General features: G+C 36.9%; 3 protein-coding genes and 1 non-coding gene across 4 annotated transcripts; 1 reads left to right on the top strand and 3 right to left on the bottom strand.

Moving 5' to 3' along the window:
• The first annotated feature begins 7,161 nt into the window (after positions 1-7,161).
• On the top strand, positions 7,162-7,269 carry LOC112799220 (small nucleolar RNA R71). Its single transcript, XR_003200796.1, has one exon. It is a non-coding gene; the product is annotated as a small nucleolar RNA R71 (small nucleolar RNA).
• A 23,645-nt stretch (positions 7,270-30,914) lies between these two features.
• Positions 30,915-35,518, bottom strand: LOC112794900 (acyltransferase GLAUCE). The gene is made up of 3 exons (XM_072234423.1): positions 33,226-35,518; positions 31,993-32,503; positions 30,915-31,294 (listed from the first exon to the last, which is right to left on the bottom strand). The coding sequence occupies exons 1-3, from the start codon at positions 33,649-33,651 to the stop codon at positions 30,915-30,917; spliced, it is 1,317 nt and encodes a 438-aa protein (XP_072090524.1). The 5' UTR covers positions 33,652-35,518.
• Positions 35,519-36,195: 677 nt separating this feature from the next.
• Positions 36,196-48,452, bottom strand: LOC112796804 (uncharacterized). The gene is made up of 12 exons (XM_025839428.3): positions 47,336-48,452; positions 46,740-46,824; positions 46,569-46,658; positions 46,105-46,178; positions 45,786-45,870; positions 45,584-45,673; positions 45,165-45,295; positions 43,466-43,547; positions 43,324-43,371; positions 42,957-43,029; positions 42,742-42,845; positions 36,196-36,813 (listed from the first exon to the last, which is right to left on the bottom strand). The coding sequence occupies exons 1-12, from the start codon at positions 48,190-48,192 to the stop codon at positions 36,694-36,696; spliced, it is 1,839 nt and encodes a 612-aa protein (XP_025695213.1). The 5' UTR covers positions 48,193-48,452; the 3' UTR covers positions 36,196-36,693.
• A 386-nt stretch (positions 48,453-48,838) lies between these two features.
• On the bottom strand, positions 48,839-50,611 carry LOC112794899 (uncharacterized). The gene is made up of 3 exons (XM_025836868.1): positions 49,567-50,611; positions 49,080-49,397; positions 48,839-48,990 (listed from the first exon to the last, which is right to left on the bottom strand). Exons 1-3 carry the CDS (start codon positions 50,609-50,611, stop codon positions 48,839-48,841), a joined length of 1,515 nt encoding a protein of 504 aa, XP_025692653.1.
• Positions 50,612-72,089: the final 21,478 nt, after the last annotated feature.

Here is a 72,089-nt window from a genome sequence, read left to right as displayed (position 1 = left end):
GGAGCCTTGTTTCTATTTTATGCTTCCTAAAAAAAGGGGCCCTGTCAAACGTACGCTTGACACACGCGTATGCGTGACTCCCATAATATGACCGTGCTAGGATCGTGCGTGGACTGTGCCATCGCACGGTCCAGACAAAGAGTTGTGCGAGAAGGATGCAGAAAGTGTGCGTCTAGCACAATTCTGACGCATGCGTATGCATAACCCACGCATACGCATCACCTTCTATTTTCCCCTGTCCCACGTACGCATGACCCATGTGTACGCATCGCACCCTGTTTTCTCAATTCACGCGTACGCGTGACCTTCCACGTACGCGTGAATACCCCTGTCTCACAAACTCATCTTTTCTTCTCTTCTCTCCATTTCTTTTCTTCTTTTCTCTTCTCTTCTCTTCTTTTCTTCTCCTCCCCAACTATCATCCATCCCCATCATTTATCATCCAAATCATCTCCTTTAGTTTGTTAATTAGTTAGTTAGTTGGTTAGTTAGTTTAATTTTTTGTTTTTAGTGATAAGTGTTGGATTATTAATTTGATTTGCTGATCGTGCTGAGATATTGCTGTAGATTACTGATATGTTGCTATTTTAGCATCATTGTTATTGATATTCATTGTTGGATTTTGATAGGCAAAATTGTGACTCATACTTATCACAACTCGAACAATTCCTAGCAATGGCTCCAAAAACTTAGTGAACAATACTATGGTTCACACACATTCTTCACAACTTCACACAACTAACCAGCAAGTGCATTGGGTCGTCCAAGTAATAAATCTTACGTGAGTAAGGGTCGATCCCACGGAGATTGTTGGTATGAAGCAAGCTATGGTCATCTTGTAAATCTTAGTCAGGCGGATTCTAATGTTTATAATGGTTTTTGAATATAAAGATAAATAAAGCATGAAATAAAGATAGAGATACTTATATAATTCATTGGTGGGAATTCCAGATAAGCGCATGAAGATATGTGTTCCTTCTAAATCTCTGCTTTCCTACTGCTTTCATCCAATCATTCTTACCCCTTTCCATGGCAAGCTGTATGTTGGGTTTCACCGTTGTCAATGGCTACCTCCCGTCCTCTCAGTGAAAATGGTCCAAATGCGCTGTCACAACACGGCTAATCATCTATCGGTTCTCGATCATGTCGGAATAGGATCCATTGATCCTTTTGCGTTTGTCACTACGCCCAACACTCGCGAGTTTGAAGCTCGTCACAGTCATCCCATCCCAGATCCTACTCGGAATACCACATACAAAGTTTAGACTTTCCGGATCTCAATAATGCTACCAATGGATTCTAGCTTATACCATAAAGACTCTGATCTCACGGAATGGGAGGCTCGGTTGTCAGGCGAGGCAACCATGCATCGTGGGTTAGGAATCCAAGAGATACACACTCTAGCTTTCGCAGGTAGAACGGAAGTGTTTGTCAGGCACGTGTTCATAAGTGAGAATAGTGATGAGTGTCACGGATCATCACATTCATCAAGTTGAAGTGTGTATGAATATCTTAGAATGAGAATAATCAAGAATTGAATAGAAAACAGTAGTAATTACATTAATACTCGAGGAACAGCAGAGCTCCACACCTTAATATATGGTGTGTAGAAACTCTACCATTGAAGATACATAAGTGAAAATGAGGTAAGCATGGCCGTGAGGCCAGCCCCCAATGTCTAAGGACTAACAATAATCAAAGATGTTCCAAAATTTCGTCCAAAGAATCTTCAAAAGATGATAATACAATAGTAAAAATTCCTATTTATACTAGACTAGTTACTAGGGTTTACAAAAATAAGTCTTAGTGCAGAAATCCACTTCCAGAGCCCACTTTGGTGTGTGCTTGGGTTGAGCTTGAGCTTTACACGTGAAGAGGCTTCTCTTGGGGTTAAACGCCAAGTTATAACATGTTTTTGGCGTTTAACTCTGGTTTGTGATGTGTTTCTGGCGTTTTACTCCAAAATGTAGCATGAAACTGCATTGTCTAAACTCGAATAAAGTATAAACTATTATATATTTCTGGAAAGCCCTAGATGTCGTCTTTACAACTCAATTGAGAGCGCGCCATTTGGAGTTTTGTAGCTCCAGAAAATCCATTTCGAGTGCAGGGAGGTCAGAATCCAACAGCATCTGTAGTCCTTTTTCAGCCTCCTATCATATTTTTGCTCACGTCCCTCAATTTCAGCCAGAAAATACCTGAAATCACAGAAAAACACACAAACTTATAGTAAAGTCTAGAAATGCGAATTTTTCATAAAAACTAATAAAAACATCCCTGAAAGTAGCTAGATCCTACTAAAAACTACCTAAAAACAATGCCAAAAAGCGTATAAATTATCCGCTCATCACAACACCAAACTTAAATTGTTGCTTGTCCCCAAGCAACTGAAAATCAAATAGGATAAGAAGAATCCCAAAATATCGATGAATATTAGTTCTAACTAGATGAGCGGGACTTGTAGCTTTTTGCTTCTGAACAGTTTTGGCATCTCACTTTATCATTTGAAGTTTAGAATGATTGGCATCTCCAGGAACTCAGAATTCAGATAGTGTTATTGATTCTCCTAGTTTAGTATGTTGATTCTTGAACACATCTACTTTATGAGTCTCGGCCGTGGCCCTAAACACTTTGTTTTCCAGTATTACCACAGGATACATAAATGCCACAAACACATGACTGGGTGAACCTTTTTAGATTGTGACTCAGCTTTGCTAAAGTCCCCAGTTAGAGGTGTCCAAAGCTCTTAAGCACACACTTTTTGCTTTGGATTACAACTTTAACCACTCAGTCTCAAGCTTTTCACTTGGACCTGCATGCCACAAGCACATGGTTAGGGATAGCTTGATTTAGCCGCTTAGGCCTAGATTTTATTTCCTTGGGCCCTCCTATCCATTGATGCTCAAAGCCTTGGATCCTTTTTACCCTTGCCTCTTGGTTTTAAGGGCTATTGGCTTTTTCTGCTTGCTTTTTCTTAAAAAATTTTTTTGCTAGCTTTATTTTTCACTGCTTTTTCTTGCTTCAAGAATCAATTTTATGATTTTTCAGATCATCAATAACATTTCTCTTTTTCATCATTCTTTCAAGAGCCAACAATTTTAACATTCATAAATAACAAGATCAAAAATATGCACTGTTTAAGTATTCATTCAGAAAACAAAAAGTATTATCACTACATCAATATAATTAAACTAATTTCTAGGATGAATTCGAGACTCATGTACTTCTTATTCTTTTGTATTAAAAACATTTTTCATTTAAGAAAGGTGAAGGAGTCATGGAATTATTCATAGCCTTAAGACATAGTTACTAAGTACTAATGATCATGTAGTAAAGACTCAAAACATAGATAAACATATAGCATAAAACTAAAAAACAAAGAGATAAGAACAAGGAAGTTAAGGAATGAGTCCACCTTAGTGAGGGTGGCGCCTTCTTCTTGAAGGACCATTGGTGTTCTTGAGCTCCTCTATGTCTATTCCTTGCCTTTGTTGCTCCTCCCTCATAGCTCTTTGATCTTCTCTAATCTCATTGAGAATGATGGAGTGCTCTTGGTGTTCCACCCTTAATTGGTTCATGTTATGACTCAATCCTTCTAGAGAAGTGTTGAGTTGTTCCCAATAGTTGTTTGGAGGAAAATGCATCCCTTGAGGCATCTCAGGGATTTCTTGATGATGAGCTTCCTCATGCGCCTCTTGAGATCCATGAATGGGCTCTCTTGTTAGCTCCATCCTCTTCTTAGTGATGGGCTTGTCCTCTTCAATGAGGATATCTCCTTCTATGACAACTCTAGCTAAGTTGCATAGATGGAAAATGAGATAAGGAAAAGCTAGCCTTGCCAAGGTGGAGGGCTTTTCAACTACTTTGTAGAGTTCTAGAGAGATGACTTCATGAACTTCTAGTTCCTCTCCAATCATGATGCTATGGATCATGATGGCCCGATCCATAGTTACTTCGGATCAGTTGCTAGTGGGGATGATGGAGCGTTGGATGAACTCCAACCATCCTCTAGCCACAGGCTTAAGGTCCAGTCTTCTCAATTGAACCGGCTTGCCTTTTGAGTCTCTTTTCCATTTAGCTCCTTCCACACATATGTCCATAAGGACTTGGTCCAACCTTTGATCAAAGTTGACTCTTCTAGTATAGGGGCGTGCGTCTTCTTGCATTATAGGCAAGTTAAACGCCAACCTTACGTTCTCCGGACGGAAATCTAAGCATTTTCCCCGAACCATTGTAAGCCAATTCCTTGGGTTTGGGTTCATGCTTTGATCATGGTTCCTAGTGATCCATGCATTTGCATAGAACTCTTGAACCATTAAGATTCTGACTTGTTGAATGGGATTGGAGAGAACTTCCCATCCTCTTCTTCTAATCTCTTGTCGGATCTCCAGATATTCACCATTTTTGAGCTTAAAAGGGACCTCAGGGATCACCTTTTTCTTGTCCACAACTTCATAGAAGTGATCTTGATGGGCTTTTGAGATGAATCTCTCCATCTCCCATGACTCAAAGGTGGAAGCAATTGCCTTCCCTTTCCTCTTTCTTGAGGTTTCTCTGGCCTTAGGTGCCATCAATGGTTATGGAAAAACAAAAAAAGCTATGCTTTTACCACACCAAACTTAGAATGTTGCTCGCCCTCGAGAAAAAAAGAAAGAATAGAAGAATAAGAAGAAGATATGGAGGAGAGGGATGGAGGTGAGGGTTTCGGCCAAGGGGGACAAGAGAGGGTTGTGTTGTGTGAAAATGAAGAAGGACGGAGGGGTTTCTATAGTGGAGGGAGAGGGATTTGGGTTCGGTCATTTAGGGTGGATTTGGGTGGGTAAGAGATTTTGAATTTGAAGGTAGGTGGGGTTTATGGGAAAGAGTGGATGGATGTGATTGGTGAAGGGGTAATGGGGAAGAGAGATTGAGGTGATTGGTGAAGGGTATAGTGTTATTGGATTGTGTGAAGAAGAGAGAAGTAGGATAGGTGGGGATCCTATGAGGTCCACAGATCCTGAGGTGATCTTGTGGGGTCCACAGATCTTGAGGTGTCAAGGATTTCTCATTCATGCACCTTTTAGGCATGTAAAACGCCCTCTGTATGCAATCCTGGCATTTAATGCCAGACTGCAGCTTGTTTCTGGCATTAACCACCCAAATGTAGCCTGTTTCTAGCGTTTAACGCCAGCCTGATGCTTGTTTCTGGCATTAAACGCCAGCTTGGTGCTTGTTTCTGGCGTTAAACGCCAGACAGATGCTTGTTTCTGGCGTTTAAACGCCAGACAGCTCTTCCTCCAGGGTGTGCTTTTTCTTCTGCTATTTTTTATTCTATTTTTAATTTTTGCAATTGTTTTGTGACTCCACATGATCATAAACCTAATAAAACATAAAAGAACAATAGAAATATAGATAAATAAAAATTGGGTTGCCTCCCAATAAGCGCTTCTTTAATATCAATAGCTTGACAGTCAGCTCTCATGGAGCTTCACAGATGTTCAAAGCATGATGAGGGCCTCCCAACACCAAACTTAGAGTTTGAATGTGGGGGCTTCTCAACACCAAACTTAGAGTTTGGTTGTGCCTCCCAACACCAAACTTAGAGTTTGATTGTGGGGGCTTTGTTTGACTTTGTATTGAGAAAAGCTTTTCATGCTTCCTCTTCATGGTTGCAGAGGAAGATCCTTGAGCTTTAAACACAAGGTAGTCCCCATTCAATTGAAGGACTAGCTCTCCTCTGTCAACATCAGTCACAGCTCCTGCTGTGGCTAGGAAGGGTCTTCCAAGGATGATACATTCATCCTCATCCTTCCCAGTGTCAAGGATTATGAAATCAGCAGGGATGTAAAGGCCTTTAACCTTCACTAACACATCCTCTACCAATCCAAAAGCTTGTTTTATTGACTTATCTGCCATCTCTAATGATATTCTTGCAGCTTGTACCTCAAAGATCCCCAGTTTCATCATTACAGAGAGTGGCATAAGATTTATACCTGACCCTAGGTCAAACAGAGCCTTCTCAAAGGTCATGGTGCCTATGGTACAGGGTATTAAGAATTTATCAGGATCTTTTTTCTTTTGAGGTAAAGTTTGCTGAACCCATGTATTTAGTTCACTAATGAGCAAGGGAGGTTCATCTTCCCAAGTCTCATTACCAAACAACTTGGCATTCAGCTTCATGATGACTCCTAGATATTGAGCCACTTGCTCTTCAGTTACATCTTCATCTTCTTCAGAGGAAGAATAGTTCTCAGAGCTCATGAATAGAAGAAGGAAGTTTAATTGAATCTCTATGGTCTCTATATGAGCTTCAGATTCCTTTAGGTCCTCAATGGGGAACTCCTTTCTGTCTGGAGGACGTCCCATGAGGTCTTCCACATTGGGATTCACGTCCTCCCCTTCCTCTTTGGATTCGGCCATTTTGATTATATCAATGGCCTTGCACTCTCTTTTTGGATTCTCTTTTGTATTACTTGGGAGAGTACTAGGAGGAGTTTCAGTGATTTTCTTACTCAGCTGACCCACTTGTGCCTCCAAGTTTCTAATGGAGGACCTTGCTTCATTCATGAAACTTAAAGTGGCCTTAGATAGATCAGAGACTATGTTTGCTAAGCTAGAGGGGCTCTGCTCAGAATTCTCTGTCTGTTTCTGAGAAGATGATAGAAAAGACTTGCTATTGCTAAACCTGTTTCTTCCACCATTATTAAAGCCTTGTTGAGGCTTTTGTTGATCCTTCCATGAGAAATTTGGATGATTTCTCCATGAGGGATTATAGGTGTTTCCATAGGCTTCACCCATGTAATTCACCTCTGCCATTGCAGGGTTCTCAGGATCATAAGCTTCTTCTTCAGAAGATGCTTCTTTAGTACTGTTGGATGCATTTTGTAATCCATTCAGACTCTGAGATATCATGTTGACTTGCTGAGTCAACATTTTGTTCTGAGCCAATATGGCATTCAGAGTATCAATTTCAAGAACTCCCTTCCTCTGAGGCATCCCATTACTCACAGGATTCCTCTCAGAGGTGTACATGAATTGGTTATTTGCAACCATGTCAATGAGTTCTTGAGCTTCTGCAGGCGTTTTCTTTAGGTGAATGGATCCACCTGCAGGATGGTCCAGTGACATCTTAGAGAACTCAGATAGACCATCATAGAATATATCCAAAATGGTCCACTCTGAAAGCATGTCAGAAGGACACTTTTTGGTCAACTACTTGTATCTTTCCCAAACTTCATAGAGGAATTCACCATCTTTTTGCCTGAAGGTCTAAACATCCCCTCTAAGCTTGCTCAGCTTTTAAGGAGGAAAGAACTTGGCCAAGAAGGTCGTGACCAGCTTATCCCAAAAGGGAAAAGCATGAGCCTGTAGACTTCAGGATCTACACCATTAGTCTTAACAGTATCACAGATTTGCAAGAACTCAGTTAAAAACTGATAGGGATCTTCTGATGGAAGTCCATGAAACTTGCAGTTTTGTTGCATCAGAGTAACTAGTTGAGGCTTCAGCTCAAAATTGTTTGCTCCAATAGCAGGGATTGAGATGCTTCTTCCATAAAAATTGGAAGTAGATGTAGTATAATTACCAAGCATCCTCCTTGTATTATTGTTGTTGTCATTATTTTCGGCTGCCATCTCCTCTTCTTTTTCAAAAATTTCTGTAAGGTTTTCTCTGGATTGTTGTATTTTAGCTTCCCTTAGTTTCTTCTTCAGAGTCCATTCAGGTTCAGAATCTGCTTCAACAAGAATGTTTTTGTCCTTGCTCCTACTCATATGAAAAAGAAGGGAACATAAAATAATAATAGGGATCCTCTTTACCACAGTAGAGAGATTTCTTTTTGTGAGTAGAAGAAAATAAGAAGAAAATCCGAACACATGTAGAGGGGAGAAGAGAGTTTGAATTTTGAGTAGAAGAGAAGTATTAGTAGATAAATAAATAAATAGAAGAAGATGAGGGAGAGCAGTTTTTGAAAATTAACTAAAATAAAAGAAAAATATTTTTGTTTTTATTTTAAATTAAAGTTAAAATTCGAATTTATAAAAAGAAATAAAATTAAAATTTAAAACAATTAGTTAAATAAAAAGATTTTTGAAAAAGAGGGAGGTGATTTTCGAAAATTAGAGAGAGAAAAGTACTTAGGTGGTTTTGAAAAAGATAAGAAATAGTAAAACAAACAAAAAGTCAATTAGTTAGTTGAAAACGGTTTGAAAATCAATTTTGAAAAGATAAGAAGTTAGAAAAGATTTTGAAATTGATTTTGAAAAAGATATGATTTGAAAAGATATGGTTGAAAAAGATTTAATTTTTAAAATTGATGACTTGACTAACAAGAAACTAAAAGATATGATTCTAGAATTTAAAGATTGAACCTTTCTTAACAAGAAAGTAACAAACTTCAAATTTTTGAATCAATCACATTAATTGTTAGCAAAGTTTTTGAAAATCATGAAAGAAAGATAAGAAAAAGATTTTGAAAATCAATTTAAAAAGAAATTGAAAGTAACAAAAGGAAAAAGAAAATATTTGATTTTGAAAAAGATTTTGAATAGATAAGATTTTTAAGATTGAAATCTTGACTTGACTAACAAGAAACAACTTATTTTAAAAAATTTTGACTAAGTCAACCTAAAGATTTCGAAAATTATGAGTAAAATAAGGAAAAGATATTTTTTATTTTTGAATTTTTAATGATGAGAGAGAAAAACACAAATATGACCCAAAACATAAAAATTTTGGATCAAAACCAATGATGCATGCAAGAACACTATGAATGTCAAGATGAACACCAAGAACACTTTGAAGATCAAGATGAACATCAAGATTTATTTTTGAAAATTTTCAAGAAAATAAAAACATGCAAGACACCAAACTTAGAAATTTTTCATGTTTAGACACTATGAATTCAAAAATGCATATGAAAAACAACAAAAGACACAAAACAAGAAAATATGAAGATCAAACAATAAGACTTATCAAGAACAACTTGAAGACCATGAAGAACACCATGCATGAGTTTTTTGAAAAAAAAAATGCATAAATTTTAAAAACATGCAATTGACACCAAACTTAAAAATTGATACTAGACTCAAACAAGAAACACAAAATATTTTTTGTTTTTATGATTTTATTAATTTTTTGGATTTTTCAAAAATTAATTGTGGAAAAACGAAAACAAATAAAAAAATTTTGAAAGATTTTTGAAACTTTTTGAAAAGAAAATTACCTAATATGAGCAACAAGATGAACCGTCAGTTGTCCAAACTCAAACAATCCCTGGCAACGGCACCAAAAACTTGATAGGTAAAATTGTGACTCATACTTTTCACAACTCGAACAATTCCTAGCAATGGCTCCAAAAACTTGGTGCACAATACTATGGTTCACACACATTCTTCACAACTTCGCACAACTAACCAGCAAGTACACTGCGTCGTCCAAGTAATAAACCTTACGTGAGTAAGGGTCGACCCACGGAGATTGTTGGTATGAAGCAAGCTATGGTCATCTTATAAATCTCAGTCAGGCGGATTCTAATGGTTATAATGGTTTTCGAATATAAAGATAAATAAAGCATAAAATAAAGATAGAGATACTCATGTAATTCATTGGTGGGAATTCCAGATAAGCGCATGAATATACTGTGTTCCTTCTGAATCTCTGCTTTCCTACTGCTTTCATCTAATCATTCTTACCTCTATCCATGGCAAGCTGTATGTTGGGTTTCACCATTGTCAATGGCTACCTCCCGTCCTCTCAGTGAAAATGGTCCAAATGCGCTGTCACAGCACGACTAATCATCTGTCGGTTCTCGATCATGTCAGAATAGGATCCATTGATCCTTTTGCATCTGTCACTACGCCCAACACTCGCGAGTTTGAAGCTCGTCACAGTCATCCCATCCCAGATCCTACTCGGAATACCACAGACAAGATTTAGACTTTCCGAATCTCAAGAATGCTGCCAATGGATTCTAGCTTATACCACGAAGACTCTGATCTCACAGAATGGGAGGCTCAGTTGTCAGGCGAGGCAACCATGCGTCATGGGTCAGGAATCCAAGAGATACACACTCTAGCTTTCACAGGTAGAACGAAAGTGTTTGTCAGGCACGCGTTCATAAGTGAGAATAGTAATGAGTGTCACGGATCATCACATTCATCAGGTTGAAGTGCGAATGAATATCTTAGAATGAGAATAAGCATGAATTGAATAGAAAATAGTAGTAATTGCATTAATACTCGAGGAACAGCAGAGCTCCACACCTTAATCGATGGTGTGTAGAAACTCTATCGTTGAAGATACATAAGTGAAAATAGGGTAGGCATGGCCGTGAGGCCAGCCCCCAATGTCTAAGGACTAACAATAATCAAAGATGTTCCAAAAGCCCGTCCAAAGTTTCTTCAAAAGATGATAATACAATAGTAAAAAGTCCTATTTATACTAGACTAGTTACTAGGGTTTACAGAAATAAGTCTTAGTGCAGAAATCCACTTCCGGGGCCCACTTTGGTGTGTGCTTGGGCTGAGCTTGAGCTTTACACGTGCAAAGGCTTCTCTTGGAGTTAAACACCAAGTTATAACATGTTTTTGGCGTTTAACTCTGGTTTGTGACGTGTTTCTGGCGTTTTACTCCAGAATGTAGCATGAAACTGGCGATGAATGCCAGTTTGCGTCATCTAAACTAGAATAAAGTATGAACTATTATATGTTTCTGGAAACCCCTGGATGTCTACTTTCCAACCTAATTGAGAGCGTGCCATTTGGAATTCTGTAGCTACAGAAAATCCATTTCGAGTGCAGGGAGGTCAGAATCCAACAGCATTTGTAGTCCTTTTTCAGCCTCCTATCAGATTTTTGCTCAAGTCCCCCAATTTCAGCCAGAAAATACCTGAAATCACAGAAAAACACACAAACTCATAGTAAAGTCCAGAAATGTGAATTTTTCATAAAAACTAATAAAAATATCCTTGGAAGTAGCTAGATCCTACTAAAAACTACCTAAAAACAATGCCAAAAAGCATATAAAATATCCGCTCATCAGATTTCTTCATTGAGATTATAATTTGCTGCTTGGTGTTGAATTCTTCATGTGTAATTTTGTGCATACCAAGTACTCATAACATTGCCTTTGAGAATGTTTTTGGATTTCTAAATTGCATATTTTGGCCACCATGTGATTTAAATCTTTTAACCATGACTAGGCAATTGTATGTAGTTAATTCATTTTTGTTAGGTGATGCTCGTTTTTTACTGCTTTTTATTTATGTCACCTAGTTCATGCATTAAGATTGAGGAATTGTGAATTTGGATTGTAAGCTTACCTAGTGACATATTTTTGAGCTTTTTAAGCTTTGTGGACGATGCTTGCTATGTAATGGATTTTAACTTCTATTTCTCTTTTCCTAAGTTGCATAGCACCCATGTCTACCACTTCTATGTCAATTAGGTGATGCGAACTAAACTTCAAAGTGTATCATTGATTGATGTGTGAATTTCATATTTCATTTGGTTCACTAAATTCTCTTGCACATCAACCATTTCCCATTCATCATCCATTTCACAATCACTTAATTCTTGCTTGAATGCTTTTATGCTTCTTTATTACTTGTTTTTTTGTCTTAACTTACAAGTTTTCTTTAAAGTATCTCAAGCACACTAGAATGAGTGAAGTGCATAACTCTTTTGTGTAATTTTGATGCACTATTTTCCTTCATGTCACAAACTGAATCACTCACTTCATTTTAGTGACTCTTACCTCATTCCAGCAATCTATGCTTCCTTACTTTTGTATTTACTCATCTTACTATCCTGTTTTCTATCTTGCAGGATGACTCAGCATAAGGGATAAGGGAAGCAGAAGAAAGAACATGTAGCGACCGGTTGATCCACCAGCTAAAGGTGGAAATCCGTGAAGTCACTGTACCCCCCTTGCTCATCTTTGAATGCACCGAGGACAATGCAAACTTTTAAGTGCGGGGAGGTCATCCGACCAATCGGCCGATTTTGGGTGAAAATTTCTAATCCAAACACTTTCACATTTCATTTTTTCTTCTCCTTCTATTACTAGGTCTTTTAGAATTCTTAGTTGCATTGTCTTGGTTTGCATATATATAATATGCTTAGTCAAAATAATGAAATTTTCCAAGAAATTTATCTATAGGGCACCCCAATTGATTTGAGTAAAAAATTTTCATTGAACTTGCTTGAATTACATATTGTGGAAAATATTTTTGAGCTAAGAACACATAAGCTTGTGAGTTTTTGAGCCTAATTGTGTGGGTACGTCATATAACCACTATCTTCATTATTGTGTGTATTATTCTCTTTCTATGATTGTAATCTTTGATTTGTTTGATTCTTTATGTCCATTATTTGGTGTATGAATGTATTTATATGATTGAGACCTTTATTTTAATTAGCTCACTTACCCAAAAGGCCTTACCCTTTTATCCTCCTTTGTTAACCAATTTTGAGCCTATTTTAACCCCATTTAGTTTTTAATTTTAGCGCATCACTACCCCTAAGTGAAAAATAATAAATTTACCTTGTTTGGATCTTTGATTAGTTTAGGCTAGTGAGAGTGTTTGTCATTCAAGTATGGGAAATTTGGGAAACACTGGGAGAGATAAAAGAGTAGTTCCTAGTTTTGTTAAAAATCTTGGAAATTGGGTACACACTCATGTATTAATTATGTAAACTATATGCATTAATATATTTTTGAAAAAAAGAAATAATAATAATAATATAAAAAAAAAGAAAAAGAAAAAAAGAAGAAGAAAGAGAAAAAAGAAAGCAATAAAAAGGGGACAAAATGCCCAAAGAAGAATAATAACAATGCATATGTATTGTGATTGAAAAAGAGAATGCATGAGTGTGTGAAAAAGTGAATAATGGGTAGTTAAGTTTGCCTTTGAATTGTATAGGTTGTTATATGTGTTTGGTGAGAGCTTAGGTTAATCAAAGATTCAAAAGCTCAACCATATATATCCTTACCTTTACCCTAGCCCAATTACAACCTTGTGAAAAGTCCTCATGATATTTGTATGCATGCATTGAATAATTGTTTATTGTTAGATGAAAAATAAATCTTAGAAAGCATGATTAGAGGAGAATTGAGTGAATCAACCCTATACACTTGAGCGATTAGAGAAGATACACATCTGTTGAGGGGTTCAATTGCTTAATCACATGTTTTCACCTGTGATCATCTTATCTTGCAAGCTTGTAAATTCTTTTCAATAACTCAATTCAATTGTGGATTTGATTTGATTGTGATTGCTTTAGCCCTTATGTTCACACATGCATTCTTAGAAATTGATTTATTTTGACCAAGTAGTTACATGCATGTAGATAGGTTGCATTTAGATAGTTTACATTGAATAAATATTTATACCACTTTCTTGCATCTTTCTTGATATTAGCATGAGGACATGCTTAGTTTAAATGTGGGGAGGTTGATAAAACCCAATTTTATGGTTTATCTTGTGTTGAATTTAGTAGATTTTATCTACTTATCTCACATTTATTCAATGAAATAGCATAGTTTTGTGAATTTCTCCTAATTTGTGCTTAAGAGTAAAAACATGCTTTTTAGGCCCTTAAATTGCTAAATTTAATTCACTTTGATTCTACTTGATGCCTTGATGTATTTATTTAATGATTTCAGACTTAGGAGGCAAGGATTGGATCAACGAAGTGAAGAAAAAGCACACAAGATGGAGAATTCATGAAAAATAAGGATTTGGTGAATGCAAGGCCACGCGTACGCGTGAGGGAGGAATTCGCCAGGTCACACGTACGCGTGACCCATGCATACGTGTGACACTTATCACATGACCTCATTAAAGGAATACGCTAGGGGCAATTTTTGAGTTCAGGGAGGCCCAAGTCCACCTCATTTCTGAAGTATATGAAGCCAAATTCAAGAAGGATGGAGGGGAGAGCAATTAGGTCTAGTTTTAGAAACATGCTTTAGGTTATATTTTAGAGAGAGAAGCTCTCTGTTCTTTCTAAAATTAGGGTAGATTTAGTTATTCCCTTCTTAGATGTAGGTATAATTACTTGTTTTGATTTAGTTTCCTTTACATTTCCTTGCTCTATTGTCTTCATCTTCTTAGTTTTTCTTGTTACTTTCTTTATGTTTCCATTTCTACTTTCATGAACTCTTGTTACTTTTGATTTTCTATTAATTCAATTTGATGTTTCTTTGTTTATTGTTGTTTAGATTTTATCATTTCTTTCTATTTACTATGCTTTTATTTTATGCCTTCCAAGTGTTTGATAAAATGCTTAGTTAGATTTTAGAGTAGAATTTTGTGTTCTTGGCTTGGGTTGAGTGATTGGAGACTCTTGAGTTGTCAAATTCTTTTGTTGATTGGTGATTGAGGATTGCTAGTTGGCTTAAATTCCACTAAAGCTAATCTTTGATTAGGACTTGTGGACTAGAGTTAGTTTTGCTCACTTTACTCTCCTTCAATTGTTAGAGGATAACTTAGTAAGAACAAAAGATAATTACCATTATAATTAAGGATGATAATGAGGATACAAATTTCAATTCTCACTCCTTGCCAAAACCTTTCTTAGTTGCTAGCTGATTTTTTTGTTATTTACATTTCTTGTTCCTTATTACAAAAAACTCCAAAATATACCCCATAACCAATAATATGCGCACTTCCCTACAATTCCTTGAGAGACGACCCGAGGTTTGAATACTCTTGATTTTTATTAGATTTGACTTTAGTGACAAACAAATTAAACTTTGATTGAGGGTTGTCTATCGGTTTGGAACTATACTTGCAACGGAATTATTTTGTGAAAATTTCTGACCGATGATTTCCCTCCACCAATGTATATTCATGAGCGATCAACAAAAGATAACCCTCATTTAATTTAATTATTTATAGTTATTTTAATTTAATTTCATTTACTTCAAATTGTGCTGGTATTGATTTAGTCTGTTTTTTAAATTGTGTCCTAGAGATTGATTCCTACCTTTAATGAGTTCCTGCTGGGCATATATCACAGGTTCTATATCAGGCACTTGTATAGCAACTTTAGGAAAAGGTACTCAGGTGTGCAGTTGAAACTGATGATGTGACAGACTGCAAAGACAACTTATGTCCAAAAGTAGGAGAGAAGAAAGAAAGAGATACAGATGTTTGATCAAGGAGCTTATAGATATCTTTTGGAGATCCCTGTGAAGTTTTAGAGCAATTCCAAGTTTAGTTATTTACCTAGTTGTGATACACTTGTTAACAACATGTGTGAATGTTTTAACTTTGTTATAGTAGAAGCTAGAAAGAAACCCATAGTGTCTATGTTAGAAGATATTAGGATTTATATTTTATGAATAGGTGGGTTGATAATAGAGAAAGTATACAAACATATGCTGGAGATATTTTGCCAAAAATAAATAAGAAGATTGAAAGAGTTTGATAAGGGTGGGGAGTAGATAGCCAGCTATGCAGGTAGGGACAAGTATGAAGTGTATAGCACGCAGGGTAATAGGAAAAAGTTTGTTGTGGACTGACGAACGGATTTCCAATCGGTAAAGAAATTCACAAATATAATCGCGTTGTAAGTATAGCTTCTAAACCAACAGAAAATCCTTTCGTACAAATGTTTGGTTGTCACAAGTAACAAACCCAATAAAATTTATAAACCGAAATATTCAAACCTCAGGTCGTCTTCTCAAGGAATTACAGGGAGGTATGATTTATTATTAGTTATGGAAAATAGTATTTTTGGGTTTTAAAAAGGTTTGAACAAGAGAAATAACTTGCAGAAATTAATAAATCAATAGCTAAGAAAACTCTTGGCAAGGTATGAAAACTGGAAGTCCTACCCTAGTTATCCTTATCAATTGTGATGAGAATGGGATTTTTCTCCCACTTTGTTAACCTCTAACTATGAAGGTAAGTTAAGTGGATGAATTGATTTTGATTCCTCAGGTCCTAGTCTTTCCTTGGGAAAGGCTAGAGTTATTGGAACTCGAATTAATTCTTGAAGAATTCCAATTTTCAATCAACAATGAGTTTGATAACTCAAGTGTCTCCAATGACTCAACCAAATCCAAAAGAGAAAAATCTAAATTATTTATATAAATAAAAGAAAGCAATCATAATTCTGAAATACCTTAAATTGTATTAAATAGAAAATCAATCTAAACATAAAAAGATCATAAACTAAATTGGGAAAATAAATAAAAAGAACATTAAACCTGTGATGAAGAAATAATCCCAATAAGATAAATCCTAATCCTAAATCCTAAGATAAATCCTAATCCTAAGAGAGAGGAGAGAGCCTCTCTCTCTCTAAAAACTACATCTAATCCTAAAACTATGTATGAATGTATGTTATATCTGATGAATGGATGCATTCCCTCACTTTATAGCCTCTAATCTGTGTTTTATGGGCAAAAAAACTGGGTCAAAAATAGCCCAGAAATCGCTGCTGGTTCATACAGGTCACGGAAAAGCAATGCGGAGGCGTCGTCCACGCGTTTGCGTGGATTGAAATTCGCAGATGCGACGCGTGCGCGTCATCCACACGTCCGTGTCGCCTAAATTCAGAGCAGCTATAGGAAATTATATATCCTTGTGAAGCTCCAGATGCTAGCTTTCTAACGCAACTAGAACCGCATCATTTAGATCTTTGTAGCTCAAGTTATGACCATTTGAGTGCGAAGAGGTCAGGCTGGATAGCTTAGCAATTTCTTCAAGTTCTTGTATTATTTCCACTTTTGCATGCTTCCTTTCCATCTTCTGAGCCATTCCTTCCCTGTAATCTCTGAAATCACTTAATGCACATATCACGATATCGAATGGTAATAAGAGAGGATTAAACATAGGAAATTTAAGGCCAAAGAAGTACGTTTTCAATCATAGCACAAAATTAGGAAGGAAAACGTAAACTCATGCAAATCATATGAATAAGTGTATGAAAGATTGATAAAATCCACTCAATTGAACACAAGATAAACTGTAAAATAGTGGTTTATCATGGACTTAAAGGACTATGAGTGCTCTTGTAGGAAGTTTTGGCTAACAGGTTATCCTTGTGAGCATGCCATGAGTTGCATTAGAAAAATGTGTTTAGATGTCAAGAATTATGTGAACAATTACTATAAGAAAGAGACCTATATAAACTGCTATCAACATGTAATCTACCCTATTAATGGACTAAATCTGTGGGAGTGGACTCAGAATGATGATATGCTGCCACTAGTCTTTAGGAAATCTATAGGATGCCCTAAATTGAGCAGGAACATGACTGGTGATGAGCCAAGAAATACTGGACTACTATCAAAATTATCCAAGGAAGGACAACAACAAAAATGTTCATACTATTTTGCAATTGGTCACAACAAAAGAAGCAGTTCTAGAAAGCGAAAGGTGGAGGCCTCGGTAAACAAGATACAATTGGAACTAATTGTATGGATTGGAACTAATTTAATCTATGTATTAGATTAATGATAATTTATTGATATTTCTGTTTTTTGTTATTGGTTGTAGAAAAAGGCAGCTCAAAGGAAGCAACAAGAACTCAGCCAAAGAGAAAGAATAATGCACAAGAGGTAGGGACCCAATAGTCACAGACCCCTTCCAAGAGAGTTAAGTGCACCGACAACAATAGTCAACCCCAGCTATCAACAATAACACATCATAGCCTATCCAGAAGGACCTTGAAGTATATGGCCAAAACAACACCTAGGACCTGGAAAGCATTGGGACGATTTTATAGTGTTGTGTTCTGTGAATATTTTGTAATGAAAGTGGCAATGACCACCTAAGAGAATCTACTTTAAGACTTCTATTTTGACTACATCATTGTGTTTAGATGGTTATTTTGAGACTTCTTTTGATATTGTAATTCTTTAGAGAAGCTACTTTAAGACTTCTCCAGTATAGACAGTTATAAGTTATTTTTAGGAGTATTATTATGTGAGTTGCTTCTTTAGGAGTTCTTGCTATTGGTTGACAAAGTAATTTAAAATGTTAGAGTGCCAAAAATGTATATCAATTTTTAGGAACACATTTTTTTTCCATTTCAATCAATAGTTAACAATGTTTACAGCACATGCTTTTACACATCCATATCAAAAGAGGCACAAATTTAGCAAAATAGATATACATAACTGTTAACATCCAAAACCACAACTCTAATTTTATCAGCAATTTAAACATATCATAGCCTCATATCTCTTGCATAACTATATCGATCATATAACAACAACCCAACCATTATCCATCTAAGAACCACAACTACAACTACCACTACGAATTTTCTTTCAGCCTTGTACAGATTTTCCTTCAACGCACTTGTTTTTTTCCTTAGTCATTGAATTTGTGGGTCTTGCCCTTCAACCTCTGCCCAAGCAAAATACTCGCATTCTTCTCAAATATGTACTCAGAAAACCAAAAACAAGACAACCAACTGTTTAATAGCTCTCTACACGTAGCAACCATTGATCAATCGAAAAAAAAGACTAGAAATAGGACACTTACCTAACGCATCCCCATAATCTTCTTCCAGGGTTCTCTACCGTAGAGGATGTCCGTAGCACTGGACTCTCCCCTCAAAAGCATGTCTTCCTTCTCCCACGAGTCTTGTTGCTACTACGCAAACCTTGAGAAGATGATGGAGAAGCCATTCTTAGTAGCCCGAGAGACAAGAACATGAACAACATTAGGGGTTTCGGGTTTACTTATTGACCCTAATTTTTTTGGGTTCTCTTGCTTCTAACGGTAAAATCCATCGTGTGTGTTAGGTTAGTCACGTAGGACACGCCGTTATTTATTTCACCGTAACTTGACTGCAGACTTGATTGTGGCTAATCAAAATTTTTTTTGGATGTAAATAGGATAATTAAAAATTTTGGAACCAAAATAGAATTAGTCCCAAACGTGAGAGACCAATTTAGTACTTTACTCTTTAAATTTTTTAAAAAAACAACTTTATAGAGAATAATATTCTTTGATGTGGTCCATTGAAGACATTGCCTTGTAATGGCAATAAGCTCAAAAGGTGAAAAGTCATGTTACCGAAATACGTAAAACTTTAGTGTTTGGATCCTGTATGACAAAGGTGTGCATAGGTCGTGTTAGGTCATGCTTTATTAGACTTGAATTCAATTTAGTTTTCTGATAGCCAGGTCTATTTTAAAAATTTGAATCTAACCCTAAACTAATTTGAAATATATCGAGTTAAACCAAGTTGATTTAAAGTATATATAATTTTTTAAATTTTATATAATAAATTAATAAAATATGACCACTAAAGATTAAATTTAACAAATATTATATACATTTATATAAAAATAAATTATTTTAAAGATAAAGCAATATTATATAATATAAAAATATAATATTTTATTATTAATTTTATTAGAAAATATATATTTTACTTATTTAATATGACTTCGAGCCGGGTTGACTCAATCCGAAGCATAATCCAAATTTAACCTGAAAATGACATTGGTAAAAATAATGTTTCGAGGGTTACCTGAAACTGTAGGCCGATCTTGGATGAGATCGTCTGTGTTGGTCGGAACCGGCGTGTCCGGTAGGTGTACGGTGGCCGGAGCTGATGTGTCCGACTTGTTGGACTTGGTAGTGGTGCTGATCCTTCGTCCCCGGAGGGTGGGGGTACCTGCAAGGGACTCCGATGCTTAAGTTAGCAAGGGTATTAAGCAGGTATTGAGTAGAATCAGAGTATGAGTTATACCTGGGTGCTCCAGTGTATTTATAATGGTGTGGAGTGACCTTTTTAGATAAGATAAGTTAGTTATCTTATCTTATCTTTTCTTCTAGGTGAGGTCAGCTTATCTTTTATGGGAACCGCCCTTCCCTTTGTAGGCTTGGGCTGCCTTAGGATTTGGGGCGTGTTCCTCTATTTGGGCCCTTCTTTGGGCTTTTCTGATGACTTGGCCGAGCTCTTTGGAAAGAGGTCGGGTTGTCCTGACCTGAAGAGGTCGGTCGCTTTGTCTGTCGAACATCCCGGGTCGGACAGCTCGACCCAGGGTATGAACAGTGCCCCTGCTTGAGCTCGGTCTTCTTCTTTGAGGTCGAGTCCTTGACTTCGGCCATTCTTTGGTGAAGCCGAACTCAAGCATCTTGTCGATTCCTTTGTAGTAGTTTTTGAATGTAGAACGTTTCCTCTAAAAGCGTGCGCTTTTATATCGGCGCTTTGGGAACGTGCGAGGGTTTAATGCTTTCCTTTAATTTTAGCATTAATTGCCCCGTTTCCCTTTAGCTCTTTATTTCGATTTCGAAAGCCCAGAAACGGTTTCTCTCCTTTCCCTCTTTTCATAACTTCTTTTCTCCGTTCTCTCCGCCCTTCTGTTTTTTGTTTTGCGCTTCTCCTTTTTCTGTGTTTGCGGCGTCGTTTTGGCGTTTCTGGAGCTTCTTTGTTTTCGCCTGGAGTTTCGCATTTCTCTCTCGACATCGCTCTTTGTTCGCGTTCTTTGTGAGAAGGCTTTCTCAGATTTCGTCTTCAGTTTCTTTGAAGCTCGCTGCTCATTCCAGGTTAGTACTAGCTTTCTTGCTTCTTTCGTAGCTTCGTCTTTAGTTTTTTGGTGAAGCTTCTGATTTTGTATGTTTGAAAGCTTGAACCTTGATCTTGTGTTTGTTCGTCACTGTACATGTGTTTTCCTTGGCCTTCTTCTTTGCGATTTTTCTTGGAATTTATTGTTGCTTTCTGGTTGCTTTTGATACTGGTTTAGAAAATCTGCATCCGTTTCTTACCTTTTTTGGAGGTTGCTGATTTTTTTTTTTGAAAAAGGGTTGCATCTTTAACGATCCCATGCTTTGTTGCTGTGTTTTTCTTTTGATGAAAAGCGCTTGTTGTTTTGAATCCTTTTTTTGAGAAATGCTTGGGATGTGATCTGGAAACCTTGCATTGTTGCTGCCTCCAAAGGATGCCCCGAGACTTTTGGTTTGAGTCTTGGGGTTTTCCTTTCTTTGCTCTTCATTACCTCAGAAGTATTGACCGAGTTGTTTTCCCCTTTGTCCGAGATGTTTGTAGTAACCTCATTTCCTTTTCTTACTTGTAGGATTTGGTTGGCCTCATGTCTTCTCGCAATAACATTGTAGAGATGTCTTCCAGAGTTCCCGAGGGGATGTTCGATTGGCTGGACTCCCTTGTTTTGTTGTGTGTTTCCATTGTGGATGCTGAATTTTGCACAGAGCTGAGGAAGCGTCATAGGATTTGTGGTAACAATGCTCGCGAGGGGATTACGAGCTTGTTGCTCCTGATTCTGATGAGAGGGTTTACTTTCCGACTTCCATTGAGAGGGAGCGTCCCTTCTTTTATGCCTATGAATACTTTTTCAGCCAGTTGAATGTTACTTTTCCTTTTACTGCTTTTGAAACCGACCTGTTGTGGTCGTGTAATATTGCTCCATCCCAGCTTCACCCCAATTCCTGGGGTTTTATTAAAATTTTTTAACTTCTCTGCCGTGAACTAGATGTAACACCTTCCCAGACTCTGTTTCTTTACTTGTTTGTTTCCGCCAAGCCTGGCGGTTCTTCAAAAAAGAAGGCTTCCTGGGTTTCCTTCAGGTCCGCCCAGGGCCACAAAGTTTTTGCTATGTATGATAAGTCCTTTAAGGATTTCAAGAATTACTTCTTTAAGGTTCGTGCTGTCGAGGGGGCCCGCCCCTTTTTTCTTGACGAAAATGATGAGCCTTCTTTCCCTCTAGAGTGGCAGAGGGTGAGAGTGTCTCGTTATACTTGGGAGATGCTGGATGATGTTGAGCGTGCTTTTGTTGTTGTTCTTGAGGATCTATGGGGGAAGCCGCCCCATCTTGATACAAAGAGGTTTTTGAATAACCCATCCTTGGTTCGGACTGTTTTGGGTATTTATCTGACTTGTTTCTGTACTTATTTCCTTTTTCTTCCTCTTTTGTAATTCTTTGTCGTGACTGTTTTTGTGTTTTGTAGAGATGTCAAAGAATAACGACTCTATGAAGGCCTTCAAAAAGGCAAAGAAGGCAACTGCTGCTCTGAACATCTCGGCCAAGGTGGCCGGCGAGGAATCTTCACAGGTCCCCCTGAAGCCCCCTGTGCCGAGTTCCCTTGGGCCGAGGAAAGTAATTCCTACTCCCCAGTTTCATCAAGTCGATCCTCCTCAAACTTTTGCTGCTGCTTCTGGTGCCCCACCTTTGAAAAAGAAAAAAACATCCGAACCCTTTAACTTGGATGCTCCGGACTTTGATGCCATTGAATTTGTTGACCAGCAAATTGCGCCCTATGGTGGGCTTTCTATGGACGACGTGTCTCTTTTAAAGCATTTGTATTTTATTACCCAAAATAGTGTAAAGATGGCCCACATGGGTGCGCCTATTTTTCGAACAATTCAGGGGATTCCGGTTCATGCTACCAAATCTTTTATGGAGGAGGCCAAGTCAGAGTTTAATCGAATCAAGGGTCTGAAGGAGGAGTTGGAGGTGAGGTTGGCCAAGGTGGAGAAGGAACTGGAGGGTGAGAAAGCCAGCTCTATTGCCCTTGCCGCTTCTCTGAAGCTGGCCGAAGACATGGCTTTGAAACATAAGGATAGCTATGTCTCGGCTTATAGGGAATTGATGCGTCTTCGGGAGGAGTTGGAAACAGCTCGGGTTAATTATAGTGAGCTTCAGGGTCACCTTGTGGGTAGCGTAACTGCTGCCTCCGAGAACCTGATGGAGCAGTTCCGGGTTGTTGCTCCTGATGCCGACTTGACTCTCATAAGCCTGGATAATGTCGTGAGAGATGGTAAGATTGTCCCTGATGACCAGGATGATGAAGAGACTGATCCTCCCCCAGTGCCTTCTCTTAAGGTATCGACCTCCTCTGTTCCTCCCGTTACATCTGATCCGGATTGCCAGATTCTGAACCGGGATGATGGAACCATAGATGCCGTGCCCCTTCAGACTCGTCCGCCTTCTCCTCATACTGATGCTGCCGGGAAAGCTCCCGATCTTTAGCTGATCTTTTTCTGGATATTTTGTGTAAATAGCCCGGTTTGTGGGCTTTTGAACTTTGTTTTGTTTGACGCTTCTAGTTGTCTGTCTTGCAACTCTTTTTAAAAAACAAAAGTAGTTTCTGAGGTTGGTTTTGTGGTGACCTCTTGAAGCTTTTGCCGTATTTATGCATGATATCTGTTGAAATTTTGCTGTTCTGGCCTCTTTAGGTTGTTTGCGTGCTTTATCGTTTGTAGCTTGGATCCTTTTGAGGCCGTGCTTGTGGGAGGTCCGACTTGTTTCTCGGTTTCCTCGCTCTTTGTTTGTATTTTTAGCGCCTTATGACTGATTTCTTTATGTAGGTCCCCCTCAAAAGTTATTTTTGTGATCTCCTTTTCTGGGCCTTTACTCGGTCTTTTTCAGGGATTATGTTGATAACTTTTTAGTGGTAGGAGTCCGACTTGGTTATGTCGGTCTCCTTTAAGTTATTTTTCGTAGTCCACTTTTTTGGATCTTTGTCAGATCTCTTTCAGGGACTACTTGTATAACTTTTTTAATGGTAGGAGTCCGACTTGGTTATGTCGGTCTCCTTTAAGTTATTTTTCGTAGTCCTCTTTTTTGGATCTTTGTCAAATCTCTTTCAGGGACTACTTGTATAACTTTTTAGTTTTTGGGCTGACTTTGTTATGTCAGGCCCTTCTAAGTTAAAGTAATCCTCTTTAATAGGGTTGGCCAGACCTCTTTCCAGGGTTTACTTATAACTTGGGTTGACTTGGTCCGATTTCTGAACGTCGACCAGTCTTTTAAGTTATTATATTAGCTATCCGTAAGACCTCGTCAGGTTTTTTTTGGATTGCTTTCGATAACTTCTTACATTATTCTGTGTTCATCTTTGCCGATTTGTAGAAAATGGTTGGCGTCTTTAGATCGTCTTTTGGGTGAATCGTGTTTTCACCTTTATCGGACGATTGTCTTTATCGTGGTCGCGCAGTGAATTTGTTTTTCACTTTCTGCCGACCTGTTGCTTTATAATCGGACGATGAATACTTCAGATTAATGCGTCTTGGAATCTTGTAGAATATCTAAATAATCTTTATTCAAAGAAAAAATGCGAATATATACATGTGTGAATTTCCTTGTCCCTTTAAGTCGAGTACGATCTAAGTATCGATATGGTGCCTCATTAAAAAACCTTTTCAGGAAAAAGAGCGCATCCATTTAGTGAGATCCTTTACCTTTTCTAACTGTAGTACCTTCTGAGGTTGCAGGCGTGCCATGATCGGGAAAGCTCTCGTCCATCAAGCTCGGACAGTCTGTAGTAGCCCTTCCCCAGTACTTCAATGATTCGGTAGGGTCTTTTCCAGTTTGCTGCCAGCTTTCCTTCTCCGGGTCGAGTTGTTCCGATGTCATTTCTGATTAAGATGAGATCATTCTCTGCAAAACTTCTCGGCACTACCTTTTGATTATATCTGGAAGCCATTCGTCGTTTTAGGGCTTCTTTCCTGATCCGAGCTCTTTCTTGGATTTTGGGTAACAAGTCGAGCTCTTCTCTCTGAAGTTGGGAGTTTGCTTGTTCATTGTAGTGGACTACTCGGGGAGATCCTTCTTTGATTTCTATTGGATTCATTGCCTCCGCTCCGTATGCTAGTCGGAATGGTGATTCGTTTGTAGTGGAATGAGGGGTTGTTCGATATGCCCATAGGACCTGTGGAAGTTCCTCGGCCCAAGCTCCCTTTGCTTCTTGTAGCCTCCGCTTTAATCCGGCCAATATGACTTTGTTGGCCGCTTCGGCTTGTCCATTGGCTTGGGGATGTTCGACGGAGGTGAACTGGTGTTTTATGTTCAAGTCGGCCACCAGTTTTCTGAAGCCTGCCTCTGTAAATTGGGTACCGTTGTCTGTGGTGATGGAGTATGGTACCCCGAACCTCGTAATAATGTTCCTATATAGGAATTTTTGACTTTTTTGAGCGGTGGTGTTGGCTAGGGGTTCTGCCTCGATCCATTTTGTGAAATAATCTACTCCTACTATGAGAAATTTTACTTGTCCCGATCCCTGTGGGAAGGGTCCGAGAAGGTCGAGTCCCCATTTCGCAAATGGCCAGGGTGAGGTCACGCTGATGAGCTTTTCTGGTGGGGCAATGTGAAAGTTGGCATGCTTCTGGCATGGTGGACATGTCCTTACAAATTCTGTAGCCTTCTTTTGTAGAGTTGGCCAATAGAATCCCGCCCGGAGTATCTTTTTGGTGAGAGCTTGCGCTCCGAGATGATTACCACAAATGCCGCTGTGTACTTCCTCCAAGACTTCCTTTGTGTTGGAAGTTGGTACGCATTTTAGTAAAGGTGTTGATATCCCTTTTTTGTACAGCGTGTTGTTTATGATAGTGTAGTACTGTGCCTCCCTTTTCAGCCTCTTTGCCTCCTTTTCATTTGTAGGGAGTTCTTCTGTTTTGAGGTAGTTTATTATGGGGGTCATCCATCCTTGATCCCGACCTATTATGGCTAGGATTCTTTCTTCTTCTGCTATTGACGGGTTCTGTATTACCTCCTGGATGAGGCTTCTGTTGTTGCCCCCTTGTTTGGTGCTGGCTAATTTTGAAAGGGCGTCAGCTCGGGCATTTTGCTCACGAGGTATGTGGTGGATCCTATATTCCCCGAGTTGTCCGAGCTGTTCTTTGGTTTTATCCAAATATTTTTTCATGGTCGGATCTTTAGCTTGGTAGCTTCCTGTTATTTGTGAGGTGATGACTTGTGAGTCACTGTAAATGTTGAGTTTCCGAGCTCCAACTTCCCTAGCCAGCTTCAGACCAGCTAATAGTGCTTCGTATTCTGCCTGGTTGTTTGAGGCCGGGAATCCAAATTTAAGGGAGAGCTCAAGTTGAGTTCCTTGGTTGCTTTCAAGTATCACACCCGCACCGCTTCCTGTTTTATTCGAGGATCCGTCTACGTATATGTTCCATTCTATGGGGATTTCCGGGATGTCTGTAAATTCTGCGACGAAGTCGGCCAGGTGTTGCGATTTGATTGCTGTACGTGCCTCGTATTGGAGGTCGAATTCGGACAACTCGATTGCCCATTGTAGGATTCTTCCTGCTAGATCTATTTTCTGTAATATCCTTTTTATGGGTTGGTTGGTTCGAACTTTGATGGTATGCGCTTGGAAATATGGGCGAAGCCGCCGGGATGTGAGGATCAGGGCGTAGGCAAACTTTTCTATTTTCTGGTAGTTCAGCTCGGATCCTTGTAGTGCTTTGCTAACGAAGTAGACGGGTTTTTGCCCATGTTCGTCTTCCCTTACTAGTGCTGAGGCTATTGCCCGGCTCCTTACTGCGAGGTATAATATGAGCGGTTCTCCTTCTCGTGGCCGAGATAGGATAGGTGGCCGTCCTAAGAACTCCTTGAAGTCTAGGAAGGCTTGCTCACATTCTGTCATCCATTCGAACTGTTTTCCCTTTCTTAAAGTAGCATAGAAGGGAAGAGATCTTATCGCAGCTCCTGCTAAGAATCGGATAGAGCGGCCAACCTCCCGTTGAGTTGTTGTACTTCTTTGATACAGGTTGGGTTCTTCATGTTAAGTATGGCTTGACACTTGTCTGGATTTGCTTCAATCCCCCTTTGTGTGAGCATGAAGCCTAAGAATTTGCCGGCTTCTACTGCGAAGGTGCATTTTGCGGGATTGAGCCGCATGTTGTGTTTCCTGATAGTGTAAAACACTTGAGTCAGGTCGGATAACAATGTATCTTCGCTTTGTGTCTTTATCAACATATCGTCTACATAAACTTCCATAATTTTTCCGATGTGATCTGAGAAAACTTTATTCATTAGCCTTTGATAAGTAGCTCCTGCGTTATTGAGACCAAAAGGCATCACTATGTAACAGTAGTTTGCTTTTGGTGTTAGGAACGAGGTTTTTTCTTGATCTGGTGGATACATGGGGATTTGATTGTACCCTGAATATGCGTCCATGAATGAGAGATACTTATATCCTGATGAAGCATCCACTAGAGCGTCGATGCTTGGGAGTGGGTAGGGGTCTTTTGGGCAGGCTTTGTTGAGGTTGGTGTAGTCGGTACACATTCGCCACTTCCCATTTGACTTTTTCACCAAGACGACGTTTGCTAGCCATCGTGGATATTTGACTTCCCTTATGAACCCGGCCTCAAGTAGCGCTTGTACTTGTTCTTCTACAGCCTGAGCTCGTTCTGGTCCAAGTTTTCTTCGTCTTTGTTGTACCGGCCGGGATCCCGGATAGACTGCCAATTTGTGGCTCATTAGTTCAGGATCAATACCTGGCATGTCGGCGGCTTTCCATGCGAAGAGATCAACATTATCTCGTAGGAACCGTATTAGTGATTCCTTTATGTCTCCTTTTAGGATCGTGCCAATATTAGTTGTTTTATAGGAGGTGTCTCCGATCTGGATTCTTTCTACTTATCCTTCGGGTTGTGGTCGGAGTTCTTCTCGCCTCTGAACTCCACCGAGCTCGATTGTGTGGAACTCTCCTCCTTCACCTTGGAGGTTTAGGCTTTCGTTGTAACAGCGACGTGCCATCTTTTGATCTGCCTTTATTGTAGCTATCCCTTCCGCAGTTGGGAATTTCATACATAGATATGGAGTCGAAACTATTGCACCGAGTTGATTTAATGTTGTCCGACCTATTAAGGCATTGTAGGCTGAGCTTACGTCGACCACGATGTAGTCTTTCTTGAGTGTTCTGGATTGGTTCTCCTTTCCGAAGGTTGTATGCAGTGATACGTATCCCAGCGGTTGAACTAGGGTATCTCCTAGTCCGAACAGGCTGTTCGGGTATGCTCTTAGCTCTTTTTCTTCTAGACCGAGTTTGTCGAAGGCAGTTTTGAATAAGATGTTGGCAGAGCTTCCCTGGTCAATTAGTGTACGGTGAAGGTTGGTGTTTGCCAGTATGATCGTAATGACCATGGGGTCGTCATGTCCCGAGATGATTCCGGATGCGTCTTCCTTGGTAAACGTGATTGCCGGGATGTCTGGGGCTTCCTTTTTTCCTTTGACGTGGTATATCTCTTTGAGGTGTCGCTTGCGAGATGATTTGGAGATTCCTCCTCCAGCAAATCCGCCCTGTATTACGTGAACGTGTCTTTCCGGTGTGCGAGGTGATCGTTCAGATCGTCCAACATCCTCATCCTTTCTTCTTTTTCTTGGTTCGTCATCCCGATTAGCCAAAAACCGATCTAGTTTTCCTTCTCTTACTAGTTTTTCTATGATGTTTTTCAAATCGAAGCATTCATTAGTGGAATGCCCTCGAAGTCGATGATATTCACAGTATTCATTCCGATTTCCTCCTCCTCTTTTACCTTTAAGTGGCCAAGCTGGAGGGATTTTCTCTGTATGGCAGACTTCTTTGTAAACATCTACCAAGGATACCCTAAGAGGAGTATAGTTATGATATTTTTTGATTTTCTCTCCGGAGCGATCTTCCTTTTTCTTGGATTCTTTATCTCAGTAGGCAGAACCGAACCTTGAGGTTTCGCTAAGTCGAGAGTTTTCTTCTATGTTGATGTATTTTTGTGCCCGTTCTTGTACTTCGTCTAAGGAGGTCGGGTATCTCTTTGATATAGATTGGCTAAATGGTCCTTCTCGTAGGCCATTTATGAGGCCCATAATGGCAGCTTCTGTTGGAAGATTTTTTATGTCCATGCATGTTTTGTTGAATCTTTCCATGTAGTTGCGAAGGCTCCCCCGATCTCCTTGCTTGATCCCTAGTAGGCTAGGTGCGTGTTTGGCTTTATCCTTTTGTATGGAGAATCAGGCCAGGAACTTCTTGGCCAGGTCGTCGAAACTCGAGATGGATTTCGGAGGTAGGTTGTCGAACCATTTGATGGCTGTCTTGGTTAGAGTTGTTGGAAAGGCTTTGCAGCGAACTGCATCTGAGGCATCAGTGAGGTACATTCTACTTCTGAAGTTGCTGAGATGATGGTTGGGATCCGAGGTGCCGTCATATAGAGTCATATCCGGAAGCTTGAAATCTTTTGGAATTTTGGTTTTCATGATTTCTCTGGTGAATGGATCTTAAGTTTTGAGATCAGCTTCGAGTTTTATAAGCTTATCTTCTAATTCTCGGCGCCGCCTTATTTCCCGGCGTAGATCTTCTTCCTTTTCACGTCGGTGTTGGGCTTCTTTCTCAAGTTGCTCCAATCGATTTTGAAGTGCTTCTATTACTCCTGGATTTGATGAATTTTTGTCTCCGTTGGTTTCTGGAGTATCTTTGAGTATCGTGTCCGCGTTTTTATGCGGCGTTCTGTCTTCCAAACCTGAATCGTGGTCATTGTCATGGTCATCCGCCATGTTAATGGGATGACTTCCAGGTTCCCCGACAACGGCGCCAATGTTCCGAGGGTTACCTGAAACTGTAGGCCAATCTTGGATGAGATCGTCTGTGTTGGTCGGAACCGGTGTGTCCGGTAGGTGTACGGTGGCCGGAGCTGATGTGTCCGACTTGTTGGACTTGGTAGTGGTGCTGATCCTTCGTCCCCGGAGGGTAGGGGGTACCTGCAAGGGACTCCGATGCTTAAGTTAGCAAGGGTATTAAGCAGGTATTGAGTAGAATCAGAGTGTGAGTTATACCTGGGTGCTCCAGTGTATTTATAATGGTGTGGAGTGACCTTTTTAGATAAGATAAGTTAGTTATCTTATCTTATCTTATCTTCTAGGTGAGGTCAGCTTATCTTTTATGGGAACCGCCCTTCCCTTTGTAGGCTTGGACTGCCTTAGGATTTGGGGCGTGTTCCTCTATTTGGGCCCTTCTTTGGGCTTTTCTGATGACTTGGCCGAGCTCTTTGGAAAGAGGTCGGGCTGTCCTGACCTGAAGAGGTCGGTCGCTTTGTCTGTCGAACATCTCGGGTCGGACAGCTCGACCCAGGGTATGAACAAATAACAAATTTGAAAAAATATATTTCAGATTTAAGCTGGATTTTGGGTTGGGTTGGCTCTTACACACTCCTACTGCATGACAAAGAAAACTTGAAGGCTACTTATCAGGTTCTTTGGTATCTAAGCAATCACTAGCAACTGGCTTATTTTTCTCAGTTACTAATTCCTTTAAACTCTCTAGATACACAGATTAGGGTGCTTGTTAAGGCACCAAAAAATCTATTAGTGGTTATTGTTTCCTCCTTGACCAAACTCTTATTTCTTGAAAAAGTAAGAAGTAGGCCACAGTCTCAAGATCGTCCACAGAGGCCAAATATCATGCCCTTGCTAATGGCACCTATGAGCTCATTTGGTTACTCAAGCTACTCAAGGAATTCGATATTCATCCTCCTCTTTCAGTTGATATCTTTTGTGACGACAAATCAGATATCTATATTACTTCCAATCCTGTCTTTCATGAAGGAACTAAACATGTTAAAGTAGATTGTCATATGGAAAGAAATAAGTTTAAAGGAGAGGTTTCCAACCTTAGGCACATTGCCTCCAGTAAGCAGTCGATTGATCTGTTCACCAAATCCCTTGCTCCAAGATCATTTTCTTACTTGATTTCTAAGCTAGGATTTGCACAAACTATGTGATTCCAGTCTGTGGGGGGATGTAACAAAATACAGCTACATGTATTGTGCTGCTAAATGAAATTCAAATGTAATAGACATCTCGGCCAAATTCAGAAATTAGTTAAAGTTTTCTTTGTATAGTAAGCACGTTAGTTAGTTTGTTAGATCTAATCACAACACCACTAGTTAGTTACTTATCCTTTCTTATTATTTCCTCTTTTGTACAATTCATTAATTTTATTCATAATTCATTATATCACTATCAGTCTTATTTATAGTAAATTCTACTACTAATGAAAAATACCTAACTGAACTATTTGGTCCACTTTTACTCATTATAAAGTAACAAATAAATGGCGTCAGACTTTATTTTTATTGGGATCTCTCATAAGAGTGCCTACTTTTGATTTAGAATAATACTAAAGTACTTTTATTTTTATATATAGTTATATATGTATAAAGATTGTGCCTCTGGTTTTAGAATTCCAACATTATCCTACGAAATATGTACATTTGATCTTTTGGTAAATCCAGACAGACATTAAGACCTCCATCACCTGGTGCTGTTGGTAATAGCATGACTAGACCTGGCTTAACAGTAAGTGGTGTTGAACATTTTAGTTTACCCCATGCAAAATATTGGTCCTCAAGCCCCAATCTCAACCCTGAAACCAATGAGAAGCTATCTTCCCTACGAGGCACTCCTTTGTTCAATTCTAACCAATCTATGCTTGATTTAATATACTCATTATCCAACCTTTCAATTCCTTCTTGTACTTTTTTTATATGATAAGCATCCTCTAATTCTGTGAGCTCCTTCACAGTTGCTCTTGCAAATCCAGGAACCAAAGCATTGCCTGTAATAGAAAAGTACAACAACATTTACAAAATTACACACAGAACTTAGATTGGATTATTTACTCTTTATAAATATCTTATTTTTATGTGATGTTTTGAAAATAATTTACATGAAGTGGTGGCAAATTTTATTATGCTGTACTTTTTTATCTTTTAAATGTTAGAAGTTTCAATAGAAAATATGAGAAAAAAAAGTAAAGATGTAATTTTTTTGTTAGTTTTTAGGTAGAATAAAAAGCAAAAAGAAAAGATTAAAGGATGGAATATGAGACACTTATTTTTCTTTCAATTGATATTGTCAAGTGTGATCTTCTATGATTAAACATGTTCTCTCACATGTTTTGTTTAGTTTTACTTAAAATGTATATGGTGAGAAATCACAGTTAATAACAATTGAGAGAATCTATTTTTGATGAGAGCACCTATATAAATGCTCAAATTTCAAAAATCACATTTTTGTAATAATTAAAAATACAACCATGTTGTGTGTCATTAAAAATTAGCAACCAAATTAGCTATTTATACTACCAAATTAGCTACTAATATAAAATATGTATTAAAATATAAAATACACATTAAAAATGAGTTAAACATAAATACTTAATGGCTGATTTGGTAAATTTTATATAATGATTATCTTTTATGTACTCATAACATTTTTTTGTTAAAAATATTCTCATATGTATTTCATCCTTGCCTGCAAAGCCGTATGAAAGTTCTGGAGAAACTCTTTTCCTAATATCCACAGGAAACAACATTGTCGACACTTGATCATCTGACATATTCATCGCAATAGTTCTCGCCTTCCATATTTTACCGGCAACAACATGAAAAGTAGTCACATTCTTTAATTTACAATCCTTAATAGCTTTCATTTTAAAGCTGGCAATTTGTTGTGGAGACAAATAAAGAATCTGGATTTGGTTTTGTATTGCATTCTGTCTTACATTAATGCCACTACTTGTTCCACGAACACTAAACAAGTTTTCAATGTTTGTAGCTTTTCCATACTCAAAATGTGGGTAACTAATCTTTGGTGGGTTTCTTGCTCTTAGCAATGTCCTATCTGCAAAAGGAACTACGATTAGAAAATCACCACGTGTTAATGCAGCCAAGTTTGCCCCAAAATCTCTTACTGCTAAACCGTCTAGTGTACAGTGATTGTAGTGAGTAGTTAGTGCCAAACTCCCGCAAGCAAATTGCGTCAACTGTGAGAAATAATAAAATATTTGTTTATATTATAATAACTAAAACAAATGACATAAACCGAAATTAATTATAATAACATGGGACCATCATGTGTAATTATCACATATATTGACCAAACAAGTCAGTGTTAACAGCGGAAAGAAATAGGACATTCTATTTTAGGAGAAACAAATAATAGACTTTTAATTACGTACACAAATTTCATTCTCTAATTTGTGTTTAAGAAATTTTTTAAAATCACATTCCATAAAATCAGGCCAACCAATTTTGTTTTCACTAAATTTTATATACATAGAATCTAAATCACTCGTACAATTTAGTTTCAATAAAATTAAGAAAAAAATTCATGCTAAGGAAAAATCTTTAATAAAATAATATAATTAGATTACACAAGGTAATCAATAATAAAAAATTTTTCGAAGATTTCCAAAATATGTGAACAATTCTTATAGCTTAAAATATTATCTGTAATTATGTCCCATGTAGTTGAAAACGTTTGTAATTCAGTTTTCGCGGATTGTTATCCTTCAATTTGTATTTATAGTCAAATTTGCAAGATCTGGTTTGCTAATTGAAAGAAAAATTTTAATTACAAGATCTATACTAAGTTACTATGTTTTTCTAAACGTTGATACAAATATTCTATAACTAATATAAAATGAATTGAAATCAAATTTAAGTGTTAATTATGTTGCACTTAAGGAAGTATTAATTGACTAACCTGTACCGATAAAAGGAGTTTCTCTTTCAAATCGATTTCTTCTTCCTGTTCTTCTTGGAGGAACATAGCCAATTCCTCTAAATCTTGATTAGGTGCAAAAATATCACCAAATTCACTCAACTTTCTATTAGTTCTTGCAGCAATAACCACAATACCAGCATCATTACAGTCTATTTCAAATCGATGACTGTCCTCCAAACTTTGCACATGTCGGCCAGCCATAAAGTTATAATGCATAAGCAATTTACCAAATGCATTACATAATTTATTGAAAATTTCAGAAAAACTCATTTCGCTACTTGGAGAATCAAAGAAGAAGACATTATCTTGGTAAACAACAAGACATAAGTCGATATTGGACAAGAAAATTCGCTTATTAAGAGTGGATTGCTCGGGATAAACAACTACTTTCTCTATCAATTCCATTATTCTCTTAAAAATCGGTATTCCCTCAATATATTAAGTTAATGAAATACCAAAAAACATCAGAAAGTGACAAAAATATATAGTGTTTGACAAAAAGGTTAAGCAAATCACTACGTCACTTTATTGCTATTAACACTACTGGAAAGTTAGAATTATGTATGTTATTCTCCATTATTATTGTTTACATATAACGATTTAATTAATAATATGTGGTTAAACATAAATTTTTTTCTTTTCTTGCGTCATAATTTAATACTTGAGACTCTCAATGCTTTTGATTTTTTATTAACACAAGTGGAAAATGTTATATCACAGTAACTCATTTTGTAACAAATTTGTAGCGTCTCCATAGACATAAATGTATAATTAATAGGAATTAGTTATACATATTTATATGACCAATAACTAATATTATCTACCTTAAAAACTTATAGTATCTAACTTAATTTGAATCTATTAGCCAATTAACCCAATCAATTATGTAACATACATTTGAAACTTTTAACTTAATCCGGTTTCAATTTAGAGTTTTTATGGCTCAACTCCCAAATTAGGCAGATTGAACTTAAAACTGTGTCATGTGCTTTCTTTTTCTTTTTGCATTTCCTCCCCCTTCTTCTTGTATTACTGTCGCTGTTGCGTTTTTTTCCTTAAATTCCTTTTTCATCCTCCTGGTGTTCTCATAAATGTTTTATTTCTTTTTCTTCTTCTTTATTTGATTTTTTTTTATTCTTCTTGAGTAGGTGAAGTAAAAAAAAAAAATATGAAGAGGAAAAATAAAAAAGAGAAGAAAATGATGAAGTAGCATATGATAAAAAAAAACACAACTTTTTGTTAAAAAATACATAAACTTACTAATATAACTCAAAAACTTTTGCAAGTAATACCAAAAATAAAAAACAAGAAAAACTAAATTCTAGTACATCATACTAAATAGAGTGATGAAAAAAAAGATTCAATCCTCGTCTTAAAGAATTCAAAAATTAACCAGCTTAATAGCGATTCACACATAAAAGTTTACAAAAAACAAAATTCTTAAATTGATGTATAAAAATTTCTATGCTAATCCTTTTAAATTTTTGTATTGTGTATCAAAATTTTTGTGCTCAGTAATTTTATTGCATTTGATTGGATAAATCAATATTTTAGTTTTGTGATTTTTTAAAAAATTATGTGCTCGCCACCACAATTTGTGTTGTATATAAAAAAATTTTGTGCTCAATAATTTAGCTATAACATATATTGGAAAGAAAAAGATGATAGAAATAATAAACGAGGAAAAGGAAAAAAAAAAGAGAATAATCAAATAAGAAAAGAAAAAAAAGAAGGAAGAGGAGGAGGTGATGAAGAAGAAGAAGAAAGAAGAGGAGATAGAAATCAAACGACAATAACAAAGATATGCTTGGTTAAAAATATGTTTTGTCACCTAGCATTTTTTAAATAATTCTGACCCCAAAAATAAGTTAAAACAAAATAAAAACTTAGTTATTGTTCCAAAAGTTATCTGAAACTGGATTGCTCTTGGGCCGGGACGTGAGGTCCACACTCCTTCTAAGATAGCGTTCGACTTGTATCGTAGCCGATGTGCCACCGTCCGAGTTCTTCGGGCGGAAGTGGAGAGTGGTACCTATAAGAGACTCCGATGCTTAAGTTAGCAAGGGCTTTAAGCAAATTTTTAGTAGATTGAAACTTAAATATACCTGAGAGGTATCGGTGTATTCAGGCACGGACCCAGGTAGAAGCAAACCACAAAAATTTTGATGAAAAAACATAATTATATATAAATGTTAATATTTATTTTTTTTGTTATATTATGTTTACTCTTAAAATAAATAAATAAATAAAATAAAAAATAGTGATAATTAACTTCATGATACTACCTAATTAGGAGTTATTTGAAATATGTTTTAGAATATCAATAATTCATTTAAGCAAGTGTCACAAATTTAAATTTTATTTTGTATATATAATTTATTGGACAATGACAAACTCTTAAATGGAGTTCAAATTCACGACAAATTAATCTTTGATCTGTTATGTTAGAATATACTATGAAAAAAAAGATAAAATAAAATATCTATACATAAATTTTATAGTAGAATATTCATAGTAGAATAAATAACCACCTTTAGGAATAGTTTCACTTTTATAAATGGATAACTATTCTTTTTATCTTAGAGGTTTGTTAAGATCTACCTTCTAAAAGATGTAAATATAATAGCAGATATTTGAGAAGGTAATTACTTATTTAAATAAGCAGGACTAGACATCCTTATCGCTTATCGTACCCAACCTCATGAGATCAGACAAGTAGAAGAAGCCGCCCTTTTTTTGGGTGGGTCTTTATCTTCATTGGATCAAGCTTTATGTATTTGGATTAGGGTATGAACAGTAATATTGTAGAACTGATTCACCCGTAAATTAGTCCCAGCTAGTTTGCTGACTTATTTGACTTTCCAGGCCTCGATCTAAAAGAGAGCTGCTTGTTACACTCAAATGGGTCAACAAAATTGTTCTCTAAGATCAATATCCCACAAAGAAAACTGGACGATTAGAAGATGCTATATTGTTCTCTGATAATTTGGCTTACAGTCTGATGAAGGGTACGAAAATGAGAATTACAATGTCTTGAGAACGTCAAAATATATATTAATCAGGTTTATTGACAAGCACAATATAACAAAATCTAGCCAATGGCATCACTTTTTGTTCACAGAATGAAGAAATTGCATGCATACTTGCCCAAATTCACTAACTCATTCTGTGATGCGTATCTTTTTCCCCTTAATTTCTTACCCATGGTACAAGCGTACAACCGCGATCCTCGGACCCTCTGTTCATGTTGCCTTGCCCCAATTACATCAAATAGCTCTCCGATGTCAAGATTATAAATCTTTAGGAAGACAAGAGAAAGGAAGCAGATTTTGGAGGCAGAGAAAGAAGAGTTTTGCTGGGTTGCACTGCTTAATCATATATTGGAGTTCTTAGTACCTTGAAAACTAGCTACATTGCACTGTCGAATGTGATCTCTTGTAATGCGAATTAAGATACAATTCTTTCTTTGGCTTTCCATGCCAAGTACTTCCTATTTTCTTGCTTGTATCTTTTCCATTCTCTCAAAGCAGCTAGGATGACATGCATTGTAACCGGAAGAAAAAATGGCTGCAGCAATAGAAAAAAATATAGACATCAAAGATAAATAAATGTCAACTTGTAGCTTAAAATTATGAGTACATCTGAGTTCATTTCCCGGGCTATAGCCTATAAGCATTTCGTTCAAGCTTCCATGTATTGCACTCGAGTCTTGATGAGCACCATGGTTCTTCTAATCCCTTATTATATGTCTCGTTTTATTATAAAATTCTCATCCAGCTAAAGAGGATCCAGTTTTCAGCGTATGTGGGCTTATACATATCTGCATTCCCTCATTATTAATGCCAAAATGAAACAAGCAATGACGGAGCTTCTTTAGGACAATGGGAGCTATGGCCCCCCCAAGACTACTACTTTCATGTGTATAAAAGGTTATGATTTGGCTTTCACTCTTCTTGTAAGTCTTCAATAATCTATGGTCCTTGGTTCATCTCTTATTATAAGGAGTAAAGTATGTCTTTTTGTCACAATCATTTGTGATCATTTTCAAAAAAAACACTAACCGTTTAGTTTCATTCAATTTTGTCATTAACGTTTCTGATCTATTTCCAAATTACCCTTAGACATCAATTACACGTAAAACCTTAGGGACAAAATTAAATGAATTGAAAATGTTAGAAACAAAATTGAATGCAATTAAACGTTATGGATATTTTTGAAAAAACAAAATCACAAATGTTAGAGACAAAATGTAAACTTTATCCCTTATTTTAATTTAATATCCATTGGATATATATCGTTTACTTTTTCTTTCTATATCATCAAATCTTTATTTTTCTATTTTTATTTAGAAAAAACAATTATTTATACCCCTAAATTTTACAAACTAACAAAAATACCCATGAAACTAACATTGTACCCATACAAGATGGGTTCCGTATAACAAAAGTATCAAAACTCTAATTTTTTGTTGACTTTTTAATAAAATTTCCAAATTATCCCCACCATTTCTTTCAATCTCTCTGACCAACACCCTTTCCTCCACAACTCGGAGGTTATCGCTGCCATCTCAGCCCTTAAGAAGTTCGAAGCTATTGACCTCATTTTCAGGAGCCTCACCCACAACTTGGCTGCCAAAAACCTTGTTCTTCAATCACTGGAGGACGAAGCTTCTACAACACCAGAAGGAAGGGCTGTGGTGGCTCCCTAACAGAGAGGAAAGCATGGAGCTTCCGCCGTTTTGGAGGAGAGAGAAGGGGGACAGTTCTTCAACCTGGTTAAAAGAGCACGTGCGTAGAACTAGAAGTGAGTCGAGTTGAGCCGAGCTAGACCAAGCTCAAGCTCGACTCACGAAAATTAAGCTTTGCTCACGACTCAACTCCCTAACAATCGAGCCTATTTTTTAAGCTCAAACTTGGTTCATTTAATTTATCCAAGCCCAAACTCAGCTCATTGAACTTATCCAAGCCCAAACTCGGCTCATTTAATTTATGAGCTCAATTTCAGGCTCAAGCACAGCTCACCAACCTAACTTATCGAGTTATTAACGAGTCGAGCTCGAGCTAGCTTGACTCACTTCCAGCCCTAAGTCGTGTGTAAAGGCAAAGCCTTTGAGGGGAGGGATCCTAGCCGATGAAATGGGGCTCGGAAAGGCTCTCACTCTGCTCTCTCTTATTGCTCTTGATAAAGTTAAGAGCCTTGATGTTGGTGATGGGGAGAGCAATGCAACGCTATTTGTGTGCCCTGTTTCTGTGTTTTCAACATGGATTTCGCAATGGGAGGATTACAAAGAGAGTCAAGATGAAGATAAATGACGGGGATAATTTGGAAATTTTATTAAAAAGTCAACAAAAAAAATAGAATTTTGATACTTTTGGCATACGAAACCTATATTTTATTGGTACGTTAGTTTTTCTATTTAATAGGTACTTTTGTCAGTATTCATAAAGTTCATAAGTACAAATAGTTATTTTTTCTTTTATTTATTTATATCATGATTTCATATTACTATTATAAGCAATATTTCTTAAGTTTGTAATTAGAAGGATAAGTTAATTATTTCAAATTATAATGATTTTACTAAATGGAATCCAACTATCAAATAATAAATTTTTTTGATAAATAATAAAAACAAGTGAGTTTATACTATTTTATTAACTTTACTTTATAATACAAAATTACTTTTCAACTAAACTATAAAATGGATAACTAATGGCACATGATTTTATTAGTGGAAGTGTTTATCAGTATAAGTGTTTATTAAAATATTTTCTATGTCGCTGTTAAAGTATGTTATTACATAATAGAATAAGTAGTACGATAAAATCAAATAGAAAAATTCTTATGTTTTAAGTTTATCTTTTTATATTTTTTTATTGATTTTAAAAAAAATGATTTGGACAAACAAAAATATCTATTTATTGTAATTTTATATGCTATTATGTTAATTATAATTTTTCAATTTTTTTAGAATTTATTACAATAGTATAATTATGAATTTATAATTATTGAAAAGTTAAAAAATTAACACATTTAATTTGAATATCAATACTTTTACATAATATATACTTAATTATATATTTAACTCCGCGTATGTTACACTTGCGGTACATAGCCGGTCCCAAGTCCGGATAAAGTATGAGGGTTGTGTTAGGTCTTCGACAACCAACATAAAAATATAGCCGAACTCCTATGACATGAATCAAAGACATTATTGCGCTAAAGCTAGATCGTTGCCCGGAAGCAACGCGCCGTATGGCTCGAGTACGGTGTCAAAGCAAGAGCCGCTGCATCAGTGCCCGGATGTAGTGTTAAATGAGCAAGGGTTCTCGCGTTTTCGTGAATGGACGAGGTTAAATAAGCTAGTTCACAAAGTAAAAGGTAAAGGTCGAAACGACAGAAGGTTGAGATTTGGGACATGGAACATAGGCACTCTAACAGGAAAGTCCATGGAAGTGGTGGACACCATGACAAGGAAGAAGATTAACATTATGTGCCTACAAGAAACGAAATGGGTTGGTGCAAAGGCTAGAGAGTTGGATACTTCTAGTTTCAAACTTTGGTATACAGGAAATGTGAAGAATAGGAATGGGGTTGGAATAATTGTGGATAAGTAGTGGAAGAAGGACGTAGTGGATGTCAAGAGGGTGAGAGATCGGATCATCTCTATCAAACTTGTGGTGGAGGGAGGTGTTTTTCATGTGATTAGCGCAGTGGGTTCGGACGAACAACACAAAATAAGGTTTTGGGAGGATCTAGAGAGTTTGGTTCAAGGCATACCTTTGGAAGATATGATTTTCTTAGGAAGAGATTTAAATGGCCATATTGGGAGAGAAGTGACTGGATATGGGAGTATTCACAAAGGCCATGGTTTCGGGGTGATCAATGCCGAAGGTAAAACTATTTTGGACTTTTCCTCAACATTTGATCTTCTCATCGCAAATACATGTTTTAAAAAGAGAGACGAACATCTTATAACCTATAATAGTGGCATGACAAACTCTCAAATCGACTTCTTCTTGTTGAGGAGAGTTGACCGTAAATTTTGCATTAACTGTAAAATTATCCCGAGAGAGAGTTTGACAACACAACATAGGGTGCTCATCAGGAATTTTCACGTGGAGCAAAAGTCGAGAAAAAGACATCATACGAAGAATTCAAGAACGAGGTGGTGGCGGATGAAAGGTGAGGAACAAAGAAGCTTCCTAAGACGGGTAGGAGAAGAGGCAAAGTGGGATGGGAATGGAAGCGCGGAAGAGATGTGGAAGGAGATGGCAGAAGTTATTAGAAGAACAACAAAAGAAAATTTTGGTGAATCTAAAGGAATATGACCAAGAAACAAGGAGTCCTGGTGGTGGAATGCGAGTATACAAGAAAAGATAAAGATAAAAAGGGAATGTTTTAAAAAGTGGTCTTTATGCCGCAATGCAGATAACTGGAAAAAATATAAGGCGATTAAAAAAGAGACAAAAGTGGCTGTAAGTGAAGTAAGAACAATAGCATATGAGGGTCTCTACTAGTCTTTGGGCACGAAAGAAGGAGAAAAATGTATATATAGAATCGCAAAGAGCCGGGAAAGAAAAACGAGAGATTTGGATCAAATTAAGTGCATAAAAGATAAAGATGGAGAGGTGTTAGCTCAAGAGGAGAAGATTAATGAATGGTGGAAGAGCTACTTCTACCAGTTATTTAATGAGGAACAGAAGACTCTTCCGAGTCTTGGTCGATTATGCACAAGGAAAGAAAATCAAGACTTTGACTACTATCAAAGGATTCGAGAATTCTAGGTAAAAGAGGCTCTAAAGCAGATGAAAAATGGCAGAGCAGTAGGACCTAATAATATCCCGATTGAGGTTTAGAAGGGTCTTGGAGAAAAATGCATCAACTGGTTAACCAAACTTTTTAATGAGATTTTAAAGTCAAAGAAGATACCTGATGAGTGGAGAAAAAGTACCTTGGTACCTATATACAAGAATAAGGGGATATACAAAGTTGCGAAAACTATAGAGGGATTAAACTTATGAGTCATACTATGAAGTTATGGGAAATGATGATAGAACGGAAGTTGAGAAAAGAGACACAAGTAACAGAGAACCAATTTGGATTTATGCCAGGCAGATCTACCACTGAAGCGATATACCTATTAAGAAGGATGATGGAGAGGTATCGTAGTAATAAAAGGGGATCTACATATGGTGTTTATTGATTTGGAAAAAGCGTATGATAAGGTATCAAAGGAGGTCTCATGGAAGGTTTTAAAAAAGAGAAGAGTAAGGATCGCATATATTCGAGCAATTAAAAACATGTATGATGGGGCACAACTAGTGTGAAGACTCAAGGTGGTGTGACAGAGGAATTCCCTATTGGTATAGGAGCACTAGGGATCATTCTTAAGTCCATACATTTTCACATTAGTCTTGGAAGTACTCAGAGCACATCCAAGAGCCTGTGCCATGGTGCATGCTTTTTGCCGATGATATCGTCCTTATGGAAGAGTCAAGGACCTTTTCACATTAGTCTTGAAAGTACTCATAGAGCACATTCAAGAGCTTGTGCCATGGTGCATGCTTTTTGCCGATGATATCGTCCTTATGGAAAAGTCAAGGGAAGACCTAAATAAGAAGTTGGAGTTATGGAGAGAAACTTTAGAAGTGTATGGTCTGCGCATAAACCGTAGCAAGACGGAATATATGGAATGCAAGTTCAGTTCGAGAAGGAAAAACTCCAATATAGAGGTGAAGATTGGAGAAAACATCCTACGAAAAATTAAAAGTTTTGAGTATCTTGGGTGCATCATACAGGATAATGGATAGATTGAACAGGATGTAAATCATAGGATCCAAGCAGGTTGGTCAAAATGGTGGAGTACATCTGGTTTTATATGCGACAAAAAATGCCTCTAAAACTTACAGGTAAATTCTATCGCACCATTATAAGACCGGCTATGCTGTATGGTACGGAGTGTTAGGCGGCTAAAGGAGAGTACGAACATAAGCTGAGTGTGGGAGAGATGAAGATGTTGAGATGGATGAGTGGTCATACGCGATTGGATAAAATAAGGAATGAAGATATAAGGGAGAGAGTTGGAGTAGCACCCATTGTGGAAAAGATAGTTGAATCACGTCTCAGGTGGTTTGGATATGTGAGAAGAAGATTAATAGAACATCCAGTCAGGAGGGTGGATGAGATTGAAGATGGACAAAGGACGAAAGACAGAGAAAGACCTAAGAAAACCATCCATGAGGTGGTCAAACAAGATCTACATGTAAACGGTCTCTCTGTAGACATAATACATGACAGAACACAATAGCGTCATTTGATTTATGTAGCCGACCTCACTTAGTGGGACAAGGCTTTGTTGTTGTTGTATACCTAATTATATATTTGGACCTCCTAATTTTTTTCCCAAGATCTGCCACCGGAAACAAGTGCATTCAAACGATTGAATGATGCAAACATCAAGTATTGATCTACATATACCAGGCTAAAAGAACTAACCGAATAGATGGCAAAACAATGCTCAAACGAATAGTAGCTGATAGACATAATTGAAGGATGGAAAAAGGCATTCTCCACCAGAGATCTTGCTTGCCTTGATGATACTGACAAGAAAAGAGATTGGTCATATTTTAGTAACAAACAGCAGCCTAAATATCTTCATCAACGCCACTAATAACCTTTTAAAAATTGAAATAAGCTTAAAGGAAAGATACCAGCAGATGCATTATAAATTCCAGTAGATGCATAACTTTGAGCAAACTTTGCAGCTTCCAGAGAAAACTTCACCTGCTCATCAACACATAACATTCAGGAGGTAAAGAATTTAATATCCATATTTTAAAAATTAAAAGTTAACGTACAGAGAATATATACAAAAGAAAATATTAGACAGAGTTTCCAGCAAAAATCTGAAATTCAATATTATAAACATAAGATATTTAGATGTGAAATGGGGAAAAATGAATTATGCTATATGCACTAAACACAGGACATTTCAACCAATGGAATGTGGTTGACATCATAGTCCATGTTAAAAACACATAATCCAATCTACAACAACCAAGAAACATTTACAATCACCTGTTTTCCAATTTCATCAATGATAATCATTCTTGGCAATGATTGAACCTGCGTAGAAATGGAATTTCAGATTGAAAAGCATTTAGCAAAGAATAGCCATTTTAAAATTTAAAGACACTCAGCTGATAACTGATAAATATACCAATCTGGAAAGAGATCCAAGTGTCGTCGCACATGAATGTAAATTAAAGCATACATGCTTCCCTGACAAAACATCCAACTCCCTACATAAAATCCACTGACAAAAATTATATTCACTGCAGTTTAATTATTAAGGAATATTTTTTTTTTAAACAAAAGAAATACTAATAATAATAGTAATAAATGCCTTTGATATAAATGAATATATAAATAAATATACAAATTCTACTTATATCATCCAAAGAAGATAAGAGTCAATTTCAGTGAGATAAGAAACAAGGATGAAAATGCATTTAGTTAACTTCAATGGGAACATATTAAAAGTGTTAGAGAGGTACGGCAGTACCAGTAAATCAGAATGAATAGAAACTATGTATTATCACAGACTGACAACAGTATAGAATGAGTATAGCTGTATTAAAATGCAGGAAAACAAAAACAAATAACAAAAACATCGATGAGGATCGCTTCATACTCCTAAACCTCACCACCAATAACAGCCAAGTGTTTTTTCTTTAAGGTGCAGATGAACACTGATCAAATGATGACATTGCTTCCGATCAAAAGCCACATAAATATAAAGACACTACTAGAATTTTTTGATATGTTGAAAATAATATGGAGTTTTAACTAAAAAAAAATAGAAAAGGAATACAGAAAATAATCTTTAAACCCAAACAAGTTTAGTTTTCCTGGTTTCATATGATCATATATATAGTTCTTGTTGCTCTCCCTCTAAACCTACCTGCTATTCTCTATCGGATGTATTCCATTTAGTGAGGATTCTATGTCTTTTTTACATCGTATGACCAAGCTATCTATGGCAATATTCTTCCTTCCAATAGAGGTTTCTCCAACTTTCTCCCATATCATTCATTCCAAAAGCTATTACATTTAGTGTTCCACTAACGCATAGCAACATTCTCATCTCTAGAGTATATTTAAGTTCTTCTCATGTCGATTTTCACCACCCACCATCCACTGTTGTTTTCCTTGAAAGTTGAAATTGAGAGGTAAATTTACTGCAGCTATTTTATGGAACAAATCAAAGGAGAAAACTATCCTTGTTTTATTGATAATTACTTGACAACAAGTTTATATTGGCAAATGATATAGGTACAAATTTGCCTCCAGAAAAAGGATTTCATGTAAGCATATTTCCTAAAGTTGTTTTCAGATGAAAGATTTTTATAGAAATTAGGAAGCAACGCATTTTCTAAATTTTTAAACACCAGCTTGTTAAGAAAAGGAGAAATCGTATTTTCCACACCCAGAGAGAACACTTTCCTTTGACTGTTATATGGCTTATATCAGGTGTAGGAAATTACATTTCAGAAAATGCTTTTTCCATTAAAAGAAAGAAACAAATTTTAAAATATTTCCAAGAAGATACACCAGAGAATACAGACAATATAACTCGGAAATATTTCCCATAAAACAAAGGAAATGAATTTGTTATGCCTCGAAGAATTGTATTATTAGAGCAGAACCTAAAGGATACATAATGAATTATAAATTTCTTTAATTGAATGAGATTCCCCCTTTTAATATATATGTCCATTTAGGAGCTTGTGACATGCAATTTAGGACACATAGCACTATCAAGCTTCCAAAATAATTTTAACAGGTCAAAGAAAATTCCTATTCAAAACATGTAATTAATGTTTTCTAAAGAATACAAAAAGGATTATTACTCTTACCATTCTGTAAAACCTCTTTCACTCCCTAGGAGGATGTATGCCCCTGATTGACCAACATATAGGTTATCAGACTTGAGACCAAGGAGTTGCCGCAACTGCCCCATTAGAACTTCAAAAAGCTTCTGGAGATTCTGTTCATAATATGCATGTTTCCATGTTTAGAAACTGAACTTATGATATCTATGTATACCAGCATAAACAAATAGCATAATATTCTCTATCTAAACCAGAACATAAATAAAAGTGCTTTAAAATAATTGCTGAATTGTAATGGCTCAGATATATCAATTATTTGTTAATGAGAACTTATTACACTGGGTTGAAAATAAACAGAATAAAATTTTCCAAAAATTGGGTTACTTTCGATGTATATAATTTAAGATTTTGATTAATGAGTGTTAACAAACTAAAAGGAAAACCTGGGGTGAAATCACACGTCTGTCTGGATCTTTACTCTCCAAATCCTTTACACAACTTTCGGGATTCCATACAACAACACCACCCCACATCTGCAATATTCCAAAATAGGCTCTTCATAACAATCACAAATTTGGAATTTTATAAGACATGTAATATTACAAAATGATAAAGTAAGGAAATTTTGAAGGTGAGATGAATAACAGGAGATATAAAGCCATTAGTCTTAGAGAGATCTCCATTTGGAAGCTCCAATTGCAGAGGACATTCCTTTGCAGATGGTATATACCTGCCATTATATACAAGGAAACATTTAATGTAAGCTCTGTCTAAACGCAGATCAGAATCAACAAACTAATCACAATAGAGAATTGTAATAGCAGTAGAGACAATGAGACAGAAGAAATTTCAATTTTTTCCATTTAATGCTAGCACTAGGAAGGCTATCAAAAGTAAAAGAAGAAACGAATTCTTAGATTATGAAAAGAAGTAAATAAATCTAGGATTGAGCTGAAGAGTATACACCACAAGTTGCAATACTTTAGATCTCCCTCCTGCTGCAACTGAAGTATCTAGATGCCACTCATTTGAATTAAGCTGTTCAACATCAAAATATTTACATCAAATACATCACCAAATTTATTATTGTTGTATCTCAGATAGATATTAAGTAAATACTACAAGAAAAATTGCAAGGTTCTGCATATACTTTCTAATGCATTAGCAGTGATAAAGAACTCACGTAAGTTGAACCATCTCTACAAAAGACATATGCATAACTCAATAGACAAACGAACTTCTAAATGATCAAAGCGCTGTGACTTTATCTGATAATCACTAATTATGCCAACAAATCAAATATTTTTGGGTAGAAAGGCACATCATCTATCCAATGATACAAAAGTAGAAAGGGTCTAAAAGTTAGAACTAAATAATGGTAAATTTGCTACAAACTATAAATAAGTCAAGACCAAAGAGAATGTATACAAAGAAAGGAAGATCCTTGGTACTGAATATGTGGCTTCCATGTATATCATCCCAGTACGAAAAGGAAGACTTTGGCGTGTAGTATAAAACCTGCCAATTAGGAACAATAAAATCATTCAAATCTAAACAATGCCACGACTTTTTAACCATCAAATGTATAAAAGGCTATACCTGGCTTTCAACCGTTATGTTTGCTATAGGTTGCAAAGCTTGGATCACAGGTTGCAACAGAGTCTTGTCAATTTCATGAAAACTCCTATATTAAGATCACCACAGAAACTTCAGGATGAAACTCTTTCAAAGAAAACTAAGCTAATAATATTCATGACAACACATATAAAAGCAAAAGAACAGTTCAACAACGATCTAGAATAACTGTTAAAGCCTCTATGTCACCACTTAAAACATGTGAATTCTGAGTGCCTAACTTATAAATAACATATCTAGATACAGCATAGCAAAATAAATACTTATCATCCATCTAAGATGAATTTCTATGCTCTGCAATGTAAAAAGTTTTACACTATCCAATCAATCAAATTGCAAGTGAGAAATCATGATGGGTACTATTGTAAAGGGTATACTAATCTGACACTTAATTGTATTTTCATTTGCTGACAGTGACTCTTTACACTGTCAGTAAATGGAACATTAATTCCTATTTATAAAAAACATCAATAGCTAGTTTTTGAAAGAAAAAAAAAATTGAAATAAAACAACCTCATTAAAACAACACTGAAATGGAGTCTCAATTTCACAATCCATACCAATCATATATCCAATCTTGTGGCTCTGCATTGAGCAAACTGAAGGAAAGAACAATCCTGCCATCAGCACCAACCGGCATGAACTCACTGCGAATCGAATTCCCTTCATTCCCGCCATTCATAAACACCCTGGCAAAGATCTCAGCTGTCCTTGAAACCGCCTCATCCTCCGAAACGTGGCCGAGTACCCACGCATGCCGGTACTTACCCACCACAGCCCTCACTTCCCCTTCCTCCTTGTCCCCATTAAAAACCACAACACTATAGCCCTTCCCTCCACCGTCTACATTCCCCAAACAACGCTTCAGCATCTCATCAAAATCTTCGTCACTCAACTTCCCGCCAAAAACAACTTCACCACACTTCAACGGACACCGAGCTTCCGAACCCTCCGTCTGCGCGCAACTGGAGCCTGAATCGATGACCACAGAGACGTCGTAGTCACCGCCGCCGCAATTGCCGCATCGCAAGGAGTTAGGGTTCAGTTGGGACATCTTGTGGGTAATTGCTGCTGCGACGTCGTTTGGACCAAGGCCACGAGAAGCGGAGAAGTCAAAGCCGACGAATATGGCTTGGAATCGGCAGGGGAAGTGTAAGGGATCGGACTCCAATTGCGAGGAGAAGGACTCGATTCGGTCAAAGGGGAGTGGAGCGCGGTAGATTTCGATGGATTTCCAGAGGAACGGGAAACCTATAATGAATGAGAAGAGCACTGTGAGGCTGAGGATGAGGCGCTTGATGCCGGGTTTGGTTGTTCGCATGGATTTACGGTCGGGAGTAGATTCCTGCATCTGAGACTGCAGGGTTTCTTCTTCTGCGGGCTCTGGGTTTAATGGAAAATTGGATATCTCCTCCATTGTTGCACCAATCGAGGTTGTGAAGTCTATCTCTGGTCTCTGAGTTTTGCGAATTCAAACTCTGGCATGAGCTTGAATTGGCTGAGCTAAGCAGTCCATAGTATACAGTAAGAGGTGAAGTTTATGTTTTGCAATTTCATAGGTAAACCACGGCGTAAAATTTAGCAAACCGCAAATTTCAAAGACGCGAAATTAGAGTGCGTTCGATTCTAAAAATAAAAATAAAAAATACTAAAAAATAAAAAACGTAAACCGAACGTATTTTTAATGAATCCCACTAGGAATTAATAGAATATTTATCAAGGTTGCGAAAATTGGACCCGTTATTGAATCGGTCAAGTGACTGATTTAATGGTTCAATAATTTAATTGTGATTGAACCGATTTAATTATATATAGAGTGAAATTATAAAAGATTGAAGACATAATTTAAAAAAGTTAAATTCAATAATTTTAAACTTATAAGATTCAAAATTTAACAATTTCACAAAATAAACAATACATAATTTATTATTAAAAGGCCATAAACAATTTCAAATGACAATATTCAAAACGCACATAAATGACAAATGACAAACACAATGTTTTGCAACCAAAAGAAACAATGTTCAACAAACAATACTTCAACTAAACAAAGACACTACTCATCAGAAGTCATAATCATCATTAAGTGTTCCGATATCTCCATCATAAACAGGTAATCCAAAGCCAGCATCTTCAGAGATACCATCAAAAGAAGTATTTGAGGATTCAATTACAACATCAGGCATATCCATTTCAACTTCCATGTCTCCACCATCTAATAAAATAGAAAGAAAACTCAATAAGAAATCAATGTTAACGACATGTATCTTTATGGAAGGAAATAAAGTTTGCTATGTCACTCACCATTAGGATACGAAGGCATAGCATTATCAGTGTATATTAAACTTTCAATGCCTTCAACATCTCCATTAGTAAATTCAGGATCATCCTCATCTGCCATTACCCAAAAATCTACTGTGTCAATGCTTTGAATGTCAATTGGGTCATAATTTCTCTTCTTTCGATGCAACCTAGATTGAAGGCATAGGTTATAAGTGACATAAACAATGTCACTTAACCTTTGATGCTCTAATCGGTTCCTCCTCCTTGAATGGATTTGTTCAAAAAGGCTCCAGTTCCTCTCACATCCAGATGAAGAAGAGGTTTGATGAAGAAGACGAACTGCCATTTTTTACAAATTAGGAGCACTCCCACCGTGTAGCCTCCACCATTCACCTACGTAGGTATAAAAATCAAATACTTTTTACTGTTTACCAATTATCACCCAACATAATAAACTTTGAAACTAAACTGAACTTGGATATGAAATAAAATAAGTCAAATAACTTACCAGGTTCGAGTCTTGATGCCGCTCTCTTAGCACTTTCCCTCCCAAAACTTTCTTTACAATCTCGATACAGCTGTATCTCTTGCATTGCAGCAACTGAGTCATCACAAAGTGTTTCAACATCAAGCAAATCAAGTAAAGATCTCAAAACATTTGCCTTCTCAACAAAACCCTCACTGTAGAAAATGCCCGGATTTAAAAAGTACGCTGCCGCATGGAGATCACGCTTCAAATGTTTATCCCACCTCATTTTCAAGATACTTGTGTATGGCGTATAAGCAGCTTTCCGATTTCTGAACATGGTCTTGATAGCCTTTTTTGCTCTTTGCATGTCTTCATACACAATTCCCAAAGAGGGTTTTTCATCAGCATCAACAAGCCTCAACAACTTAATAAGAGGACCAACAATTTTCACAGTGGTAAGACAGTCTTGCCAAAACTTATTGTCCAAGACAATTGAGCTAACCATCTTTCCATTAGCACTTTTGGATAACTTATGAGAAGTAAAATATTGGTCTACCATCAATGTCTGCAAATCTACCTTGTGATCATATATACTTTTCAAAGTAATGAAAACAGTGGCAAAACGTGTGACTCCTGGTCGAACAATTTCTGTCCAACTTTTTCTTTTTCTAAGCCAAGACAATAATATCATATGATTGTAGACAAACACAGTCACTTTTGAAGCACGGGAAGCAAGGTCAGATATATGAGGAATACTTGCAATATCTTTCAATATAAGATTGATACAATGGGTAGCACAGGGAGACCAAAATATATTTGGGTATTTTTCATGAATAAGTTTTTCAGCAGATACATAATTAGCAGCATTATCAGTGACCACATGCACAATGTTACTAGGCCCAACCCACTCAATAACATCAGCAAACAAATTAAACAATGCATTAGCAGTTTTTATCACATCAGAAGCATCAACAGTCTTAACAAATGACATACCAGCAGGACAATAAACTAGAAAGTTAATTAAAGTTCGTTGCCTTTGATCATCCACCCATCTGCCATCAGTGTACAACCCGTGCTTTTTCATGAGCTCTTATACTTTTCAACCAGCAACTGACACTCTCTCTTAAGATCAGCCAGCAAATGAACTCTCATTTCATCATATGACGGTCCCTTAAAACCAGGTCCAATTGCAGCAACACCATCCAATGCAGGTTGAAAGTAAGGAGATTGAATTGCATTGAAAGGAATACGTGCATCAACAATCCATTTGGCAAGTCCCAACTTAGCCTTGTGCACAATTTCCTTGCTAGCCAAAACACTTCTCAAAGTCGGTTGAGATCCTGGAGTAGTTCTTTCTTTAAAGTAACTTCCAATTTGTGTAGCTACTACAGCTCTTCTCTTTCCTTTGTCTCTCGTTGTTGTAGGAACAACAACTCGTATAGGGTTAGGCGATTCAGCCTATTGTGCATGTGCTTCCCCACCATAAGCCTCCTCCTCAAATTTTCTTTTCTCCATCTCATTTTTCTTGTTTTCCATCAGAATCCTTTTGAATTGAAGTTCCACTTCTTCAGTTACTTTGCTACATACTTTGATTTGTCCAGGAATTTTCACAAGATGATATTTCATCCTATATATCCCCCCTCCATTATAAGTGTTCAAACAAAAAATACACGTATATTGTGCCTTGTTATTTTTATCATATTTCACAGTGAAATATTCCCAAGCCGGGTCAGATTTTCCTCGAGAGGAAGCTGTCTGAGATTCTTGTCCAGCAGCATTATGTTGTTGTTGTTGATCATTTTGTGACTGTTCCTCTAAATTCAGAACATACAAGTATACAACAAATTTTCAATTTCAATTTCAACATGCATCAATTTTATTCTCAAATAAAATTTTGAAGAACAGAGCATAACATAATTTTGAAGAACAGAGTAGAACATAGCAGAACATAATTTTATTCTCAAATATGTTGATCATTATACTGTTCCATTTTGAAGAACAGAGCAGAACATAATTTTCAATTTCAACATGCATCAATTTTATTATCAAATCCAACATACAAGTATACAACAAATTCATTCCACATTTGATTAATCATATAAAAATAAATAAAAGAACAGAAGCCAGAAAAAATTGAAACAGTATACAGACGCCAGAAACCCAATCTTAGCACTTTTCCTATACACTGAAGTTAGAGACGCCAGAAACCCGATCTTACCTCAAGAGAAGAACGAAGAAAAGCCAGAAAACAACACAGCACGAAGCCACGAACAGAAGCCACAAACGGACCCAAAAGCCCTAAACCCAGAAATCCAGAAACCCAGAAGCGGAGAAACCCAGAAGACAGAAACGGAGAAACCCAGAAACCCAGGTGCGCGAGCTTGGGCGACGGTGCGCGCCGGTGCACGGACGTCGGCGACGGTGCCCGAAGGTGGCCGAACGTCGGGTGTTCTTCACGACGTCCTCTGATCCGTTGTATGCAGAAGTTGCTTCAATGTTGGAGAGTGGAGAATAGATTGGGAGTGGAGCTGATGGTTGGGAGTGGCAGCAGGTTAGGGAGAAGATTTTGGAGACGGAGAAGGAGATTAGGGATTTTGGCTTTGGGTTTTCATTTTTCAATTTTGGGAGTGGCAGCAGGCAGCCTTAGGAGGAAGTCACGCGTTCTTCATCCCCTTTTTCTTTTTTTTTGTTTTTAAAGAAACGACGTCGTTTGACTAGTAAGGGAAAAAACCGGCACCTTTAAAAACCGGCCCGGTTTGTCCGGTTCACCGGTTAACCACCGGTTTAGCCGGTTTTTTGCCGGTTTTTCGCAGCGCAGTTTTGTGCATGGACCGGACCGGCTAAATGACCAGTTTTCGGTTAACCGGGTTGAACCTGCCGGTCCGGTCCGATTTTCAGAACATTGATATTTATACAATATGTATAATAGACTATTATTTATTAAATCTAATATAAATTAAAAAAATAAACATTTAAAATAAAATACTATTAATTTTTTAAACATAATACACTTATATTATTTAGAATAATCATCTGGATATTAGGAATAATAAACATCTGATATCCTACTTAATCGAATATTCCTAAATCTTTATTATATATTGTATAGATACTTCATTAACTCCTTATACTTCCTCATTTTTAATTTGTCTCATTTTTTAGTAATGTAAGTGATTTTTCTTTAATTGCAAAAAGTCAAACTTATAAAATTTAAAATAAAAAAATCTGAGTCAAACTTATAAAATTAAAAAAATTGACTTTTCAATTTCATGTGACCACACTAAGAATGTGACCTCCGTAAGTAGGTAAAACATGGGAGTAGATCCTCTCTAATAGAAAAAAAATGGATGATGTCCAGTGGTTAATCTAATTTTTCATTGTTTTTTCTCTCTTATTTAATTTTGCTCCTACTTAAAAAATTAAAGATAAAATATCACACTTTATTCTCTCAAGTGTTTTTTTCACTGGAGAGAATCCATTTCCGGTAAAACACACTAACTTTAATAATAATACAACATACAACCATTTTTCTAATATTAAAATTAAAAAAGTATCACAAAAAAAACGTACACTTTGATTTAATATTTGATTGAATATAGAATATTATAATCATAATAGTTAGTATAGGTGATGATTCGGTCTGGTTACTGAGTCATTAGTTTAATTAGTAAGTCACTGATTAAACCGGTTAAAACAAAAAATATAAAATAATCAAAAATTTAAAATACATATTTAATATTTTTATTAAAATTTTAACAAAAATTAAGTCTCAAATTCTAAAAATAACTAATACCAAAATAAACATAAAATTTATTAATACTATTACATTAGTATCTTAATTTGACATAATAAAAATAATAATTCATGGATTATATTTAAGGAGTAATTTCAAAATCTAAGTATCTTTCTTCATTTGACAAATATAGAACTACATCTTGATTGGTTTCATTCTGATTTGCATTTTCTACAAAATTATTATTAGCTCTATCATCATTTCGATCATCTTCTAAATTGAATTGATCTAGAATTTGAATAATTTTTCACAAATCATAATCATAAATCATCTAAAGCTAATTGAAGAGACGTATTTGTAGGATCATTTCGTAAAGTATTAATTTCTTCGGGAGTTAAAAATGATGGTGAATCTTCCAATATCCATTTCGAATGATCCTCAAATACAAAAAAAAAAAAAAACAAATTGGATTATCACTTTGTTTTCTCATTTGATTTCTATATTATCAATTTACTTTATTATTCTTATGATGACTAAAGAGTTAAAATGCCTTAAAGAAAGAATAATAAAAAAATATTTTTGTTGTAATTTTAAGTTGTAATGAACATAAATAAGATCATCAAGTTTTTTATTCTCTAACCAATTTCTATTTTTTGAGTGAATATATTAAAAAAATACTCCAGTTACGCTCACAACCAAAAGAATTACAAATTTGACTCAAAATACGAACCGCTAAAAAGATTTACAAATTTGGTGCTCCATATCCATAAGATTTTCACCATTGATCTTAGCATAAAAAGAAAATAATATATCACAATCATAAAAATCAAATTATAGATATATCACAATCATAAAATACTAATTTTAATAAGAAATTCACCAGTCATCAATGTGCTTCTTTCACGTATTGCAGACTGTCTTTCAAAGTTTTGTTTAGCATTTTTGAAGATTCTCATCTCACTTGTTAACTTAGAATTCAAATCAGCATCACCGCAAGCATATCTCTCAATGACATCTAGTAGGCCAAAAGTTGTTTGCTTGTGCTTTTCAAATTCTTCAGCATCAAAAAAATGGATTTAACCAATAACCAGTAGTATGAAGATTTTTTCGAAATTGTGAATCCCAATGTGTATCTAAAATCTTTAAATAAGGATCAACAACCTTCTTTCTTTTTGAAACCTCTTCACTGTCTCTTTCCTAGCCTTATAAATAGCTTGATAAAGAAAATTGATTACAGTTGTATCTTCACTATCCATAATAAGCAATACACGAACAAGTGGCTCAATAAGATTAACAATTATTAGTGCATTGATTTTAAAATTTAGAATCTAAGACTTGATCTGCAAACTTTTTAGCTTTGATTTCTTTAGAGTAAGCTGAGCTTGTCCATTCTCTAGATGTCACGATAAGTCTCAAAGTATCTTTTTGAGATAAAATACTTTGCAAAATAATAAAATTAGTGACAAACCGAGTTGGAGCTAGACAAAATATTTTCCGCCCGCGTGTAAATTTTCTCATCAAGTACAACGGATGACAATGAATATAGATATATCTTATAATCATTGAAGCTTGTGACACAGTTTCAATCACTTCATTCAAATTTTCAGTATCCTGAAACATCAAATTCACACAATGAGTTGCACAAGAAAACCAATACAGTTTAGAAAACTCAGATTCTAACAACCTTCCAGTAGCAAAATAATTTGTAGCATTATTTGTCGCTACATGCACAATATTCTCAGGACCAACAAATAATACAATATCCCTAAACAACTTAAACAAAGCATCAGTAGTTTTCGAGTAATGAGAAACATCAACTAACTTTAGAAAAATAGTTCCTTTAGGATAATAAACCAAGAAATTAATTAAAGTACACCTACAACAATTAGTCCATCCATCAGCCATAATAGCACATCCAGTTTGTTTCCAAATCTCACGATAATCTTCAATCATTTTCTTCACATCTTCAACCAAATTACTCAATAAATACCGATGAACTCTTCCATAATTTGGCTTTTTATACCCTGCATTCATGTTTACAATAGAATCAATTATTGGCTGATAATAAGCTGAATTAACCGCATTAAATGGCACAGAGGCATCCATTGTAATACCATACCACACAGAACTTTACATCTAGGACATAAATCAAAGATGGCGAGGTATTACGACCTTTAAAAAGAAAAGTACATATATAGATATATTTATGAAGAATAGTTTAACTAGGAGATTTGGAAGAAAGGATAATCAAAACCATATTGAAAATGTGTCACACTCGAAAGGCGATTGGATAGAAGGCTTATATAGAAAACCATAGAGACAAGTATATAAAAAAAGTTTTAGGCGATAGGTATATAAGCAAGCTCTAAACTCTAACTGCAAAGCAAATGCCGACTAGAATATATATATATATATATATATATATATATATATATATATATATATATATATATATATACAACTCAAAAATAAACCAAAAGATAAACTTAATTACTACTTCTCCAAGTCAACCCTAGGAGGGACAAAATATAAAATACAAGGTGGAGAATCTATTTACATATATAAACATAAACCAAATACAACCACCGAGTCCCAAGATAGTTCTTCGCTTTCAAGAGTCTCCGAAATGCTCAGTGCAGTGCTTCATGTCCTGCATCTGAAAACAGCAACACATGTGTGGAATGAGAATCTAAGATTCTCAGCTTGGTAATGGTGCCCACATAAATAAGATATAAGGTCCCGAAAAAGTCAGAAGCAATCCTAGAACTCTAACATTCAGAATCAAACTTAAAGAATAAGCTAAACTAGATTTTGGGTACATAATCTAAGGTTTTTAAGTTTATAACTCAGATCCTAGCTTAACCCTTCAAATACTACTTCAAAACAAACAATACAAACAAAGAAATCACAGATAGAATGCAATTACAGCAGATAGAGGATATAACAATTAAGAAGAGATAATCAAATAGGAAAACCTAAGTAAAGCACATTCAAACAAAACAAATAAATGCATATGATGTATGCCTGTCCTATGGCTAATGAGCTCATTTGTTGGTTATACAGCCAACCCGGCATGTCAGGTAGCTAACCCGGGCATTGTCTCTCTGTTGCACACAAATATCTCAGCACATCGGCTGTCCATTAGAGGGAGAATTTCCTGTCACCATTAGAGGGAACATGTATCCTGTCACCATTAGAGGGAATATGTCCCCTCTCACCATTAGAGGGAATAGGTGCCTTGTCACCCTTACAACCAGAGAGAAAACACAAACATACTCATCATCAATCATCAATCTTCACAATCATCAATAATCATTCACCAACTCTCATAAACAACATTAATTACCATATTTTTATAGCAAACACAACAACTTGACAAATAGTACTAAGCCTTAACGATCCCGTCTAATTCAACTTAACCTACAGTCACCTAGCGTAAGTTTTCACATGACATTACATATTATCTATGAGAAAGTAAAACCATACCTTGGCTGATTCCTCCCTAATGCCGAAGCACCTCAAATTGCCTCTCCTCCACAAGCTTCAAGCTTCAAGCCTCTTCTCCTGCTTAATCATATCCATAGCCATTCTTTAAATTTGACAAAGTTGTTTTGAATTTAGCGTGCACTCCTCTAAATGAAATTCTGAAAACTTTCTTATTCAACAAAAATCTGTCTATCTGCAACACACCATTTATATCCTTTATTGACTATGAGAATTTACCTCAAATTTTTTTCTAAATAGAGTTTGAATTTTTTTCTAACTTTACAGCACCTTTTCTACATATTCTATTTGAATATGAACTTTAAGAGTTTATGTCGTTTGAAACTTTGCCCCAGACTTTCCTCTTCCAACAAAATTTAATTTCTTTCCAACCTTACCGTGATTTTAATGTATAACTTTATTTGATTGAGTACCTAAATGTCTTTTGAGATTTTTGAGAAATTGTTTTGGCCTTAATGGTGCGCGAAAACTGGCTCCGCAGTGTTCAAATAGATAGACTGGCAAGTGCAACAGGTCGTCCAAGTGCAACGGAGATTGTTGGTTTAAGCAAGCAATTGTTACCTTGCAAATCTTAGTCAGGCAAATAGAAAATATAGTTGTCACAAGAAAATGCATAAAATAAATAAATAAATAAAATGTTACTAGATAGGTGTGAAATCAACGGTATGAGAACGATTGAGGTTTCGGAGATGCTTCTTCCCTTTGGATCAACTTTTCTCACCATCTACTCCAACTTCTGATTGATTCATTCCACGGCAGGATGTATATGATTAATGTCGGGTCAGCAGTTATTAATATCCTCTGCTTTAGATCAAATGCCATGTCAGCGGTCATCCGATTTGAACAGGGGTGAAGTTCCAGCAGTCCATTCCCTTGGTGATCCTACTCAAAATGCCACAGACAAAGTCGGATCTTCTGAATTAGAGAACACTGCTTCTTTGGTTCTAACCTATAGCACAAAGGCCCGAATCGCCCCGCACCTTGGCTGTACTGATGTCTCTGACGAGCGGATAATTTATACGCTTTTGGCATTGTTTTTAGGTAGTTTCTAGTAGAATCTAGCTACTTTTAGGGATGTTTTCATTAGTTTTTATGCAAAATTCATATTTCTGAACTTAACTATGAGTTTGTGTGTTCTTCTATGATTTCAGGTATTTTCTGAATGAAATTGAGGGACTTGAGCAAAAATCTGATTCAGGCTGACAAAGGACTGCTAATGCTGTTGGATTCTGACCTCCCTGAACTCGAAATAGATTTTCTGGAGCTGCAGAACTCCAAATGGCGCGCTCTCAACTGCGTTGGAAAGTAGACATCCAGGGCTTTCCAGAAATATATAATAGTCAATACTTTGTTCGAGCATAGACGATGCAAACTGGCGTTTAACGCCAGTTCCATGTTGCATTCTGAGTAAAACGCCAGAAACACATCACAAACCAGAGTTAAACGCCAACAACACGTTACAACTTGGTATTTAACTCCAAAAGAAGCCTCTGCACATGTAAAGCTCAAGCTCAGCCCAAGCACACACCAAAGTGGGCCCCGGAAGTGGATTTCTACATTTAGACTTATTTCTGTAAACCCTAGTAACTAGTCTAGTATCAATAGGACATTTTACTATTGTATTAAACATCTCTGGATTATCTTTTGATCCTTTGATCACATTTTGGGGCTGGCTGGTGCACAAAATTGTGATCTCTACTTTTCACAACTCAAATAATCCCCGGTGATGAATCCAAAAACTTGGTGTTCAATACCATGGCATCAACACAACTTCGCACAACTACCCAGCAAGTGTACTGGGTCGTCCAAGAAATAAACCTTACGCGAGTAAGGGTCGATCCCACAGAGATTGTTGGTATGAAGAAAGCTATGGTCACCTTGTAAATCTTAGTCAGGCAAACTCAAATGGTTATGAATGATGAATAAAACATAAAGGTAAAGATAGAGATACTTATGTAATTCATTGGTGGGAATTTCAGATAAGCGTATGAAGATGCTTGGTCCCTTCCGTCTCTCTGCTTTCCTACTGTCTTCATCCAATCCTTCTTACTCCTTTCCATGGCAAGCTGTATGTAGGGTTTCACCGTTGTCAGTGGCTACCTCCCATCCTCTCAGTGAAAATGTTCAACGCACCCTGTCACGGCACGGCTATTCAGCTGTCGGTTCTCAATCATGTCAGAATAGAATCCAATGATTCTTTTGCGTCTGTCACTAATGCCCCACAATCGCGAGTTTGAAGCTTGTCACAGTCATTCAATCATTGAATCCTACTCAGAATACCACAGACAAGGTTTAGACCTTCCGGATTCTCTTGAATGCCACCATCAATTCTAGCTTATACCACGAAGATTCCGATTAAGGGATCCAAGAGATATCCACTCAATCTAAGGTAGAACGGAGGTGGTTGTCAGGCACACGTTCATAGGTGAGAATGATGATGAGTGTCACGGATAATCACATTCATCAAGTTGAAGAACAAGTGATATCTTAGAACAAGAATAAGCCGGATTGAATAGAAGAACAATAGTAATTGCATTAATACTCGAGGTACAACAGAGCTCCACACCTTAATCTATGGTGTGTAGAAACTCCACCGTTGAAAATACATAAGAACAAGGTCTAGGCATGGCCGTGAGGCCAACCTCCCAATGATCTAAGATCTAAAGTGATCAAAAGATTCCAATACAATAGTAAAAGGTCCTACTTATAGAGTACTAGTAGCCTAGGGTTTACAGAGATGAGTAAATGACATAAAAATCCACTTCCGGGCCCACTTGGTGTGTGCTTGGGCTGAGCATTGAAGCATTTTCGTGTAGAGACTTCTCTTGGAGTTAAACGCCAGCTTTTGTGCCAGTTTGGGCGTTTAACTCCCATTCTTGTGCCAGTTTCGGCGTTTAACGCCGGGCAATCTTGAGCTGATTTGGAACGCCGGTTTGGGCCATCAAATCTCGGGCAAAGTATGAACTATTATACATTGCTGGAAAGCCCAAGATGTCTAATTTCCAATGCCGTTGAGAGTGCGCCAATTGGGCTTCTGTAGCTCCAGAAAATCCACTTCGAGTGCAGGGAGGTCAGAATCCAACAGCATCTGCAGTCCTTTTTAGTCTCTGAATCAGATTTTTGCTCAGGTCCCTCAATTTCAGCCAGAAAATACCTGAAATCACAGAAAAACACACAAACTCATAGTAAAGTCCAGAAAAGTGAATTTTAACTAAAAACTAATAAAAATATACTAAAAACTAACTAGAACATACTAAAAACAATGCCAAAAAGCGTACAAATTATCCGCTCATCACAATACCAAACTTAAATTGTTGTTTGTCCTCAAGCAACTGAAAATCGAATAAGATAAAAAGAAGAGAATATACAATGAATTCCAAAAACATCTATGAAGATCAGTATTAATTAGATGAGCGGGGCTTTTAGCTTTTTGCCTCTGAACAGTTTTGGCATCTCACTCTATCCTTTGAAATTCAGAATGATTGGCTTCTTTAGGAACTCAGAATCCAGATAGTGTCATTGATTCTCCTAGTTAAGTATGATGATTCTTGAACACAGCTACTTATTGAGTCTTGGCCGTGGCTCAAAGCACTCTGTCTTCCAGTATTACCACCGGATACATACATGCCACAGACACATAATTGGGTGAACCTTTTCAGATTGTGACTCAGCTTTGCTAGAGTCCCCAATTAGAGGTGTCCAGGGTTCTTAAGCACACTCTTTTTGCCTTGGATCACAACTTTATTTCTTTCTCTTTTTTTTCTTTTCTCCCTTTTTTTTCGTTTTTCTCCTTCTCTTTTTTTTTTGAATTCACTGCTTTTTCTTACTTCAAGAATCATTTTTATGATTTTTCAGATCCTCAGTAACATGTCTCCTTTTTCATCATTCTTTCAAGAGCCAACATTCATGAACAACAGATTCAAAAGACATATGCACTGTTTAAGCATACATTCAGAGAACAAAAGTATTGCCACCACATCAAAATAATTAATCTGTTATAAAATTCAAAATTCATGCAATTCTTCTCTTTTTCAATTAAGAACATTTTTCATTCAAGAAAGGTGATGGATTCATAGGACATTCATAACTTTAAGGCATAGACACTAAGACACTAATGATCACAAGACACAAACATAGATAAACATAAGCATGATTTTTTGAAAAACAGAAAATAAAGAACAAGGAAATTAAAGAACGGGTCCACCTTAGTGATGGCGGCTTGTTCTTCCTCTTGAAGATCCAATGGAGTGCTTGAGCTCCTCAATGTCTCTTCCTTGCCTTTGTTGCTCCTCTCTCATGATTCTTTGATCTTCTCTAATTTCATGGAGGAGGATGGAGTGTTCTTGGTGCTCCACCCTTAGTTGTCCCATGTTGGAACTCAATTCTCCTAGGGAGTTGTTCAGTTGCTCCCAATAGTTTTGTGGAGGAAAGTGCATCCCTTGAGGCATCTCAGGGATTTGATGATGAGATAGGTCTCTTGTTTGCTCCATCCTCTTCTTAGTGATGGGTTTGTCCTCATCAATGGGGATGTCTCCCTCTATGTCAACTCCAACTGAATAACAGAGGTGACAAATGAGATGAGGAAAGGCTAACCTTGCCAAGGTAGAGGACTTGTCCGCCACCTTATAAAGTTCTTGGGATATAACCTCATGAACTTCTATTTCTTCTCCAATCATGATGCTATGAATCATGATAGCCCGGTCTATAGTAACTTCGGACCGGTTGCTAGTCGGAATGATTGAGCGTTGGATAAACTCCAACCATCCTCTAGCTACGGGCTTGAGGTCATGCCTCCTCAGTTGAACCGGCTTCCCTCTTGAATCACTCTTCCATTGGGCGCCCTCTTCACAAATGACTATGAGAACTTGGTCCAACCTTTGATCAAAGTTGACCCTTCTAGTGTAAGGATGTTCATCTCCTTGCATCATGGGCAAGTTGAATGCCAACCTTACATTTTCCGGACTAAAATCCAAGTATTTCCCCCGAACCATAGTAAGCCAATTCTTTGGGTCCGGGTTCACACTTTGATCATGGTTCTTGGTGATCCATGCATTGGCATAGAACTCTTGAACCATTAAGATTCTGACTTGTTGAATGGGGTTGGTAAGAACTTCCCAACCTCTTCTTCGGATCTCATGTCGGATCTCTGGATATTCACTCTTTTTGAGTTTGAAAGGGACCTCGGGGATCACCTTCTTCAAGGCCACAACTTCATAGAAGTGGTCTTGATGCACCCTTGAGATGAATCTCTCCATCTCCCATGACTCGGAGGTGGAAGCTTATGCCTTCCTTTTCCTCTTTCTAGAGGTTTCTCCGGCCTTGGATGCCATAAATGGTTATGGAAAAACAAAAAGCAATGCTTTTACCACACCAAACTTAAAAGGTTTGCTCGTCCTCGAGCAAAAGAAGAAAGAAGAGAGTAGAAGAGGAAGAAATGAAGGAGATGGAGATGGCTTTGTGGTTCGGCCAAAAGGGGAGAAGTAGTGTTTAGGTTGTGTGAAAATGAAGGAGGGAAGATGGGTTTATATAGGAGTGGAAAGAGGGGTAGGGTTCGGCTATGGGAGGGTGGGTTTGGGAGGGAAAGTGTTTTGAATTTGAATGGTGAGGTAGGTGGGGTTTTATGAATGATGGATGTGAGTGGTGAAGAGAAAGATGGGATTTGATAGGTGAAGGGTTTTTGGGGAAGAGGTGTTGAGGTGATTGGTGAATGGGTGAAGAAGAGAGAGAGTGGTGGGGTAGGTGGGGATCCTGTGGGGTCCACAGATCCTGAGGTGTCAAGGAAAAGTCATCCCTGCACCAAGTGGCGAGCAAAATTGCTCTTCATGCCAATTCTGGCGTTAAACGCTGGGCTGGTGGCCATTTCTGGCGTTTAACGCCAACTTCTTGCCCTTTTCTGGCGTTTAACGCCAGTCTGGTGCCCCTTTCTGGCGTTAAACGCCCAGAATGGTGCCAGACTGGGCGTTAAACGCCCATCTGCTAGCCTTACTGGCATTTAAACGCCAGCAAGATCTTCCTCCAAGGTGTGCTGTTTTTCTTTCTGTTTTTCATTTTGTTTTTGCTTTTTCAATTGATTTTGTGACTTCTCATGATCATCAACCTACAGAAAACATAAAATAACAAAGGAAAATAGATAAAATATAACATTGGGTTGCCTCCCAACAAGCGCTTCTTTAATGTCAGTAGCTTGATAGTGGGCTCTCATGGAACCTCAGAGATGCTCAGAGCAATGTTGGAACCTCCCAACACCAAACTTAGAGTTTGAATGTGGGGGTTCAACACCAAACTTAGAATTTGGTTGTGGCCTCCCAACACCAAACTTAGAGTTTGACTGTGGGGGCTTTGTTTGACTCTGTTTTGAGAGAAGCTCTTCATGCTTCCTCTCCATGGTGACAGAGGGATATTCTTGAGTCTTAAACACAAAGGATTCTTCATTCACTTGAATGATCAATTCTCCTCTATCAACATCAATCACAGCCTTTGCTGTGGCTAGGAAGGGTCTGCCAAGGATGATGGATTCATCCATGCACTTCCCAGTCTCTAGGACTATGAAATCAGCAGGGATGTAATGGTCTTCAACTTTTACCAAAACATCTTCTACAAGTCCATAAGCTTGTTTTCTTGAATTGTCTGCCATTTCTAGTGAGATTTTTGCAGCTTGCACCTCAAAGATCCCTAGCCTCTCCATTACAGAGAGAGGCACGAGGTTTACACTTGACCCTAGGTCACACAAGGCCTTCTTGAAGGTCATGGTGCCTATGGCACAAGGTATTGAGAACTTCCCAGGATCTTGTCTCTTTTGAGGTAGTTTCTACCTAGACAAGTCATCCAGTTCTTTAGTGAGCAAAGGGGGTTCATCCTCCCAAGTCTCATTGCCAAATAACTTGTCATTTAGCTTCATGATTACTCCAAGGTATTTAGCAACTAGCTCTTCAGTGACATATTCATCCTCTTCAGAGGAAGAATACTCATCAGAGCTCGTGAATGGCAGAAGTAAATCCAATGGGATCTCTATGGTCTCAGTGGGAGCCTCAGATTCCCATGGTTCCTCATTGGGGAACTCATTAGAGGCCAGTGGACGTTCATTGAGGTCTTCCTTAGTGGCATTCACTGCCTCTCCCTCCTCTCCAAATCCAGCCATGTTGATGGCCTTGCACCCTCCTTTTGGATTTTCTTCTGTATTGCTTGGAAGAGTACTAGGAGGGAGTTCAGTAATTTTCTTGCTCAGCTGACCCACTTGTGCCTCCAAATTTCTAATGGAGGACCTTGTTTCAGTCATGAAACTTTGAGTGGTTTTGATTAGATCAGAGATCATGGTTGCTAAGTCAGAGTTGTTCTGCTTAGAACTCTCTATCTGTTGCTGAGAAGATGATGGAAAAGGCTTGCCATTGCTAAACCTGTTTCTTCCACCATTATTATTGTTGAAACCTTGTTGAGGTCTCTGTTGATCCTTCCATGAAAGATTTGGATGATTTCTCCATGAAGGATTATAGGTGTTTCCATAGGGTTATCCCATGTAATTCACCTCTTCCATTGAAGGGTTCTTAGGATCATAAGCTTCTTCTTCAGATGAAGCTTCCTTAGTACTGCCTGGTGCATTTTGCATTCCAGACAGACTTTGAGAAATCAAATTGACTTGCTGAGTCAATATTTTGTTCTGAGCCAATATGGCATTCAGAGTGTCAATCTCAAGAACTCCTTTCTTCTGATTAGTCCCATTGTTCACAGGATTCCTTTCAGAAGTGTACATGAATTGGTTATTTGCAACCATTTCAATTAGTTCTTGAGCTTCTGCAGGCGTCTTCTTCAGATGAAGAGATCCTCCAGCAGAGCTATCCAAAGACAGCTTGGACAGTTCAGACAGACCATCATAGAAAATACCTATGATGCTCCATTCAGAAAGCATGTCAGAGGGACACTTTCTAATTAATTGTTTGTATCTTTCCCAAGCTTCATAGAGGGATTCTCCTTCCTTCTATCTGAAGGTTTGGACTTCCACTCTAAGCTTACTCAATTTTTGAGGTGGAAAGAACTTTGCCAAGAAGGCATTGACTAGCTTTTCCCAAGAGTTCAGGCTTTCTTTAGGTTGTGAGTCCAACCATATCCTAGCTCTGTCTCTTACAGCAAAAGGGAATAGCATAAGTCTGTAGACCTCAGGGTCAACCCCATTAGTCTTGACAGTGTCACAGATTTGCAAGAACTCAGCTAAAAACTGATGAGGATCTTCCAATGGAAGTCCATGAAACTTGTAATTCTGTTGCATTAGAGAAACTAATTGAGGCTTAAGCTCAAAGTTGTTTGCTCCAATGGCAGGGATAGAGATGCTTCTCCCATAGAAGTCGGGAGTATGTGCAGTAAAGTCACCCAGCACCTTCCTTGCATTGTTGGCATTGTTGTTGTTTTCGGCTGCCATGGGTTCTTCTTCTTTGAAGATTTTTGTTAGGTCCTCTACAAAGAATTGTGCCTTAGATTCTCTTAGCTTTCGCTTCAAGGTCCTTTCAGGTTCAGGATCAGCCTCAACAAGAATGCTTTTGTCTTTGCTCCTGCTCATATGAAAGAGAAGAGAACAAGAAAATATGGAATCCTCTATGTCACAGTATAGAGATTCCTTGAGGTGTCAGAGGAAAAGAAAAATGGAAGGAAGAGGTAGAAAATTCGAACTTATCAAGAAAGATGGAGTTCAAATTGTGCATTACGGAATAGTGTTAGTCCATAAATAGAAGGATGTGAGAAGAGGGGAAGAAATTTTCGAAAATAATTTAAAAAGATTTTAAAAACATTTTGAAAAACTTCAATTGATTTTCAAAAACCAAGATTGAGAAGGAAGTAAAGTGATTTTTGAATAGGATTTTGAAATTAGGAATTAAAAAGATTTGATTGAAAACTATTTTGAAAAAGATGTGGTTAAGAAGATATGATTGGTTTTAAAAATATGTGATTGAGAAGATATGATTTGAAAAACATTTTAAAAGATTTGATTTTAAAAATTAATAACTTGGCTAACAAGAAAAGATATGATTCAAACATTAAACCTTTCTTAACAGAAAAGGCAACATACTGAAAATGTTGAATCGAATCATTAATTGATAGCAAGTATTTTTGAAAATGGAAAGAAATTAATTTTGAAAAAGATTTGATTTTGAAAAGATTTTGAAAACTAAAAAAAAATTTGATTTGAAAACAAAATCTTCCTTCTTGTGCCATCCTGGCGTTAAACGCCCAGAATGGTGCACATTCTGGCGTTTAACGCCCAAACCACTACCCTTTTGGGCGTTAAACGCCCAGCCAGGCACCCTGGCTGGCGTTTAAACGCCAGTTTGTCTTCCTTACTGGGCATTTTGAATGCCCAGCTTTTTCTGTATAATTCCTCTGCTGTATGTTCTGAATCTTCAATTCTCTGTATTATTGACTTGAAAAGACAAAAATTAAAAATATTTTTGGATTTTTAATAATAAGGAATAATCAATATGCAACTAAAATCAAATAATAATGCATGCAAGACACCAAACTTAGCAGTTTGTATACTACTGACACTAACAAAATGAGAATGCATATGAGACACATAAACACTCAAGTCAAGAGAATTTAAAAATCAGAGCAATGAAACCATCAATAACTTGAAGATTAATGAAGACACATGCATGAATGCAAAAAGAACAGAAACATGCAATTGACACCAAACTTAACATGATACTCTAGACTCAAACAAGAAATATTTTTGAATTTTATGATTTTGTAAATTTTTTTTTGGATTTTTCGAAAATTAAGTGGAAAAAGAAAATAAAGGTATCAAAATTCTTAATGAGAATTCCAGGAATCATGCAATGTTAGTCTAAAGCTTTAGTCTAAAGAAATTAGACATGGCTGAACAAGCTTCAGCAGGACATTGCATTCAAGAGCTAAATTGATGAAAATCAATCAGCTTTGGTGATGATAAGAACATCACCTTGAAACACTAGAATTCATTCTTAAGAACTCTGAAGAAAAATACCTAATCTAAGCAACAAGATGAACCGTCAGTTGTCCATACTCGAACAATCCCCGGCAATGGCGCCAAAAACTTGGTGCACGAAATTGTGATCTCTACTTTTCACAACTCAAATAATCCCCGGTGATGAATCCAAAAACTTGGTGTTCAATACCATGGCATCAACACAACTTTGCACAACTAACCAGCAAGTGTACTGGGTTGTCCAAGTAATAAACCTTACGCGAGTAAGGGTCGATCCCACAGAGATTGTTGGTATGAAGCAAGCTATGGTCACCTTGTAAATCTTAGTCAGGCAAACTCAAATGGTTATGAATGATGAATAAAACATAAAGGTAAAGATAGAGATACTTATGTAATTCATTGGTGGGAATTTCAGATAAGCGTATGAAGATGCTTGGTCCCTTCCGTCTCTCTGCTTTCCTACTGTCTTCATCCAATCCTTCTTACTCCTTTCCATGGCAAGCTGTATGTAGGGTTTCACCGTTGTCAGTGGCTACCTCCCATCCTCTCAGCGAAAATGTTCAACGCACCCTGTCATGGCACGGCTATTCAGCTGTCGGTTCTCGATCATGTCGGAATAGAATCCAGTGATTCTTTTGCGTCTGTCACTAACACCCCATAATCGTGAGTTTGAAGCTCGTCACAGTCATTCAATCATTGAATCCTACTCAGAATACCACAGACAAGGTTTAGACCTTCCGGATTCTCTTGAATGCCGCCATCAATTCTAGCTTATACCACGAAGATTCCGATTACGGGATCCAAGAGATATCCACTCAATCTAAGGTAGAACGGAGGTGGTTGTCAGGCACACGTTCATAGGTGAGAATGATGATGAGTGTCACGAATCATCACATTCATCAAGTTGAAGAACAAGTGATATCTTAGAACAAGAATAAGCCGAATTGAATAGAAGAACAATAGTAATTGCATTAATACTCGAGGTACAGCAGAGCTCCACACTTTAATCTATGGTATGTAGAAACTTCACCGTTGAAAATACATAAGAATAAAGGTCTAGGCATGGCCGTGAGGCCAGCCTCCCAATGATCTAAGATCTAAAGTGATCAAAAGATTTAAAATGATCCAAAGATTCCAATACAATAGTAAAAGGTCCTACTTATAGAGAACTAGTAGCCTAGGGTTTACATAGATGAGTAAATGACATAAAAATCCACTTCCGGCCCACTTGGTTTGTGCTTGGGCTGAGCATTGAAGCATTTTCGTGTAGAGACTTCTCTTGGAGTTAAACGCCAGCTTTTGTGCTAGTTTGGGCGTTTAACTCCCATTCTTGTGCCAGTTCCGGCGTTTAACGCCGGGCAGTCTTGAGCTGATTTGAAATGCCGGTTTGGGCCATCAAATCTCGGGCAAAGTATGAACTATTATACATTGATGGAAAGCCCAAGATGTCTAATTTCCAATGCCATTGAGAGCGTGCCAATTGGGCTTCTGTAGCTCCAGAAAATCCACTTCGAGTGCAGGGAGGTCAGAATCCAACAGCATCTGCAGTCCTTTTTAGTCTCTGAATCAGATTTTTGCTCAGGTCCCTCAATTTCAGCCAGAAAATACCTGAAATCACAGAAAAACACACAAAATCATAGTAAAGTCCAGAAAAGTGAATTTTAACTAAAAACTAATAAAAATATACTAAAAACTAACTAGAACATACTAAAAACATACTAAAAACAATGCCAAAAAGCGTACAAATTATCCGCTCATCACTGGCCTCATGGTCATGCCTAGAACTTGTTCTTATGTATTTTCAACGGTGGAGTTTCGACACACCATAGATTAAGGTGTGGAGCTCTGCTGTACCTCGAGTTTTAATGCAAAGTACTATTGTTTTCTATTCAATTCATGCTTATTCTTATTCTAAGATATTCGTTGCACTTCAACCTGATGGATGTGATGATCCGTGACACTCATCATCATCCGTCCTTATGAACGTGTGCTTGACAACCACTTCCGTTTTACCTTAGACCGAACGTGTATCTCTTGGATTCCTTGATCAGAATCTTCGTGGTATAAGCTAGAACCCTTTGGTGGCCACTCTTGAGAATCCGGAAAGTCTAAACCTTGTCTGTGGTATTCCGAGTAGGATTTAGGGATTGAATGACTGTGACGAGCTTTAAACCCACGATTGTTGGGCATGGTAACAGATGCAAAAGAATCAATAGATTCTATTCCGACATGATCGAGAATCGACAGATGATTAGCCGTGCTGTGACAGAGCATTTGGACCATTTTCACTGAGAGGATGGGAAGTAGCCATTGACAATGGTGATGCCCTACATACAACTTGCCATGGAAAGGAGTATGAAGGATTGAAGGAAGGCAGTAGGAAAGCAGAGATTCAACAAAAACAAAGCATCTCAATACGCTTATTTGAAATTCCCACCAATGATTTACATAAGTATCTCTATCTTTATTTCATGTTTTATTTATTATTTTTTTTCGAAAACCATTATAATAATTTGAATCAGCCTAATTGTGATTTATAAGATGACCATAGCTTGCTTCATACCAATAATCTCCGTGGGATCGACCCTTACTCACGTAAGGTTTATTACTTGGACGACCCAGTGCACTTGCTGGTTAGCTGTGCGAAGTTGTGAAGAATGTGAGTGAGCCATAGTTGTGTGCACCAAGTTTTTAGAGCCATTGCTAAGAATTGTTCAAGTTATGAAAAGAGTAAATCACAATTTTGCCTATCAAGTTTTTGGTGCCGTTGCCAGGGATTGTTCGAGTTTGGACAACTGACGGTTCATCTTGTTGCTCAGATTAGGTAATTTTCTTTTCAAAAAGTTTTCAAAAATTTTTCTTTTCTTCGTTTTTCTAAAAATAATTTTCGAAAAACCAAAAAATTTAATAAAAAAACAAAAATATTTTGTGTTTCTTGTTTGAGTCTAGAGTCAATTTTTAAGTTTGATGTGAATTGCATGTTTTAAAAACTCTTGCATTTTTCAAGTTGTTCTTGATAAGTCTTCTTGTTTGATCTTTCAATTTTCTCGTTTTATGTTTTTTGTTGTTTTTCATATGCATTTTTGCATTCATAGTGTCTAAGCATGTTTTGCCTTTTTTGAAAATTTTTCAAAAATAACTCTTGATGTTCATCTTGATCTTCAAATTGTTCTTGGTGTTCATTTTGACATTCATAGTGTTCTTGCATGCATCATGTGTTTTGATTCATAATTTTCATGTTGTGAGTCATTTTTGTGTTTTTCTCTCTCATCATTAAAAATTCAAAAATAAAAAATATCTTTTCCTTATTTTACTAATAATTTTCGAAATCTTCGGGTTGACTTAGTCAAAATTTTTTAAAATAAGTTGTTTCTTGTTAGTCAAGTCAAGATTTCAATTTTAAAAATCCTATCTTTCCAAAAATTTTTCAAAAATCAAATCTTTTTCATTTTTCTTTTATGATTTTCGAAAAAATTAAAAATATTTTTTCAAAATCTTTTTCTTAATTTCATTTCAAATTTTCGAAAACTTTACTAACAATTAATGTGATTGATTCAAAAATTTGAACTTTGTTACTTTTTTATTAAGAAAGGTTCAATCTTTAAATTCTAGAATCATATCTTTAATTTCTTGTTAGTCAACTAACGAATTTTAATTTTAAAATTAAAATCTTTTTCAAAATAACTCTTCAGTCATATCTTTTCAAAAATTTGATTTCAAAATATCTTTTCTAACTTCTTATCTTTTCAAAATTGATTTTCAAATCTTTTTCAACTAACTAATTGACTTTTTATTTGTTTCTTATCTTTTTCAAAACTACCTAACTACTTTTCTCTCTCTAATTTTCGAAAATCATCTCCCTCTCTTTTTCAAAATTCTTTTAATTAACTAATTATTTCAAATTTTAATTTTAATTCAATTTTCGAAAATCACTAATTTTTTTTCAAAAATAATTTTCGAAAACTTCTCTCCCTCTCATCTTCTTCTATTTATTTATTTAATTACTAACACTCTTCTCTTCATCTTAAAAATCCGAACCCTCTCTTCTCCTTTGTGTTCGAATTTTCTCCTCCTTCTTCTATTCTTCTTTTCTTCTACTCACATAAAGGAATCTCTATACTATGACATAGAGGATTCCTCTTCTTTTTTTGTTCTCTTCTTTTTCATATAAGCAGGAGCAAGGACAAGGACATTCTTGTTGAAGTAGATCCTGAACCTGAAAGGACTCTAAAGAAGAAGCTAAGAGAAGCTAAAGCACAACAATCCAGAGAAAACCTTACAAAGAATCTCGAAAAAGAGAGAGACATGGCCGAACCCAATAACAATGGTGGAGGCGTAAGGAGAATGCTTGGTGACTATACTACACCTACTTCCAAATTTGATGGAAGAAGCATCTCAATCCCTGCCATTGGAGCAAACAATTTTGAGCTAAAACCTCAACTAGTTGCTCTAATGCAACAGGACTGCAAGTTTCATGGACTTCCATAAGAAGATCCCTATCAGTTTTTAATTGAGTTCTTGCATATCTGTGAGACTGTTAAGACTAATGGAGTAGATCTTGAAGTCTACAAGCTCATACTTTTCTCTTTTGCTGTAAGAGACAGAGTTAGAACATGGTTGGACTCACAACCTAAAGATAGCCTGGACTCTTGGGATAAGCTGGTCACGGCCTTCTTGGCTAGGTTCTTTCCTCCTCAAAAGCTGAGCAAGCTTAGATGGATGTTCAGACCTTCAAACAAAAAGATGGAGAATCCCTCTATGAAGCTTGGGAAATATACAAGTAGATGACCAAAAGGTGTCCTTCTAACATGCTTTCAGAGTGGACCATTTTGGATATATTCTATTATGGTCTATCTGAGTCCTCTAAGATGTCACTGGACCATTCTGCAGGTGGATCTATTCACCTAAAGAAAACGCCTGCAGAAGCTCAAGAACTCATTGACATGGTTGCAAATAACCAATTCATGAACACCTCTGAGAGGAATCTTGTGAGTAATGGGACGCCTCAAAGGAAGGGAGTTCTTGAAATTGATGCTCTGAATGCCATATTGGCTCAGAACAAAATGTTGACTCAGCAAGTCAACATGATTTCTCAGAGTCTAAATGGATGGGAAAATGCATCCAACAGTACTAAAGAGGCATCTTCTGAAGAGGAAGCTTATGATCCTGAGAACCCTGCAATGGCAGAGGTGAATTACATGGGTGAACCCTATGGGAACATCTATAATTTCTTATGGAGAAATCATCTAAATTTCTCATGGAAAGATCAACAAAAGCCTCAACAAGGCTTTAACAATGGTGGAAGAAATAGACTCAGCAATAGCAAGCCTTTTCCATCATCTTCTCAGCAACAGACAGAGAATTCTGAGCAGAGTC

This window comes from Arachis hypogaea, chromosome 4 (assembly GCF_003086295.3).
Source record: "Arachis hypogaea cultivar Tifrunner chromosome 4, arahy.Tifrunner.gnm2.J5K5, whole genome shotgun sequence".
In the NCBI taxonomy this organism is placed as follows: Eukaryota; Viridiplantae; Streptophyta; class Magnoliopsida; order Fabales; family Fabaceae; genus Arachis; species Arachis hypogaea.
The sequence above is the reverse complement of the archived record's forward strand: the minus strand, read 5'-3'. Positions and strand labels throughout refer to the sequence as shown.

Bases quoted from the DNA above. Each gene is read 5' to 3' on its own strand.
- LOC112794899 (XM_025836868.1), bottom strand. From the start codon at position 50,611: ATGAAAAAGCACGGGTTGTACACTGATGGCAGATGGGTGGATGATCAA. The intron at 49,398-49,566 runs GTAAGTTATTTG...AAAAAATGGCAG, and splicing joins GGCATCAAGACTCGAACCTG to TTCGTCTTCTTCATCAAACC. The intron at 48,991-49,079 runs GTGAGTGACATA...CTATTTTATTAG, and splicing joins TATGCCTTCGTATCCTAATG to ATGGTGGAGACATGGAAGTT.
- LOC112796804 (XM_025839428.3), bottom strand. From the start codon at position 48,192: ATGGAGGAGATATCCAATTTTCCATTAAACCCAGAGCCCGCAGAAGAA. The intron at 42,846-42,956 runs GTATCTTTCCTT...TTTTCTTGTCAG, and splicing joins AATTTATAATGCATCTGCTG to TATCATCAAGGCAAGCAAGA. The intron at 36,814-42,741 runs GTTAGTTCTTTT...CTATTGCTGCAG, and splicing joins ATTGTTTTGCCATCTATTCG to CCATTTTTTCTTCCGGTTAC.
- LOC112794900 (XM_072234423.1), bottom strand. From the start codon at position 33,651: ATGGAATTGATAGAGAAAGTAGTTGTTTATCCCGAGCAATCCACTCTT. The intron at 32,504-33,225 runs GTTAGTCAATTA...TATTTCTCACAG, and splicing joins AACTCCTTTTATCGGTACAG to TTGACGCAATTTGCTTGCGG. The intron at 31,295-31,992 runs GCAAGGATGAAA...TTTCTATTACAG, and splicing joins ACTTTCATACGGCTTTGCAG to GCAATGCTTTGGTTCCTGGA.